The sequence below is a fragment of the Vigna unguiculata genome, chromosome 3 (genome assembly GCF_004118075.2).
Source record: "Vigna unguiculata cultivar IT97K-499-35 chromosome 3, ASM411807v1, whole genome shotgun sequence".
NCBI classification, from domain to species: Eukaryota; Viridiplantae; Streptophyta; class Magnoliopsida; order Fabales; family Fabaceae; genus Vigna; species Vigna unguiculata.
This window is the reverse complement of record NC_040281.1, coordinates 10,280,063-10,352,151: the sequence shown is the minus strand read 5'-3', so window position 1 is coordinate 10,352,151 and position 72,089 is coordinate 10,280,063. Positions and strand designations below refer to the sequence as shown.

At 28.7% G+C, this 72,089-nt stretch overlaps 4 protein-coding genes across 5 annotated transcripts in view; 2 read left to right on the top strand and 2 right to left on the bottom strand.

The window, feature by feature from the left end:
• Positions 1-3,622: 3,622 nt before the first annotated feature.
• LOC114176845 (protein STRUBBELIG-RECEPTOR FAMILY 3-like) lies at positions 3,623-10,954 on the bottom strand. Its single transcript, XM_028062025.1, has 17 exons — positions 10,770-10,954; positions 10,501-10,649; positions 10,223-10,352; positions 9,973-10,041; positions 8,629-8,694; positions 8,431-8,502; positions 8,270-8,341; positions 8,120-8,191; positions 7,964-8,029; positions 7,760-7,825; positions 7,057-7,430; positions 6,633-6,880; positions 5,867-6,138; positions 5,502-5,640; positions 4,988-5,124; positions 4,733-4,889; positions 3,623-4,118 (listed from the first exon to the last, which is right to left on the bottom strand). The coding sequence occupies exons 2-17, from the start codon at positions 10,598-10,600 to the stop codon at positions 4,056-4,058; spliced, it is 2,103 nt and encodes a 700-aa protein (XP_027917826.1). The 5' UTR covers positions 10,601-10,649; positions 10,770-10,954; the 3' UTR covers positions 3,623-4,055.
• Positions 10,955-24,524: 13,570 nt separating this feature from the next.
• On the top strand, positions 24,525-25,810 carry LOC114179266. Its single transcript, XM_028065533.1, has one exon. It carries the CDS (start codon positions 24,934-24,936, stop codon positions 25,693-25,695), a length of 762 nt encoding a protein of 253 aa, XP_027921334.1. The 5' UTR covers positions 24,525-24,933; the 3' UTR covers positions 25,696-25,810.
• Positions 25,811-39,228: 13,418 nt separating this feature from the next.
• On the bottom strand, positions 39,229-43,253 carry LOC114176512. The gene is made up of 2 exons (XM_028061575.1): positions 42,712-43,253; positions 39,229-39,844 (listed from the first exon to the last, which is right to left on the bottom strand). Exons 1-2 carry the CDS (start codon positions 42,994-42,996, stop codon positions 39,677-39,679), a joined length of 453 nt encoding a protein of 150 aa, XP_027917376.1. The 5' UTR covers positions 42,997-43,253; the 3' UTR covers positions 39,229-39,676.
• Positions 43,254-68,440: 25,187 nt separating this feature from the next.
• Positions 68,441-72,089, top strand: part of LOC114178272 (helicase-like transcription factor CHR28) — an 8,723-nt gene continuing 5,074 nt past the window's right edge. Inside the window, exons 1-4 of one of the 2 annotated variants that reach the window (XM_028064088.1) lie at positions 68,441-69,065; positions 70,304-70,382; positions 70,559-70,942; positions 71,104-72,089. The exon at positions 71,104-72,089 is cut by the window's right edge and continues 75 nt beyond it. In XM_028064088.1, coding sequence (XP_027919889.1) covers positions 68,937-69,065; positions 70,304-70,382; positions 70,559-70,942; positions 71,104-72,089 — 1,578 coding nt within the window. In that variant the 5' untranslated portion in view covers positions 68,441-68,936. Of the gene's footprint in view, positions 69,066-70,303; positions 70,383-70,558; positions 70,994-71,103 lie in introns of both variants that reach the window. The other variant, XM_028064087.1, reaches the window with a different exon arrangement.

Below are 72,089 nucleotides of genomic sequence, written 5' to 3'. Positions count from 1 at the left end.
CTCACTCCGTCCATAAAGAGAACTTCTATTAAAAATTATTGTGTCTACAAAATTTTCATAAGCACTTGGCGAGGAACTAAGAAGAACGACTTGGTCCTCGTCATCAATGTGTCTACACATAGCATGTGTGCATATGGAAGCAATGAAATGTAAATAAGAATGAACTAAAATAGTTGTGAGTGGTGAAATGCTGAACCTCATTCAATGATTTGTGTTCTTCTCTCATCACCATTGTCTACGTGTTTGGGTCCATAGTTAGTTGCTTAACGTGGATACAACTTATATTATCAACCAACCAAAACCTTAACTAGTTAAAGCTTTCCTTTTCAATTCTTAACTATGTATCCCCAACCACAAGGTCTCTGATATATATTTTAGTTAAGACCTTTTTATGTGTTAGATTATTTAAAAAAGTTCAGTTTTTTTATTTTTGTAAGACAAATTTGTACGAAAAATCTCATGTAATATGAAAATTTTTAGTAGTAATTATTTTTTAGAATAATGGTATTTTGATACCGAAATTTTTTTTACTTTTATTTGACATTATCATTCATTACTTTTATTACTTACTCTTTTCTCTTACAAATATACAAATTTATTTTTTTCGACTATTTTATCCCTACATAATTATCAAATTATTGTCAAACAACTTTCTTTTAACTTTTTAACTTGTTTTTCAACCACATTCATATATTAATTGTTAATATATATTTTTTTAGTGTGAGAACTTATAAAAGAATCATAGTCTTCATATTTTCTTTTTATTATTAAACTATGTTAGGAATTACCATAAATTTTTGACATTCTAAATAGCTTATTACTCTAAAATTTCAACCTAAAAAAGGTGCAATAGTCCTCTTCTAGTCCGCCTGACCTGTTTGTTTCGTCGGGTCAGCCTGGTTTATCTGTGTCGTTGGGCCCGCTTGGCCTGTGTGGGTTGTCAGGCCACCCTGGTCTGTCTAGGTTGTCAGGCCCACCTGACCTGTCTTGGTCGTAGAACTTGCCTAATTCGTTTGTGTTGTTAGGCCGGCCCGATCCGTCTGGATCGTTTGATCGACCCAGTCTGTCATTGCTGTCAAGCTTGCCCGATTCGTTTGGGGTTGAGTCTAGAATGTGAGGTTAAGTGAGAAGAATTTCAAATTCCACCAATTTTGATGTATTTGAATTTCTTATAATTTAGTTAATTAAAATACTTCAAACAAAATGCATACATTTTAAATGTTTTTTAATTTTTCTATCCAAACAAAACATTTCATTCCCAAAAATTCTAAATTCTTAAAAAAAAAAAATGAATTATTTCATTAAGATACTCTATCCAAACACATCATTAAACTATATTCGTGGTCCTTATGTATAGATGCATCAATTGATTAGTTTGCTTTAATGGTACCACGAGCCAATATTGTTCCTAATACAGTGAAAGAAAAAGTAATGTACCATAACAGTGATCGATTAATTAGTTTACTTTAGCTTCCATATGAGACATGTCCTTGCTGATCAAGACAGTAAATTTTATAAAACAATTTAAGCTACATAGAGATAATGTTAAAAGAGATAATGTTAAAATTGGTTGCCGTGAAACTACTTCTAAAGACAATTCAAAAATCAAAGAAAAGATCATGTTTGAATCTGAAAAGGTGATAAACTTTTATACTCATACAACTGGTATGCATTACTACATACAATTTATAGGATAATTTTTTCAATCAATGAGCTTGGAAAGTATGAGCAAGAATACATCATTTGGCACACGGTGATATCTTATAAATATTACAGTTTTTACCCCCATAATTTTTAAATCAATGTTTATATCATATATTTTGAACCTCTAAAATATTTTATTATACTATATTTTGCTTGCTTCTTGACATCTTCTCCTTTTCTAGCCACACCTCAATTCTAATTTTCACCAAAAAACAAATACCTTGAACAATTCCTTTTTAGAACCTCAAACTTTTGTATCAGAACCATATGGTATTGGATGGGTAATAAGTCTATCACAAAGCCTTCCTCTCTTTAAATCCCCATGCATTAACGTGATTCCGAAAACACGTTTTGAAAACCTCGAGCTGTGACTCGGACAGTAACGGGTTTTGAAAACTTCATGCAATAACGAAATTTGAAAATCTTAGGCAATATTAGGATTTTTGTAAATCATTGATAAGTTGCTCTAGTTGGAAGAGTTGTTGAAAACTCCGGATAATTTCTTAACTATGTTGAGTCTTCCAGAAAGAGAGAACTCAAGTAAAGCCATTAGAGAAAGAAACGCAAAAAACAACAAGGTAATGCTAGAACTATAACGTATTTGTTTTATTTTCTCGTATAGGTCCTACAAACTTAAATTCGAAGACCAATAAAAATTGAAAATTCATGGTAAGAGATGAGCAATAAGTTGAAGACATTATAGAAAGAGAAGAGCTTTTCTTAAAAGATAGAGATAACTTAAGAGATGGAAATCATGGAGAGAAAGATCATGAAATATAAGTTATTTGAATTAAATATTATGTTTTTTTTTTTGGCATTGTAGTATGTATAGGCAACAAGTATAGTGTGAAATAACAACAACAATACTTAGGTTTTGGATGACTGGATATAATATAAAATTTATTTAGTAACATATAGTACAAATTTTATGCAACAACAACAGTAATGTTTTCTTGAATCTTGTATTGCAGAAATTATACAACAAAAATATACATAAAACAATTTTTTTATAATGTGGTTTTCTTTAATTGTATATTTATATGTTTGGTATATGTTACATTCTTTTAATGTTTAACAATTTTATAAAATGATGCGAAACTATTCAAAATATAATACCTTGATAAATCATTTGTATCTCGATTCAGTTACCATGGTGCTAAACAATGTGTCATAACATATTTTATTTGTGTGCCACTAATCATTAATTTATTTAGTAGACACAATAAAGTTCATATATGTTAACATAGTTGAAATACTCTTGCCACGGTCAAAGGTTTTTATTAGTAAAACGTTTGAAAGAATTTGCATTTTGCAACAAGAGTGTGTCACTTCTTGAACAAAAAAGTGTTAGTTTGTATATTTTTAGTCATATATCCTACCGATTGTAAGATAATTAATTAAATGAACTATATAATTATATAATTTCCTAACAAAATACTTTTAAGAACTTATTAGGAAGATATCGTGCAAGTTCGTTAGAGTACAAGAACTTTTCAAGTGGTATATTGATGCTGAAAAAAATAAGTATAAAACAAACTCAAAATAAAAGAAAAAGAGAAGTTACAAATTTATAAAACTTGCCAAAATTATTATAAAATTTAAAAAAAATAAAAAATTAAGAATAATACAGCAATTTTTTCGAAGAAATCCCCAGAAAAGAAAACATAATTCTTTTTTTTGTAGAAGATATCATAACCATCGCCCATATCCCATAAAATAACCCACCACAAATAAAAACTAGTAAAAAATCCTATTTCTTAAAGAAAAAACCATAGTAGTACATTGTGGAATAAATGAAAAATTACTAATTTTTTTATTAAAAAAAAAAATTATACAAGATAAATGTAAATTGCAACCAAATATAACCCTAATCATCCTAAAAAGTAATAAAGGCTAAAAAGATACTACAAAAACAACATTAAGGCAACAAAGCCAATAAACACCTAATAACAATAAGGGAAGACAAATTCTTCCTATATGTTCGTCCTGCACCTTCCACAAATATAAAAGTTCTCCTTTTACTTTTTCTTTTTCGGAATGTACAATTCAAAGTCAAAAATTTCCATGACACAAGACTAATCTGATGCTGTAAGCTACTGTGCTTGAGTCCTCACATCTTGTTATTCACTTAATATTAGAAACATATTGGTATATGAAATACTTGAAGAAACAATGTAAGACTTTTGCTTTTGGATAATACATACAACACAACAAATTCACAAATTAAAAAACGATTAATGACAACCAAAAACTAAGAGAAAATAATGAATATGTAACATCCAGAAAAATTGTTAACCATAGCTTCTTTTACCAGCTATGGAAGTTCATCTCATTAACAGCTACACCACCATCTACATCATTCGCAAGAGATCCTGAACAATTTCTGACATTGCTGGTCGAAATTCAGGTTCATGCTGGAAAAAAAACAATTGACAAAAAAAAAAATGGGCCATAAGAAAGTGATATCATATTATATCATTCAAATAGAAAGAACTTGTGAATTGTAACTACAACCCTGATAAAGATACTGATTATCATTGCCACAGATAAAGTAGATAAAATGCATCAACCAGCATTATAGAAAATATGAAATGATATCCATATTTTTCTTGAGAAGTCCTATGAGGGAATCCAAGAGTAAGCATCGTATAAGAAACAAGACTCGTAAAAACACTGTTTTAAGATTTCTGGTTAAAAATGATGTAAATTTTTTATGTGGTTTGGACTCAGGACACATTTTTATAATATTCCCGTAATGAACCCATCATCTTAGTATATTGACACTTAATGTTATGTTATGGCTCGCACATTTCCATTTAAACTAAACAAATGAGAATTTTTAGACTACAAATGACAGGGCCAAAAGGTAAACCAACCCACTTTAATTGGTTTAAATCATTGGTTTTTTAGTGAAAGCAGGCTCAATATTTAATCATTGAAGATTACATTTGTACAATGAATCATGAGACAAGTTGAGTGACTTCAACATCTGTTATTGGATTTGGCATAAAAGTAGAGAGAAAATTACCTGTATACATGAAGAAATAATGTCTGCAAAACGTGACAAGGATTTCTTAGGATACTCTCCATTTAAAGAGGGGTCGACCATTTTTGACAATGCATCTATGTCATGGAGTTGAGGGATTGCCCATCTCACCAAAAACTGTTCTCCACGAGGCAGTGAGCTACAATCACACATAATTAATGGTGCCTTAGCCAAATCCAACCCTTCAATTACGACTTTGTTAAACACAAGTGTTTAATCACTAAAAGGAATGCTAACCTGTCATAGGATTTTCGGCCAGTGAGAAGTTCAAGCATTACAACTCCGAAGCTAAAGACATCACTTTGCAGTGTATAACTTCCATTCTCATATTCTGGGGCACTGTAACCATTACCTGTGAGTTGGTGTCCCGACAACTGAAAATAGATGCACTAGTGTTAGCCAAAAATGAACAAAAATGGAGAAAAGTTAACCCTTAGGGACAACTTGGAATCCAAACACATGTTCCTATTCTTTCATATTTATTAAGAATACAAGAATGTCACAAAGTATATTTAAAAAGGACTATGATACTTTGACAAAGTTTGACAAAGTTTATTTTTCAACATACACCAAACCTTTTTCAACCAAGTGTGCATTGAGGTGCTACCACGTGTATATTGTCAAAATCAACCAAACTTTGTTAAAACATAATTTTCCATCTAAAAAGCATAGAAGAACCAAAACTCCCAATCCCAGAACTATGTATGCATCGGTTTGAAATTAAGTGAAAAAATTAAAGCTGAAGAGTTACCCGACTAGAGGAGCCCGAAGATAGTAAAGAAACTAATCCACAATCAGAGACCTGAACTTCCAACTTGTCATTGAGGAGTACATTAGCAGATGTAAAGTTTCCGTGCACAATAGGTGGCTGAAAGTACTCATGCAAATACCTTATTTATGAGAAGAAAGGAGATGATCAAAATTAATGCTGTCAAGAAAATGACAAAACTACCTTGCAAGGATTGTATATATTGCATGACTTAAGATATTATTTTTAATACTTGACATAAAAATATGTTTCCAACCTCCAGAAAAGATGGCATTGTTCACTAACAATATTGAGTTTATCAAGTTACATGAAGGAGTTAATGATTTGTGACTAAATGCTAAACTTACTCTAAAGCTCTTGCCGCTCCAAGTGACACTTGAATGCGATCATCCCATGAAAGGTTAATCTGAAGTTTAGCATCTGAATGCAATGCATCATGAAGGGTGCCATTACTGCAATACTCATATGCAAGTAGGTGTTGGCTATGCTCGGCACAGTAACCCATAAGCTTTACAATATTAGCATGTTGAATTTTGGAGACACTGGAAGCTAATTGAAGAAACTGTTCGTGATTTAGGCCAATAGAAGCAGTAATATTCAGCTTCCTAACTGCCAGTAACTACAATGAAGATAGTTTGAATGATGTGAGCATATGAAGCTCCACTTGAATGAGTGAAACTAGTAAAATAATTAGCAACTGATCATGTCAAGTGAGCACAATAGAAAAAATCTTCAAAAATCATAAAGCATCAGATTCATTACAAAAAATAATGTCTGTCAAGTATGAAACTGCTATGCATCTTTGAGACTATGGAAGATTGAACTAACTAACAACAAGGGATCTACTAGCATGTCTTTATTTCGACATTGAGAAGCGCAGTTTAAACTTGAAACTAATCTTCTGAATTTAAGGGTAGTAGAGGAAAAGAAATACCGTTCAAACTATTAAGAGAGAGCAAAAAAGATGAACAAATGTCTGGTGTTTCCCTTTAATTTTAAATAATGCTGCTTGAATAAATAAAAAAATTAACTCAAATTGAAAATTTAACTCTTTTTCCCTTTCATTCCATTGACATAAGAATGCCCAATTATGATAAACTAAAAAAACATTACCTTTCCATCAGGGAGTTCAGCCCTATAAACAGGGCCAAGCATGCCTTCCCCAATATAATTTTCTAGGGAAAAACTATTTGTGTATTGCTGAAGTGATGCAACAGTATAAACTTTGATGGAATTTGTTACAATTTGTCTTTTGGTTGCTTCACCAAATATAGCTCGATTAATGATCAAATTCTCTCCAGGGATGATTGGAAGTTGATGTGGTGGTGCTGGCTGCAAGGGTGGAAGTTTTGAACTCCATCCTGCATTGTTGTTCAATACGTAAATGTTATTATTGCATTCTGAAATTGAAGAAATTCTTTTGCCATGTACTTCACCCCATATAGAGTATGATTTTTTGAATTGCAAATGGAGTTTAAGAAGTTATATTACAACAGGTAACACACTAAAAGAATAGAAGATTCATCATCAGATTTACCTTTCTCCTCATCATCAGTTGCTTCAAAAGGGGAGTCACTGCTTGTACGTTTATGCAAAGATCTTTTATACACGTTCATGTTATGTTTCTTATAACTCTTGTTCTCTGGTTTTCTCTTAAAGAACCACAACATTAGAAGACAAACTCCTAATGCAATAAATATTAAAAATCCTGCACCAACAATCCAAACTAATTTCTTGGTTCTGAAAGACCTCTCAGCAATTGCAGGCATTGGTGCTTTTATGGTGGTAGCAGATGGATTATTGGCCACTTTCCAAGGTGATATTGCAGGGGAAGGAGCCATAGCAAGGGGTGCAGGGGAAGCAGCTGGAGGTGATGGAATGATAGTAGTATTAAACGGATTCCCATCTTTTCTGCAAGGTAAATGCTACTATAACTAACTTGTATGAGAGATCTGGTAATGGGAATTTGAATGAATTTATTTTACCACAAGGCCTTATGCAAAAGAAGCTAAGCCAAAAATAAAAAGGCTTCAATAATCTGTAAAAGGATAATCTTAGCATATGGCTTTATATTTTATAGATATAAAGCTAAAGTAGAAAATTTCGAATGTAATATCTCCATGAAGGACAATAATAATACTTGAACAAAGATTTCAGTTTAGCCAGAGAAAGAAAGGAGTTTGACTAAAATACCATTTAGAGCAGAAAAATAAATGTCCAAAGTGTAAGCCATGACTCACCTCAGATTAGGGATACTCAACAACTCCGGAGGAATTGGCCCAGAGAATATATTGTTCTCTATATTCCTACATGATTATAAATTCACAGTGTAACTTAAACACAGTTTAAACATCCTAAGCATAAATAGTAGATAGGTATATAGACAACAGTCATTTGACTCATTTCTATGTCTACAAAGAGATTATGGTTTCTGAGAAATATACAGATCCTGAAGAGCGAGGTCCTGCAAAACAAAAAGGGTCCCAGAAAGTTGATTGTTCTGCAAATGTCTGCAAAATAAATAAAAATTTTAAAAGATGTATTCCTTTCATTTAGCAAGTACGAAAGCACAACTTCTTAGTTGGTAAAAGTTTACTCACAATGTGGTAAGAGATGACAAATTCCCCATTGAAGGAGGCAGCTGACCACTCAAGTTGTTTCCAGACAGATCCCTGTAGCAAGGAGCAGGATTTGTCATGGTGGAAAAAATAGACACTGAAATATCAATGTGATTTAAGACATTTTCTTACATATTCACCAAATCAGTGAAGTGTAGAAATGCATCTGGAATTTCTCCTTTCAGATGGTTATCTTTTAATGACCTAAAGGTGGCATCATATTCAAAATGAAGAAACAGATTATGTAAAAATATAACAACTTAGCATGGAGATAAGCAATGCTATAAACTCACAAGTCTGACAATTGAGTTAATGAGGACAAGGCATCTGGAATGCTTCCATTTAATTGATTAGCTGAGAGTGACCTAAAGTTATAAAAAGAAACATAGAAACTAGCATTAGGATAATCAATTATGGATATCAATACAAATGATTTAGCAATAGCCAGTACAATAAAACAAGTCACAATTTGGTGATTAAAGAAAACTTACAAGTTCCTTAAAGTAGGGGACAAAGTGGATGGAATGGCCCCTCCAATCTGGTTGTTGCTAAGATCCCTGCCCAATTGAGGAATAGAAAGCTTCTTGAGGTTTTCATGAAAATGAAAGCACAATTACAGAACCAAAAATAAGAAAGTATACAAAAGAAATGCAACAATTTCAATATTCCATATTTGAAATCATGCAATGCAAGACAAAGTTATTTCTTCTTAGTCAAGATCTATAATAGATCTGATTGGGAAAAATGGGTGTTGGAATACATGGCTTCTAAACAGATTTTTACCCTCTTAAGCAGTCCAAAGAATCACAGTAGGCTACTGAAGATAAAATGATTTGGGCAGCCAACAAAAAAGGGGAATTTACAGCAGCAAATGCTTAAAAAATATTAAATAATTTTCAAAATTTGCAATTTAATGATATTAGGAACAAGATTTGGAGAATTAAAGCACCTGAAAGAATGAAAATTTTTATTTGGCGGATCACACATGATAGAATTTTTACTAATCTACAGATATCCAAATGGAAAGCAACGAACTCAGCATGCCAACATTATTTATAGATGGAGGAGACAACTTTACACGCTTTGAGAGATTGTCCAACAGCTTTCCAAATATGGTAACACATCATAGATGCCGAAAATAAGAGCAGATTCTTAACTAAAAGTTGCAGAATTGGATAAAATAAAATCTGGCCCAGGCTATGAACAGTATAGCAAGCTGGATGACTTTGGGCGCACAGCTACTACTAAATGGGAGATGGAGAAATTGGCAACTAAATGACCCTAATTTTGTGAGAGACTTCAAGCCATGAGAGGTAATTTATCAGCAATGGGAATTGAACAAAGCCAACATGGAAAAATTAAGCCCCTCAAGTCCCTCTGTCACGCAGAATAAGCCGCAAGTCTCAGTCAAAAGGGAAGATGTGCTGAAGTTGTAAGGGGTGAACAAGAAAGGTGGGTAATAGGTTATGCAAAAAAGATAGTGAGAACTTCAGCTTTGGTGGCAGAATTATAGGGAGTTTATGTGGAGCTATGTTTAGTTAAGGAATTCAAACTATGGAGGTCTAAGTTGATTCTCAAATTGTGGTTACAGGTTTAATAGGCTCTAAAACAGGCTCTATTGCATGGAAGGTTATATTCAAACATCTTTACTCAGAAGCCAATCATTCTTGGCAAGGAAAATGGACATGGCATTCAGAAGTTCATAATTTCAACGGGGAAAATAAAAGAAAATAATAGTGTGCATTACCTGATTCAAATATATAATACTGAATTCATTGGTTTTGAAAGAAATGATAATGGTTTTCACCGTTTCTTGAAAAATCAAACACACTTACAATTCTATGATGGATGGGAAATCCAAATTACTTCCCAGTTGTCCACTTAAACTCATGCCTCCCAGTAGCCTGCCAACCCAAATATAAATTTTAGAGAGCCGTATCCCAAAGGGATCACATTCATCTTTATCAATTAAACAATTCAAGAACAGAAAGTAAAAGATAAAAAACAGTGTACTATTTAAGAAAATAGAACACAAAACAAGACCGAACAACCAACAATAGTTTAAGGAAGTGAGGAGAGACATACAAAGCAGTTATGTTGGAGAAGACACAACGCACACCTTCCCATTGTTCCAAGCATGGATCTCCTCCTATGGCTTTCCACCCCTCGAGGGGTGGTGAGCCAAGAGCCACATACAAACTATTGATTGCCGCAACTGTGAAGTGTGAACAATAATCACATTCAAAGAAAACGTTTAGCTAACACATGCAAACAGAATTCTGGTGATGCTTTAGTCTGACCGAAACAGAGCATCATAAAATTAGAAAGAAACTAAAAAATCAGAACCCTGAATTATACTATACCATCAAGAGGATCAGTGTCCGCAACACAGAAAGTTGCACCGAAAATCAACATTGAAAAGAAGAAAATGTACAAATTCATGTCTGAATTCCAACAACCCATTTCTTCCAAAGAAGCTGTTTTCCTCTATTAACAGCACCTTTTCCGCAGCCTTCAGACACAAACCTCAAAAACGTTACTAAATTCAGAATTGAAAATCGAAACAACAGAGAGTCTGCCAAAGGCGCAGACTTTGATGAGAATGAGGATAATTATGAGAAACTAAACATACCCTTTGGCAATCAGAGGAAAATAAAGTTGAAGTGAGTGAAGGTTGGAAGATGGTGGTTGAGAGTGTAAAAAGAAGAGATGGTTCCAATTGTCCAAAGTGCATACAGATGGAGACAGACACACTCTGTTCTGCTGCTTTGTTCTGCTTTCCAAAAGTATGAGCTCTCAACTACTACAACAACAACACTGACACTGTTTGTGGTTTGAACGTTCGATTCAAATACCCTTTCAATAAAAAGAAAAAAAAAAAAATTCAGATTCTTGGGTCCACCAACCTTGGACCATCACTGTTCCTTTTATGCTTAGGCAGTGCTCATTGTGATTGTATCTCCTTACCGTTAACCCAAAAAACACAGAATTATGATGAGAGAATTTTTAATTATATAATAATAGTTTGATATAACTATCTAATTTATAAAAATAATTTAATTCTTCTAAACAATTTAAAGTTTTTAGAATCCGTACAAAACTTGTATCAAAATATGTTATATTTTTATAATGAGAGTTTAAAATAAAAATAACGACAAGTATTCACGAAATCAATTGTACTACTACATAGGCTTTCTTTCTTGGTCAAGGGCCGTTTTAAATTTAACATTTATCTAAAAATATAAAAATATTGTTATTAATAATTTTTGGAAACTGAAAATATAAAACTTATTACATCCTTTTCACCCGTGTATTGATAATATTATTTGCACTATTTAATGCACAATTTTTATATCTAATTTTATGATTAATAACATTTTTCCTAATCTTGTAGTTAATGTTTTCTTCCAAGATTTAAATTCATAATGGCGTTACTTAACTATATTTTGTGTATTTTATGCTTTATTTGTTTTGAGCGTTCTTTTATTTAAATAGAATGGGAGTGAGAAATCATGTGAACAATAAAAATTATTATTAGTCTTTTCAAAAAGACACGTTGGCCTTGGCAAATGTCTGGATTGCCCTTTCACTCCTTAGACTCATGCATACAAATGTATTCATACAAATGTATTATGCATTAGAAGTGTTGTAAATTTCGGGAAGGAAAATTATCTTTTGAACAAAATTATTTTAATAAATTTGACAAAGTTTATTAAAATTTTATTTTTTAACTAAAATAAAATAATAAAGTAGTACTTTTTTACTTAAATAAGTAATTTGTTAAAATAAAATTGTTAATCTATTATTTTTCTTTGGTGAATTTACACGTAAAAAGTATTACTTTGTTGTTGTACACTTAACCAAAGACTTTGACCAAAGAGTACTCAAACAAAAATTGATCCTTGTAGCATAATCAAGTATTTGTTTGAGGAAATACTTATGTGCAATAACAGTCGTTTCTCTTGGCCAACTCAAGATCCAAACATGTAAAATCCTTTCTTATGGTTTCTAAAAAATTGTTTCAATTTTTTTCTTTTAGTATTAATTATTTTAGGCATTCAAGAAAAAAAGGACCTCAAATCTTTTGTTTAATATTAATTGTTTTAGGTGTCTAAGAAAAAATGGCACATTCTTAAGTTTGTTTTCGGTTTTTCAAACCTTTGAATTGTTTTTAATCTCTCCTTATGTTTGTGGTGGTGATGTTTGTTGGGAATCCAAGTATGAGTCTAAGTCCTATATTAGATAGAATTGAAAAAGTTGAGCAATATATAAGGTAAAAAAGACCTATAAACTCATTTTCTTAAGGTTTTAGGTTGAAAGTGGTGTCAATTCCTTATGTACGTAGGTTAGGTTCAGGTTTATTTGGTGTTATGTCTCGCCAATGAATCTCCTCTCTAAAAACTCATCGTTAGATTTGGATATTTCTAGAGATCCCCTTATGCTCTTTTGATTGGGAAGCTCTTTAATCACCCAAGGCAATATTTGGTGATTGTGAGTCCTAAGTCTTACTTATTGTACCTTGGTTTCCTCTTTTGTGTGTGGAGATGATGACCGGTCTTGTAGGTTGCTAGAGTGAAGAAGCTTCCTTGAAAGCAAAAGTTGTTGATAACATGGAGTAAGTTCTTTATACACTTGAATGATGTTTTTTTTTTTTTTGCTTGGTGTTCACTTGAAGAACAACGTGTTATTGGCATTGTAATTGATCGACACTAAAATTTATTATCATCTTGAACATGCTCATTTAGGACACAACAAAAGGAGTCATAATCGATTATACATTGAAGCATTTAGGGTGTAATATGTATGGAAATTTTAATATTAATGAAATGCAAAATTTTATTTGTTTAAACAAATTGCAACTATGTTGGTATGCTAGAAGGAAAAAAAACGCAATATCAATTTAGAAGATGAACAAATCAATAACATTGTTTTGGGGTTAGACACAAAATTGACCTCACATGCAAGAGAAAAAAAATTCAAATGAGTATAAAAGTAGCAACACTTACAATCATTTACTTTGTTACTCATGGATTACATTTGTTATATCTAACACAAAAGGGGCTTATAACGTTACCCATTTAACGTCTACCTAAAAAAAGTCCAATGTAAAAAATGACCAGTGTGTTTTCGTAAATAAATGGACAAGTTTGATGTCGGCCTATACAGTCCCAGACATCACTCAACGTTGGCTAGTTCATCCCCCGACGTCATTTAAAAAAAGACGTTGGACACCACAACCCCGATGTTACTCAACATCGACAGAAACCAACCCCGATGTCACTTAACGTCGAACAACTACTACCCCGACGTCACTAAACGCCGGACCTGCTCTACCTCGACGTCAAAAACATTTTAAAACAGCATCTCGAACAAGAAAACACTTCATTTTTCCTATGCGCGACCTTCTCCTTCTTCCCTGTCGACGACGATGACCTTCACAGGTGAGTTTGGCTTCGTTTTCCACCACTAAACTTGTTGGGCTTTCATTTGTGGGTTGATTTAGGCATTTTGAACCGATTGCTTTTCGTTTTGGTCCTATTTCATGAAATGCAGCGTTTTCGTTTTCATCCCCATTCTACCGTCACTTTTTGTTGGTCGGCAGTGGTGACCTTAAGGCCACATGTATTTAATGGTTGGCACTGCAAGTAAGTTTTCATTAAATTGAATTTCACATTAGTCGCACATGTTTCCCAAATGAACCCTAACCTTAAAAGCGCGTCCATCTTCCTATTCTCTTTATGGCTTTTAGACTTCTTAGTTTGGGTTTTCTTCTGTGTAACTTTTTGTTAATGATTATGAAAATAGGTGTCAAAGCTCAAGTAGCAAAAGTAGAAGAAAATGTCCAAAAAGATTACAAACTCGTTCAGCCAAAGGTTGTCAGATATCAGAAGGGCGTAACCTCATAAGTTGTGATTGAAAATATAGATAAAATAAAAGGAAAAGATTGACAAAGAATTTCCGTTACTGCTCTTATTGACATGTGGGTAGAGTTGTATAAATTAGACAATGACGACATAGAAGCAATGGTCATTATCAACAAATTAAAATCCATGAATCTTGCTAAGGGACGTCGGTCCCCTTTGTAACTGACGTCCAAGGACATCAGGCTTGCACTCCGACGTCAATTTTGACGTCACCTGATATGACGTCGGAGTTTGGTCTGACTTCAAAGGCAAAAAACATCAAATGTTAAAAGTCTTTTTTGTGTTAGTGTATTTATGTTGAATGGTATGAAAACATATATTTCAAAATTTCATTATGAAAAGAAAAATTGTAGGGGTGAGTTGATAGTGTATATCATTCATGTTAATCAACCTTTTAATATTATTCACACGAGGAAGTAAGTGGTATAGTGAAGGATGTTTTCAGATCCAAAAATGACCATGTTGCATATTATAGGGTATAACGTAAAAAGTTGAACAATAAATTTCTTTCTCCATCAATATAGGAAAATTGTTAGTTGTCACTTTCATAATTGGTTGAATGAAATTATGCATTAGAAAGAGATTTTTTAGTTCAACTAATGTGAGAATTAACTATTTTTTTTTTACTTTGATGAAACTCATATTCGAGTAAAGGTCTCAAGGTCGGATGATCCTCATTTTTGTGATAGAAAAGACTACCCAACATAAAATGCTTTTATCATTATTGATTTTTGCATCAAAATCACATTCTTTATGGATAAGAATAACATTTGATTCTATGATATTGAAGGATGTTTTTTAAGAGATGACCCAACTGTTATACGTGAAGGTTAGCTAATTTTGTTTAGGTATAAGTTTGTATGCTAAGATATAATTATTGCATTCTAATTACCATGTTTTTGTTATGAGTAGGAAAGTATTATCTTGGAAATTTTAGATTCATGTTAGAGGAACAAATTGCCACCTTAAAAAGTATTTGCAGTTAAGTTTACAAAACCTATGAGAATTATTTAACTATTCCTTATTGAGAAATGTTATTAAACGAACATTTGGCGTAATGATAAAAGAATTTCACCATACTTAGTGGAATGAAATCCCATTATTGTTTCAAGACAATGATTATAGTTTTAGCATGTTATACTCTTCAAAATTTATGAAAGGAATGAATAATTATGAAAATGTTTAATTACTATTTTGGTCCTTATATTTTGAGTTTTGATTCGTTATGGTTATATATATATATATATATATATATATATTCAATCAAGTCTTATTATGTGCTAAATTGACTCATTGTGGTTCCTTCTATTAAATATACATTGTGAGTTGGAAGGTGACCACGTGTCAATCGAATAAAAGGTTTAATTAGTAATTTGGTCTCTATTTTTTTTTTCCGACTCAATTGAATCCCTATATTTTTTTACATAGAGACAATAAGGCCCCTTTACTATCAATGTCGTCCTTCACAAATCCCAGGAATGAATTCAAAAGCCACAATTAGGTTCATGTGTTCATCTCCAATGTAGTAGACAAAGATGAAGATCTTAGATATGTGATCTTGGATCTAAATGAGTCAATCTAGGATCTAAAAGATGTGATTTCGATGAGATTGTGTTGCTAGAAAAGAAAAGGTTAAAAAGGGTAAAGAAGGTTTGGACTCACACATCGTCACCTCCTAACGATGTTAAAATTTATTTCATGAAAGGTACCACAATATCTCTATTTAAACAATACAGAGACTCAATTGAATCCAAACAGAAATATAGAGACTAAATTAATAACTAAACATTTTATTAGATTAACACATGGTCATCTTCCAAATAACATTAAGGTCAATTTAACGGGAGGAACTATATTGAATCAATTTAACACATAATAGGATTTGATTGAACCAAAAACAAATAAAATTAAAATGAATCAAAGTTTAAAAAGTAGGACTAAATAGTAGTTAAACCTTATCAAAATATGGAAAGGTTTGTCTCTTAAAGTTTATGAGGATGATTATAAGTAAAGAGAAACCTAAGAGGTATACTATACCTAATCATATATGAAAAAATTATCAAAGTAATAAAGTTTGTGATTAGTTATATCATTAATTATAAACTTTTATTGCAATGTTATAATTTCAAAATGTTTTAATTATTTAAGTAATTTTTTTCTTTTTGAAATAAATTTGTTACAATTTTCACAGGAATACCCAAATTACTAAAGTTTTTTACATATTAATGTTTTAATCATATTCTCTTGGGTTAAATATATGGTAGTCCATAAATTTGGATAGGAAATTGCAATTTAACTATGTCCCAAATTTTCAAACTTTGATACATTTTAATCCTCAAACTTTGAACATTAATGGATATATTATTTTACCCTAACAAAGTTAATTTCTTTATGGGTTAAACAATGTTCCAGGTTGATATTTGAGTTAGAATGTGTCAAACAATGTAAACAATTCAAATGTAGCTTGAAATGTAGTTTGACATGTCAAAAAATTTAAGTGAGTTGCATTAAGATGATTACATCTATTCATTTTTAAAGTTTCGGACCAAATTTTATCAAAATTTATACAAAGACAAATTCTAAATTCGTGTTGAAATTTAAGGACTAAAAATATATTTAAATTTTTTTATCTTAAACAAAATACTTTTACACGATACTTATTTATTCAAATTTATTTAAATTAATATAAATAAATTTTATTTATTGTTGTTCGAGAAAGACCGATACTTTTTTATTTAGATTAGTTGAAATTATCCTTGATCGTTCCTATTTGGCTTGGTTCATTTTCTACGAATAATAAAGGAAAGACAAAATGTTGAAAATTATAACAGTTTATCATATTTATTTATTATGATAGGAGTTTTTTTCTTTTTTGTGTATTTTAGTAATCATGTTACTATTAATATGTATAGTTATTTAGTCATGTGTAATTAAATTGCAATTATTTATTTATGGTGTATTATTAGAATAATATTTATTTGAGATTCTATAAGTGTTGGTGGATAATTTTAAATACTAATGTATTAAAAAAAACGAATAACAAACTTATAATTTATTGTCACGAAGATATTGATTCCCAATTTATTATTGTTTAAAAGTGTTTAAAGATATCTTCATTGCAAAAGTTATAAAAATGCTTATAAGTTTAAGATTTAAGTTTTATAAGATTTAAATTTAAATTTTAAATTTAAGATTTATATCTTTAATAACGTATGCTGAAATAAAATAAAATTTCAATTTTAGGTCTTTAATAACACCTTAGATCATAAGAATATATATATTTTTATTTTAAAAGTATATCTTGCTAGCGACAACTAAATAAAACATTGCTTAAAATGTAAGTATTATTACAAGACTCTTGCATTATAATAAATTTGCATAACCATCTTAAAAGTAATATAATCTAATGGAACCTAAAAAAATAAATTAAAACATCATAAATCTTTAATTAATCTAAGAATAAATCTACCTCAAAATTTATTGTTTAAAATATATAGTACAATTGCTTATTGGCCCCTTAAAGTAGCCCTTCTCAAACCACTTTATATCAAATTGAGGGTGCTTCTCCCTGCACCTCCAAGACCTCTTCTGCACCCCCAAAATTTACTATTATGCCCTTCATTAATATATGAAAGTGGGTAGCGATGCAGTAAATTTCATTTACTGTATCACCAACTCCTTTGCATCCCCAAAAAAGAACACGGAATCTTTATGAAACGCATGTTGGCATCAGTTTCACACCATCTTGAAATGGATTACGTAATCCGCTTCGGGAAAAAATTGAAAATTTTTGGGAAACAAAATACGAATTCCGTTTCATAAAAATGTTATTTTTTTGAAACGGATCACAGAATCCGTTTCACATTTTTATGAATCGGAATACGTATTCCGTTTCCAAAAAAATTTCCGTTTCATAAAAATGTTCCGTTTCACAAGTTCCATGTGCTTTTTTGTAAGTTTGCCATGCTAGACTTCTCAAAGTATTCTAAGTCAATTATTTGACTTCCAATATTAGAAGATATTTTATTGCCAATGTCATCAGCAGTCTCTCCTTCAACATAAACAATGTGTGGGTATCTCTCATCAATGACAAAAAGATTAGACTAGCACAACACAAGGAACAAGAATTAGTCTCTGACACCAGTTTAACGAAAATGTTCTTCTTTTTCTGTTGAAAAGTGAGTACAACACGCGGTGGGCGTTGAAGGTGTTGAGAGGTTATAGCGGGTACAACACGCGGTGGGCGTTGAAGGTGTTGGAGAGGGTTTTCCGGCGTCACAGGGCGGTGACGGTGGAACCGAAGCAGCGCCGATTGCTGTGACGGTTTTCTTTGGGGCTAACGACGCTTGCCTTCCTGATAGATGTTCTGCTTTTCAGCATGTGCCTCTACATGAATACAAGCGGAAACTTCACTCCATTGTTTCCTTCTTCAAGGTAAATTAGCCTTCAAGTGTTTTAGATTAAATGATTAGGGAAAAGTTGTAGGGTGTTGAGAAACCCAGAAAAGAATCACTGACACACTGAGACTGTTTTTAAGGGATGTGAAACGTTTATTTTTTTATTTACTTATTTTAGTTTAGCCTTTTGACTCTTGCGGGTTGATAAGCGTGGTTTTTTTGTGTATGTTGCATGCCGTAGAAGTGGTTAATTATTTGAGGTTTGGTGGGGTAGAAGGTTATGATGATTTTGTTTGTCTTGGGTGGTCAAATATATATTATATATATGTATATATGGGGTTTCAGAATTGAATGAGAATTGAGAAATGAGAGGTGTTTTTAGCTCTTACACGTGCATCACCGTGGGAATGGGAAGTGTGTTTGGTTTGGTTTACCACTTGGCCATGTTACCCCGTCAAAAGGGACCCTCCTTCTTTGCTTTTTTTATGCATTTTTTTTTCTCCCATGGGAATGGAGTTTGCACGAGACCTTTGTGTAAAGGTCCACTTTTTTATTGGTTTTCTTTTGGGGAAACTGGGAAGGGTTAGTTGAAAGGAGCCTACCATTGTTTTCACGACCTAAACCCTTCTGTGTCTTCTTTCTCGTGTCTTTTCTTTGGCTCCCATGCAATTATACTATTCTGCTTTGTCGACAATGAGCTGTTATGTATGAATGCTAGATAGGATTACGTGGAAGACCCGCATTTAGGACTGCAAGAATTTGGTGCTTCTCCTTAAGGACTAACAAAAACCAACAAAAAAAAAAACAAAACCATATTCCGTTTCAGCGTCCTCCGACACGGATTCCAGAATCCGTTTCAGTAAAAATCAAAAAAAAAAAAAAAGAAACGGATTGTGTATTCCGTTTCAGCTTTCTGCAAAACGGATTTCACATTCCGTTTCGGACAAAAAAACAAAAAAAAAAACCTAAACGGAATGTGTGTTCCGTTTCAAGCATGTTTGAAACGGATTTGGAAAGTCGTTTCGGTGCACTCTTAAAACGAAGACCGTTTCTCAATTTTGATGAAACAGATCTTGTAATCTATTGCTAAAATCAATTAAAATATACAAACAACCATTCCTAAAATCAATTAAAGTATAATAACATTACTTAACTGGGCAAATGGAGAAGATGGGGTGCGTTTTGGGGGTGCAGAGGGTGAGGGCGGTTTTGGGGGTGCAGAGGGTGAGGGCGGTTTTGGGGGTGCAGGGGTATGCGGTGAAAAAGAGATAGTAACTCTTATTTTTTATCATGGGTAAATATGAAAATAAATTTGATTTTGGGGGTACAGGAGAGATTGTTGGAGGTGTAGGGAGAAGTCCCCTCAAATTGAAATTGCACCTTACTATCTTCACGGGGCACTCTCTTACCCATTATTTCTCTTTTCTATTGTAAAACGGATAATGCGCAAATTAGTACTATTTTATGTTGTCATATAAAGCATGGCCAAGCAAACAATGTATCAACAAATTTATAAAAAAAAAATCAGTTATCAACAAATTTTTAAAAAATTTAATCACAACCAATTTTAAAAAATTCAATTACCAATAAATTTGTCAGTGAATTTTACCAAATGATTTACCAACTGACGTTAAAAATACTAGTATACTCACAGGCGTTATCGCGTATGCGTGTATGCATTTTTTAAATATACGTGATATTATATTAGTAGGTGGTAATAATATAATATTATTAAGTTAATATATAAAATAAAATTATATTTTTTAAAAATAAAGTGAAATATATCAGAAAAGATGATAGAATAATTGTTGATGAATAGAGAAAAAAAGATAGACGATTTTATAAAAAAAAATTGTAAAAATAACGATCAATTTTAAAAACTTTAATAAACAATTATATTTTAAAGAGTAAAATTGGTATTTTAAAATATAACCACAAAAGAGATAATTTTTTTATGTATTATTATAGATTAAATTAAATCAGCGAATTTTGTTATAAATAGTAAAAGACTAAGACAAACATTTTGGTGTATATTTCACAAACAAATCTATTACCGACATTAAGATCCATCGATTAAAAAAACTCTATATTCATTATGAAATTATTTTTATATTTTTTCCATCAATAAAGTTTTATCAACAAAACATAATTTCTTAGATTCTTAAAAGGATAAACAAGATTCAAATTCATACGCTAATTTAAGCTAATAATCAATAATAAGTAGACTTTTATTATCATACCTATAAGGAAAACTCTCCAAATTTTGGAGTGAAAACAATCTACAATGTATATTGATTTCAATGAATGAGTTATAATGAAAACTAAAGAAGATAAAATAGGTTTGTTTCCCGAGGTAAATTAAGTTGTACACAAGCATAAGTTAGGTTATTTTAGGAAGCTAGCATCATTTCCTATTTATCATGATCTTGGGACCAAATTAAAAACTCAAAGTTGTAGAAATACTAAAGAAAGATAATGACTTATTTTTTTATGTACACAAGGATTTCCTACTCTAAGAACGCAATTATTTCAAATATTTTCTTCAAAGTCCGTTTGTCATCATTGTAGTAATCCTTCCTTTGTAGTTGTTATACTTCTTTTATGAATTATTTGTGATTTGATTTTTTAGTTTTAACTCTAGTAACTCCTTCTCCAATTTCTTGGATGGATTCCTTTGTTCATGTACTTGTGAATGATTAAAACTTTGGGAAATAAAGACAACATACATGAGTGTTTCAATTCCTAAAAAACACAAGTGTCCATAATAATTTTGGATTTATAGATAAGAAACGGATAACAAAAAGACACATTAAATACTCTAAAATTTGAAAATCATCTCCTATATTTTGGAATATAACTATAAGTATACTGGGAAAATTCTCAAGAATAATAGAGAAATAAAAAATAAAAAAAACACGGAAACAATTTTTTCATACTCTTTAATTCCGAATATACCTACATTCTTCAAAATATAGTTTAATCCAAACCTAACAATGATCTTATTACAAAAATATAAGAAATAAGAATAAAAAAAATCAAATACAAACTTAAAGTATCTTTAATTTAGAATCAGAAATATTATGAATTTAAAATCTATTATACAATTATTAAATCTACTCCAAATTATCTAAATGATACGAAACTTTTCCTAACATAATATTTTCAAACATATTATATAATCATTGCATTAATGTGTTTAAAGATATCTTGATTTGACTTATATTTAGTACATGAAATAGTTTTGAACATAAGGATAATACTAAATGAGAAATTTCAAAATGTACTATTCTCCAATGTTTTCTCTTAAAAGATATTTGTGTCAAGAAAAAAATGAATTTAATTTAACTATAAAATTTTTAGTCTGAATTGAAGTTTGAAACAAGACGGGTTGAACCTAAAGGATAAAATCAATTAATAACAGAATATGTAATTTTCTTTTTTAGTTATTTTAAAACTTTTTATGATTATTAATCTTGCTATATACACACACACGTTCTTTACAGATCTGATGCTCTTGTTGTTTTCATAAACTATGATGACTAGAGAAGAAAAAGAAGAATTATTAGTCTGGTTCATGCTCTTCTCAGATCTGAGGTGGTAATTAATTCTTAATTCTTAAAAATTTTAACAATTAATTCTAATAAATGCAAGCGAAAATGTATAAAAAAATTATTTTATTTTACTTTTTCTTCATGAGCACAGAATCTCCTTTTCTTCAAGTTTGCACTTAACTAAAATAATTTATTCTTAAAGAGAAGTTCTACTGTAAAAATAATATTTTAATAGGGAAACTCTAAAATAAAATAATAATAAAATAAAAAAAAACTTTGGGGCTTGTATAGAAAGTGTCACAGATTTATTGTTATAAGTTACAGGCATGGCCAACCGAAGACACTGACATAAAACATTGACACTTTTGTTGTTCATTGTTCCTAGATAATTCTTCTTTGTCAGGTTATGAAATTCCTTGTTACTGCAGTTTGCAGCAATACACATGCAAAATGTTTGATGTTGTTTTCTTCCTACAAGAATCCAATGCACCGATGAGATGTTCTGGTTAAAAGAATGTATCGAGTTACTCCTCGTGTCAGATACCACAAAATTCATTTGTCACCATAGGAGAGGTTAACTAAGAAACTTTTGGTTACTATTAAACTAGTATTTAATTTAAAGTTAGAAATTAATCTATAATTATACATAGATCGGATTTTCTTGTCGATAATTATTATTTTTTAACATATAAATATGTTTAAAACATATCTGTTTTTTTTTCTATTAATCGGTTATAATTATATATAAATAGATTTTTTGTGTCTATATTATTATTTACTTTTATTCTTTATAATATAATTATTTATTATTATTTTAAATATTAATGAGTTATTTTTATATATTTATTATAAAATTCTCTATTTTTTTCTATTCATCGATAATAATTTTTTTTTTATCTTTTTTGGCTCATTCCATTTTACACTTAATACATATAAATATATTTTATATATTAACTTTAATAATATATATCATTAATTATTAATATAATATCATATACATTTAAAAAGTACATACAGTAAATAAGGTTAAAAACTAATTTATATCTAATTTATAAATTTTTATTATTAATAAAGATTATTTTATTATAAACTATATTGTTGTCATTTTCTTCAAATTAAAATTATATTTATTGAATGTTATTAAAATTAAAAATATATAAATTATTATTATCATAAAAATATAATTAAATTATATTTCATTGAAAATATTAAATACGATAGAATATCAAATATAAATATCTAATTAAAATTAAAATATTGATGCATCATAGTTAAAAATAAATACATAGTATAATAACTTGTATAAAAGTAAAATGGAAAATTAATTGCAATGGAAATCTTCTATTTTCTCATTCTACGTCTTTCGATTTTCTTCATCTCCCTTTTATCCTTTCGTAACTTTTTAGACATGGAGTGTACAAACTTATCATTTTACCTATGCTAATAAATGATTTTTGGATAAGATTATTTTGACTTCAAACAAATTTTTACATACAATTTATATTTATTATTTTACCTTTCAATTTTTAATTTTTTACAGATACAAAAGTTAACTTTTTAAGACCAAAATATTTTTAAAAGTAGATTGTCAACCATTGCAAATGGTATCAAAAAATATTTTTCATGACTTTTAGGCAAATACTTATTTGAGTAGAATAAATATTAAAATATTTTATCTTTAGTATAATAAGAAAACTATAATTTTAATACAAAACTTTTTAATTTATATTTACATTTGTTAATGGTTAAATTATCATGCAAATGTATTTGAAGAGAGCTCCTTGTCTTTGTTTCTTGTTTTTAAAAATTACATGAATATTTTCCCTTTGATAAACATCCAGGATATTATTAAATAATAAATATGTATTAACAAAATTCGAACAAAAATTACTGCTTAAAAATTAAAACTTTTATTATATATTAAAAAATATATATATTAATATTGAAATTCACTTTATACATAATATATTTAGTATGTGTTTGGGAACACATGGAATAATCGATTTTGGCCGAATCGATCTCTATAGCGCATAAGTTAATACATTGACGTTAATTTTTTACTTTAAAACTAATTTTGAAATCAAACATATATAAGTTTTGTGTTTGATTAATTAACTCTACATCACCAAACCAAACATTATTTTATCTAAAAATTATCCAAAATAACTTTATCTTTTTCTACTTATCACAAGAAGAAGCGGACTATGGTATTTTAACAATTTTTTTTTAATAAAATTTAATAAAATTTACTTTTTAGCACAACAAACACTTTTCTCTTTCCAAATTATATCAAATTTTTCTGTCATCTATTCAAATTACATTAAATCTTTTTTCATCTATTGAAGTGCTGCCACATATATATTTTCAAAAGTTTGTCAAAAAAAAAAATTATTTTAAATTTCGTATAATGTAACTTATTATTGTTTGATTAGACAATGCAGGTAAAGGGGTTGTCATCGTTCCTCATACACCTTAACTCACACGGAACGGTTGTGATCAAAGCAATGACTCATACCTTAACATATTACACATAGCATACCTCAACATTCCCGGCACCTAATCCAAATTTGCAGGACACTGATGGGCCATAGATCACAATCATCCTACGCAACACCTTTTTTTCATTCTTCTCCAATATTTACGAACACTTTCATCACACCAGGGACGAATACCACACACAAAACGACATACTTGCCACCCTATTTCATGTGCATTTTCATTTTTCCTCATTGCTTCTTGTCTTTTCCATATCCCCACAATAAATGCATCCTTCCTTTCACCCCAACAATTCACTCTCTTCCTTAACTAACATTAGCTGTGCAAGACCAACTTCACTCATGGAACCACCAAAACCACCTTTGAGCCTTCCCTCAACAATAATGTTTCTTCTTTGAACAACCAAACACTTGGTTTCCAACGTAGTAATGGGTTGTTGTGTGAGTTGCAGTCACAAAACCTCGACCTCGCCACTAAGAAAGTTCCGTGGTTCACCACAGCCTCTCACTCGCCGAGAGAAGCCTCTAGAAAGCAGCAGAGAGGAAGAAAGTGAGACAGTGAAGCAAGTGCTCTTGGAAGCCCCGAAACGGAATCCAACAACCTTTGCCAAACCAAAACCTCAAAAGCCACTCCAAAACAAGGTCAGAGATGAACAGAGCAAAGTTCAGAAGAAGTCTTTGTCCCTTTATAAAGCGGAAGACCCCTCGGATGAAGTTTGCAGCTTGAGCGAAACCGTGTCCACCACTACTTCAATCACCGAGCAAGGGCAAGAAACGCGCAAAAGGGTCGATATATCTCAGGCCAAATTGCTGAAAAATCGTTCCTTTCCCGGTGAGAGAAGAGAGAGAACAGTGCATGGTGCAAGGAACAATGTTGGGTCTGTGAGGCTGGTTCAGTGCGGAGACCAAACGGCTCAGAAAACGGGCAGCGGTGGAACACTTCGACGGCGAGATCCAGCCGAGAAATCTTTCCGGCAGTCAAGGTCGCCGGCCACTGGAGGATCTAGGCCCGTTGTGGGTCGGAACCCATCTGTGAGAAAAACTAACCGGTGCCCGGCAAGGGTAACAACAAGCACGGCGGGAAACGGTTGCCGGAGAAAGGAGAATCCGGCGACGGCAAGGAAATGGGTTTCTGGCGGCGAATCACTGGAGAATCCACTTGTGTCATTGGAATGCTTCATCTTTATATAGGATTTTGTGAATGTGCAGCGACGGTGGTGGGTGACGCCACCAGTGAGCCACCGTTGAGTGGGTGAGCTAAGTGTGAAGTGATGTTATGAGTAACTCGTCATTTATTATTTGTGTACTTTCTTTCTTCGATCTTCTTAATTACTTACACAGTTAGGGTGTAAATATGGTAAGTCAAAGGTGTGAAATAGGACATTGTCTTGGCTTTTTGGACTGTGTCAATGGCAAGGTAAAACCAAAAACTAAAAAGGGTAAAAGAAATCATGAGAATGCAGAAGAATTTAAAAAGGGAAAATGTTCTTTGTAACTATTTGACAATCACTTGAAGCTTATATAAGCCTAAAATAATCATAAAATAATTATATTGGTAAAAAAAAATGTCAAATGAATTAACAAAAGTTTTGGAAATTATCCTCTGCAGGAAGATTTTGGAAATTGTTTGATACGATAGGGAAGAGTTTGAAGAGTTGGGAGAGGTGTATTTAATGAGTTCAATTATGGCAGAAAATGGAAGATGATTGGCATTATGTGACAGAGCTTCTTCAGTATGTGACGGCGACATTAGGCAAAAGGGACAACGTCTCAAATAAATGGAACAAAAATCCAATCTACCACTTGAATTTAAGATTTTTAAATTTTTATTCCATTATTTAATTAAATAAATTAATTATATTTAGATTGCTTGGATTGTACACTAATTTGATTGAATTACGGATTTATATTAAATAAAATATTTTTAATAGAAAAAAATTGTTTTTACCTTTCATAAATGACATAAATAAAGTAAATCTTTTAACTAAAATATCATATGTATAACTAATAATTATTATTGTAATAGACTATGATTTTGTATAACTTATTATTAAATTTAACAAAATACTATCATATTAAAAGTAAAGTTTAAAATATAAAATATATTTTTCAATTTTATTTGTTTAACATTGTTCGTTTTTTTAATCCAACCTCGTCGCATGTTCAAATTTATCTTGAATTTCTTCTTAGTGAGGTGTGATTTTTTTTTTCTCAAACCTAACAAAAATTGCACATGTAAAATCTAAGATGAAAAAATATTAAATTTATGAAATATAACTTTTTTTTATTTTTTTTACACTAGTAATATAAGATTTTATTATTATTTTACAAAGATGAGTTTTTTCTTTTTCACATTTTGCAGTTGAATTTGGATGATTTATTTCGAGGTAAAAGGAGTGAGACTCTTATGATTTGATTTGAGTTGGCGAGATGTCCACTTACATAAGATTCCTTTACACTCGAGTTAGTAAGAGTTTAAAAAAAGAAAAATGATATAATGACACATTTTTCTTACCACTTCTCTTACCACCTAATGTGGCGTGAGATATTTAATTTTCAATTTTTTTTAATTTAATTGAAAAATGAAATGACATTGCAGAAGGTTAGAGTATTCACTCGCGCGTGTTGAACACTTAGCATTCATCACAGAACCCTCCTCTCTTTTCATTTTGATTTTTCAAAAAATCTCTCTCCTCCGAACCAACTCTTCCCCAAACCTCCCCAGAAAACCCTCCCTGCACACACCTCTTCTCCATCGTGAAAATTCATCACATACCCCTCTCTCCTTTGAATATTGAAATCCCAAACCCGTTTCTATTCTTCGAAAAACCCTATCCCATTTTAATCTTCAAACCCCAAATCCCTTTCACTTCATCACAAAAACCCTTTCCCCGAACCCCTTTCTATCGTTTTATTTTTGAAATCTCCCATACCTTTAATCTCTCTCTGTTTCGTTTAATTTCTTTTTGTGCTTTGTTATCTCTGCGTTGTTGAATGCATCATTCCACCATACAAACAAGAATGCAATTGCATAACGGCGGGATCCGCGTTTTTCGACGACTCCATTCCACGCTGTCTTTACCTCCCCTTTTCTCTGCATTGTCATCTCATAGTAAATGTATTGGTTATAATTGACAAAAAAGATTGGTGGACCTTTTTCAAATCTAACATGCAACCCAAACACATATAAAGTGTAACTCAGGAAACAGTTTTTGGACAAATATGGTATAACATATTTTAATAATTGAAGTGGTCTAATTATTATCCCAGGGCCTTGCTGGATCCCACTTTGTTCCCCCTTTTGAAGACACACCATATTTAATTTGTTTTAATAAATAAATTGGTTATAATTGACAAAAAAGATTAGTGGACCTTATTGAAATCTAACGTGCAACCCAAACACATGTAAAAAGTAATCCAGGAGAGAGTTTTTGGACAAATATGTTATAACATATTTTAATAAAATTATTATTCCAGGGCCTTGCTGGACCTCACTTTGTTCCCCCCTTTTAAGACACACAATGTTTTATTTGTTTTAAAAAATGTGTTGGTTATAATTGACAAAAAAGAATGGTGGACCATATTCAAAATGAACTTGACACTCACGCCTATGTAAAGTGTAACCCATTAAAGACATTTTGGACAAATACATTATAACAAATTTATATAGTTTGAGTAGACCAGCAATTGTGCCACACATATCTACACTGAAATTGAACACAAACAAATTAAATTGTCATATAGACCACCACGCAGTGCTTTAATCCTCCATACGGTTGCAACAAAATGGTAAAATAGGAAAGAATCAAACACGACAACCAATTGTGGTGACAAAAATTACTATGAGATGGCAATGTGGAGAAAAGGGGAGGTTAAGACAGCGTGGGATGGAGCCATCGAAAAACGCGGATCCCATCGTTCTGCAAAGCTTGCATTTTTGTTTGTATGGTGGAATGATGCATTCAACAACGTAGAGACAACAAAGCACAGAAAGAAATTAAACGGAACAGAGAGAGATTGAAGGTATGGGAGATTTCAAAAATAAAACGGCATAAAGGGGTTCGGGGAAAGGGTTTTTGTGATGAAGTAAAAGGGATTTGGAGTTTGAAGATTAAAATGGGATAGGGTTTTTCGAAAAACAGAAACGGATTTGGGGTTTCAACATTCAAAGGAGAGAGGAGTCTGTGATGAATTTTCACGGTGGAGGAGAGCTATGTGCGAGGAGGGTTTTCTGGGAAGGTTTGGGGAAGAGTTGGTTCGGAGGAGAGAGGTTTTTTGAAAAATCAAAATGAAAAGAGAGAAGGGTTATGTGATGAATGCTAAGTGTCCAACACGCGTGAGTGAATACTCTAACCTTCTGCAATGTCATTTCATTTTTCAATTAAATTAAAAAAAATAATAAATATCTCACGCCACATCAGGTGGTAAGAGAAGTGGTAAGAAAAATGTTTATCATTTCTCTTTAAAAAATTGTAAAATATGAGTATAATAAAGAATGAGAAAATTAAGCAAATATTCAACACGCTATATTTATAAGTTCTTGGACCTTTGCATAAATAAATGTAAATATGGTAAACATGTTCTTTTACTTGTAAATTTATGAAGATATTTGATTCCTATCTTGTATATATGAATTGTTTAAGTATCACTTTATGAAACTGTAAGTTATTTTTAATTTTTAAAATAATAATATTAATAAAGTATTAAATATTTTTTACAAAAATATAATTATATAAAACAGTAATTTTTATAATTTTATTATGAGTATTTTTTTAATGTGAATTTTTTTATATTACGAATAATTATTTTAATTAAAAATATAGTTACTTAGACAAAAAATTATACCAAAAGTGACAATTCTCTTTATTAATTATAGATGATACAAACGAAGTAATAAACGTAAAAAAAAAAATTATGTAGATAAAGTTAATAAATAATTGTAATAGCAAAAAACTAATTATTTATTGTATTATAAATCCAACAAAGAGTGTATACAATCCATAAAATATTTTAAAATACAATTCCAACATTCGCAAAATATATAAACATGCAATTATTGAAAATAAAAGTTTACATCCTTTACACACTACTCTTACATATGTTCCTATGTATGTTCATTATGTTCACGTACACAATACAATAACAATAATAATAACATGTTATCATGTAAACAAGAATATATATATATATATATATATATATATATATATATATATATATATATATATATATATATATATATAACTTATCGAAAATAAATTTCAAACCTAAGATAATTATATAAAAGGGACAATTTTAACAATTCATTTCAATCAATCACAAATATATAATAATTATATAGACCATACATGGATCCATCAATAAAAGGAATATCGACTTAAGCCCTCTAAAAGTCTAGTATAGAGTGCATCTTACGAGAGACTAATATATGATCTAATACACAAAATTTAGATTTATTAGCGAAACTAAGAGAATAATCAGAGTAATTTCACTACAACTCAAGTTGTCAAAATATGCAAAACTCCTCCTTCAACTTGTCATCACCCAATATCTTATTGATGTCAATGAGTAGCATTTAAGGAGGCTTTTGTGTTAGATCGGAAATTTTTCCATATGTAATCAATATCTTGAAAGATTGAAGCATGTATTCAAGCACTGTCATAAAACTATCTAATTAGATTTGTATTTCAAGGAAAGTGAGGTGGGCTACGATGATAGGTCATTTATGGATTGGATGTGATTTAAACCATTAATGAAGTAAGAGATTCTCTATTTTGCAACGTAGGTATCAATACTAGATATATGAATTAAATAATAATTCACATATCATCCTAGATATGTAATCATAATTTCATACAATTTTTATCAATCTTGACAACCATTTTTATATAACATGCAAATTTCATCAATCTCAATAAACATTATCATACAATATAACTCATTTAACTAAAATTTAAATCAATCAAATAAGGAATTAATATTTAATTTATGTTTCTAAACACATTCACATTCAATGAGTTAAAAGAGACCAATTTTATATTAGCTTGAGTGAAAATTCATTTGAGCAAATTTTTTATAGAAAGTGAGATTCAGTTGTAGTCATTTTTTCACTTGAGCACAAATTGCTTCACTTGAACAAAAATATAAAGAAGAAAAAAACAAAATCAACTTTGGCAACAAATTCAAACTAGTTTTCAAAGATATTTCCAAAGGCATTTCAATTATATAACTATTTTGTCTTACATTTAGTTTATTTATCTAAACCATATCCAAAATTCAGTTTAAGAAAACTTTATACTTAACATGCATGATTTAATCATTGGATCAACTTAAAAATAAAAATATCCACCATACAAAACTCAACAACATTTTTCAAGTTCGAAGCATCCAAACAAAATCTCAATCAACCACATTCCCTACATAAAACTCAAGATATTATGACCACATTACCTTACATTCATATTATTTATCTTAATTAAGATTTATTAAAAATATAAATAGTTTCATTTGCCTACTAATTTTTGAAGAAAATTTTCAAAATATCTAAATGGTAAAATTACTCAAAAACTTAAAGATTTAAAACAAAATATCAAAACATAACAAAATTTTTAAATAAAATAAAATAGAAATTTTTTTACTAATCTACCGAGATCAATGACAAAAATAACAAGAAAAATGAGAGAAGAAAAAAATTATAAAGTAAATAAAAATTTCATTCTATTTAAAAATTTGATCGAATAAAATGTTTCTTGACTGTTCAAAAATTGTATAAATGTTATCAGATTATGAAACAGATAAAAGTTAAAAACAAAAGTTCAAAAAGTAGGAGGAAGAGAAAGAGAGTAATGATGGAGGGAAAGAAAATGAGACAGTGACCAGGGTTTCGTGTTTCACAATGATTGGATTGTATTTTATACCGATTTATTAAAGAATTAGAAAATAAATGAGAATGTGCTTGATAAAATATTATTTTATTTGAAAAATAGTTTTAAATAAAACATTTTTTCTTAAAAAAATTTACCGAACAATATTTACTTTAAGGGAAACTCATGCGCTAAACAAAATTAAAACTGAAACAATTCCATTTTTTTTTCATTCTTGTTTTCAACTTGAACTTAAAGTAACTTATAAGTTTAATACTTAAACTTTAATACAAAATATATAGTTAAGATTTTTTAAGAATAAAACAAATATATTTAATAGGGACTAACATAATACTATATACATATTAAAAGAAAAACTAATAATTATCTCCTCTTACAAGGTGATATAAACAAATAAACATTTCATCACTAAGCCCTTTTTTTTTCTTCATGGGCCATCTCAATCTCAAAAGCCTGCACTTGATATAATTTTCTTTGACATGCTAATATGTGAACTACCTCTTTGAAATGTAAAAAAAAAAAAAATGATTATGCTCAAGAACAAAATTTTGTACTTTATATTTTCTAGTTTTTCTAACAAATGTGACATCTAATATGACTGGACAAAGACTTTCAGTTTCAAGTTATGAGTCAAATAATCTCTTCCTTTTTTTCCTTTTTTTTCTTTACATGCATTCTCTTTGGTACATATAAATATAATGTTTCCATCATTTTTACATTTTCTATGACATTATCTTCAAACACCAAATCCCATTTTAGCACTATAAACATTCCGAAAATAAAAGATATCAACTTCAATCAATAAAACAACTAAGAGAGAAACAAAATCTTAATTTTGAAACATGTCTAAACTTGTTTACTTTGGAGAAATTGACTTTTCAATCATAGATTAAGGAGATATTGCAGCGGTCACAGATGATACTTTGACATGATTGTTGTTGCAACATCAATTTTATATATAAAGAAGTTGGAAAGTTATGTTTATGCTAGGAATTCAAGTAAGAAGTTGAAAATTTTATATTAAAGGAAGATGAGTGAAAAATTTATATCAATATATAAAGAGATATCTTTTTATGTCATATTTTGTTATTTCAATTTTATTTTTAATTATTTTATAAATAGTCTATTTTTATGTCAGAAGTGAGTTTTAAGTCTAACTCAACCCCACAAAACCGACTTGTAAGGTGAAGATTGCTCCCATTTATATATTGTGAATTAGTCTTATCTCTAGTCGACATGAGACTTCCAACACTTTAACTATTATTTTTAAAAACTTTTTTATCTTTAACAATTATTTTAAAAACTTTTTTTTACATATTTATTTTTTAAATTTTACATTTAAAAACTATTTTAAAAATTAACCATTATTCTAAAAATATTTTTTTTTCTTTAACAGTTATCTTAAAACATTTTTTACGTTCATATTTTATTTTTCTAATTTTACATTTAAAAATTAATTATATATTCTTAATTGATCTTAACTCAATTTTTTGTAAAAATTAAACAATGCGAACACACAGACATGATATTTTTTTTGTCATGAAATTGATCACTATTTGATAGTTTTTTTGTAATGGATAATTTTTATTATCTATATCATCGACTAAAAAATTAAATTATATTTTTCTAATTTTAATTAAATATTATACAATCTGATATCTTTCCACTAAATTATGATTTCTTAACAAATTGTTGTAACAACTCTAAAGATAGAGTTAATTTATTGGTAGAGTTCATTTGGTTTAGAGTATTAGGTAAACCTGACCAAAGAGATGTAACACATATATAAACAAATGCATAAAGTGTAGTTATAGTCCATAGTACCAAAATTTTGTAAAAAGAAGATCATTTGTTTACATCACTTGGAGCAAAACTAAAGACAACATTAGATTGTGCAAAATGTCCAAATATGATAGACAATACATCACAGACTCCCATTGGAACTAGTGACGAATCTTAACTAATATTTTAGATGAAGCCAAAATAATATAATTAAAATTTATTTATATATTTAATTATTGTCACTAAAGTAAAGATAATGAATACATTTAGTATAATTATAACTATATAAAGAAATCACAATTATTGCCATTTGTTCCTTTATATTCTTAAACTCATTAATAGTCGGATCAGAAGTAAAATTTATAACTATTTATTTTTTCAATGTAAATAAACATATTGTCAGAAAGAATTCACCTTTCATCTTTATTCAACAATCTTGTTTTGATAATCTTCATTATAAAAAATAATTTTTCTATTATAGTAATGTCTCACTTGTAATTCTTTGAGCTTTAAGAAAGAATTTCTATAATTGGACAATTGAGTCATTAGTATCATTGTTCAAAATATATGTCAAAAGGTTGAATTTGTACTCTTTTTATCTTCACAAATAGTTTCCCTTTTTATTATTTTTAAAATATGAATTTGTTCTTTTATTCTTCATCAAGAATATATATATATATATATATATATATATATATATATATATATATATATATATATATATATATATATATATATATATATATATATATATATATATATATTAAGATTAAGACTAAAAAATAATTTTTCATAATCTAATAAAAAATAAAAATTCATGATAATCAAGCTACAATTAAAAATCAGTTATGAAAAAATACATAGTACAATATATTTTTTTCTATATTCTTAAATATGAATATACAAAAAGTTTGTTAGATAAAAAATAATGTTAACTATTAAACTAATATTTCACTCGAGTGAGACAAAATAAATATTTTTTTTCAAGAATGAAAGACTCAGAACAATATGTATTAAGAGATAACGTTAGAAACAACAATTATTTTTCTCTTTAGAAATAAAAAAACAACAAGTAAAAGTAAAAGATGAAAAATATGTGAAAAACTCATAAGACAAATAAAAAATATCATAATATTTTTTTATTATTTATTATGTTTGATTTTAAATTTTATTATTAATTAATATTAAATATTATGATTTATAAATCAAATAAAAAAGATTTAATTTAATTTTCTTTGATTCTTGGTATACTGCACATAATTTTAAAAATTTTAAAATACTATACGCAATTTAAAAAGTTTCAAAAATTTTAACTACATAAATTAAAAAAAAATCAAAATTTTTAGGTATACATAATTTCAAAAATTTTAACCACATAAATTAAAAAGAAAAATCAAAATTTTTTGATGGACCATGGCCCCCTTTTGCTCCTATTATGCTTTGTCCCTGATTGGAACCATCCATCATAGGATTTATCATCGCTCTCACCTGCAAGTTTCTTTGCTCACACCAATATAGTGATTATTGCAAGAAGAGAAACACAAGCAAACACACCAACAAAGCAAAGAAAGGTAGTCTAATTATAATTTTTTTTAACATACACATGTTCTAAATTTGTAAAATAAATGAGTCTTTATTGCCTGCAACACAAAAGCATGCATTCTTCTCAAGAATGTATTACTTGGACACGAGAAACTTGCATTTGTCCTAAAATTGGATTATAGCAAAGGAGGTGACTCCACTTGATCTAACCAAAATGATCAAATATCTCTAGATAGGGTAAGTTACCTATGGTATTGTCACACAAGGAGTCTCACTTCTAATTTCACCATAAGAACCTTCTTCAATTCTCACCACCTAAATTACTCTAGTAGAGAGTAGAGTATACGATGACTTCTACTTTTGACCAACATGAAAAAATATTATATCCTTTGATAATATACATCAATACTATTTCAATTCCAATTTTAATTTTTTTATTGTTCAATGACAAATTTAACCCTAAACAAGAACATGATTGTAATAATATATATATATATATATATATATATATATATATATATATATATATATATATATATATAATATACCTTTGGTAATATATGTATTTGATACTCAATTATTTGAAGAAATAGTCACACATAATAACTACAACTCAACTTTCAATACGAAATATAAATCTGCTTAACATTTATTAATAAGATTTAATTAAAAATCAATAAATAAAAGGCTGTATGAAATTATAATGAAGTTGTATAAAAAGTCTTGGTAGAGTGCTTTTAATATTCTTCAGCAAATATTTTAAGCATAGTTGGTAGTATATTTTTTATTTTCCTCCCAAACTTTATTATCTTTGGATCCTAAGTTTCATCCTAAAACTAAAGTGAGTTAAGCACATGGCTTTTGCATCTCGAGGCTTGCTAGCCCCAATGCTTCCCTTTCATAACAAACACTTTTACAAGCAACTATTTATAAACGTTCTTGAACTTTGTGTCGATAAAACTTTATTACCACAAATATATATAATAAAGAGAGAAGAAAAAAAAAAACTGTTGCATGCTAAATTATGTTTGTTTTAGCAATGTGATATATTGAAATAACTTTAGTGAATAATTGAGCTAGATATAGGTGCAATGGTTGAAAACTTATAAAAACAACACCAAGAGTGCATTAACTATCTAATGTTACATCTTTTTATAAAGAAAGTTGTGATTCTAATTTTTTATTTGCATTTGTTAATGAAATGGGTAGCAAAAGAATATTGAATTTGATTTGGGAAAGGAGGGAAAGTGGTCCTCATTTTTTTTATTCTACAAATTGTTTTATGGTGCTATGGATATATAAAACATTTTGGACACTTTTTTAGGTTTCATCCTCTGAAGCAGAAGAGACAAAGAGCAACAAAGTGAAGAAGGGAATGAGATGTTTGTGAAGAAGGAAGGTGAAAGGTCCAAATTTTAAAATTCAACCCTAAAGAGAAACAAAGTGATTCCATCATGATAAAAAAAAAGAATTATTATTAAACATTTTTAAGTGCTTTCGGGATTCGTCAATATCTCCCTCCACTCAAATTCAAAAGGGTTAGGTTTTTATTTCTCTTCAAGTGCACCCCAAGACAATAGAAATGCTTTGAATAAACTTTTTTTTTTTGGGTGAGTACTAGAAAATTATCGAGAAGAATAAAAAAATTGTAAGTTTAAATTAATTTATACATAAATTAAAAATAAATATTATTTCAAGAAATCAAGTCGGAGATGTAAACCAATTTTAACTTCCAAAAAAATGATTTAATTTTATTAGGCGAAAGTGCACGTGTTAATTAACACTTTTTGCTATCATACATGGAGGTTATTCTATATCTTATACAAAGAATTCAAGGTTATGCTTTAGTTGATATTTTGAGGAGTGGGAAAGGAAGTAGTATGAATTTTGTTTTAAAATTTTAAATAAATATATTTATTTTAAATTGTTATAAAATTATTTAAAAATTTTATATTTGAATTTATAAAGTTGTTATTTTAAAACTAATTACAACATATGTATAGAGATTATTGATATATAAATATTTGAAAAAAAAATTAAATAAAGTTCAATGTAAAATATAAATTTAAATAACTTAATATTCTTAAAAATATCAATTTCAATAAAAATATCATTGTAACATACATGTAGAAATTAAACTTTGTCTCGATTTGAATTAGAGGAATTGCTCTAGCTAAAAAAATTAGAATTAAATTAATTCAAAATAATAAATACAAAGACTAAATTGAGTTTTTTAATATGATACTTGTCTAAACAGTGACATGTGACATTGTTAGGTCACACTACCTTTGTCATGTGACAGTACCATACTTATTTGATATGTGACAATTTAAAAATTTTAAAAAATATATATAAAAAATAAAATAAAAAAGAACACAAATTGACATGTGACACATTAATTAACATAATTAGTAGTGTATTAATAAAAGGAATCAAATTGTAATATATTTTAATAAGTAGGAATCAAATTGAGACTAAAAAAATTTATGATTTAATTAAAATTTTAAAATAAAAACAAAATCATTTGAGGATTTAAACTGTTTTATTATGTATTTTTATTTCCGTGTTTTCATTTTATTCCTTATGTCTAGTATCTCGATTTTTTTTCCATGTTATTTTTATTTTCATCACATTTAATTCTTTAATAAATATTTAAATAGCAAATATGTAAGAACATAAAACAAATAAAACAAGAAGTATTTTGAAAGTATATATTTTTTTTTTATAGTAAATATAGTCTGTTTATATTTTTGTGAAATGTAATTTTTATTATAAATTTGGTGTGGTTCCTCCGCACTCTATACTTTATATTTTTTTATTTTATTTTAATAATTTTTTATATAATAACAAATTATGAATGAATTATAGAGTGTGAATACATGTGATATCAAAATTAATAATTATACATAACCTGACTTTATTTGGAAGTGTTTTGAAAGTAAACGAACATGAAAATGGAAAGGTGATGATGGCTCATTTGGTAACAATGGAATGGAGTTGTTTTTTTTCAATATATAAAATATTAAAATAATGAAGTGGCATTTGTAATCCATTTCATTCTTCTTCTGCAATATCATTCGATTCTATATTACCAATTGACACAAAGTTCAAGGTATTTGGAAAGTGGAGTATTAATATGATTTAACTTTCAATTATCGATCTCAAGGAATTTGGATTTTATGTTGATTTTTTATTTTTGTTGTATTGTTTTTTTATTTATAATACGCTAATTATCATTAATTTTGATGTTTTAAAATATATTTAAAATACTAACACAATATTTTGAATGTTCAACAGAAGACAACATAAAAAAATCAGTAGAAAATCTGAACTCGATCTCAAACTATCAAATATAAATTCTCCATTTATAGCTTAGATACTATTCTTTCAAAAATTAAATTATTCTATACTTTCGCAAAAACATCTTTTAAGTTCTCTTTTAGACCTTATGTAGTGTAAATCAATGAAATTAAATTACAATAACACTTTTCAGGAAAGAGTGTGTGTCTACCTACGTCAACGTCTTTATTTTGAACGTAGTAGAATAATGAAGATGGTTGATTTATTATTTTAGAATGTTAATCCGGGCATACCTTTCAACCCATCAATAAAATGATAGGTCGAATTAAAGTATTTAATTCGTTAGCTTGTTTCGATCCAATTTACTTAATTCGTCAAATTTGTGGGTGGGTTAATCTCTCTTTGACCTACTAGTTCGTTTTTTTTATATTAAAAATAATTTTAAAAAATAATTTTTTATATTATATTTATTTATAAAATAAATATACAATACTGTTATAATCTAAATTATTAACACCAATAAATTAAATTTTAATTATTAGTTATAATAAATTAATTTAATTCTTAAAAAAAAAGGAAAGATTACACAACTAGAAATACAACATAAAGTCCCTGATAATATTTATTATTACCACGTTAGTTATTGAAAGTAACAACTCTTGAAAGAAAAACAGCTAAATATATTAAATGTTAAGCACGTAAAATCAGAAGTCAAACAATTGTGACTTGTAAATTATCTTAACGGATGTTTAGAAGTAACGTGATAAATGTCTAAGTTTAAGAATTTACTTGACATTATAAAAATTTGTTTCGAAATTTTTAATTTTACAGATTAAAGTGACAAACATTTTAAATTTTTAAAGACTAATATTGTTTTACTTGATTTGAAAGTGATAATGAAATAATAAACGGGAGAAAAATAAATAAAATAGGACAAAACTTGTGAAAAAAACAATTATTATAAACAAACCAAGAGACAACTTTTTCTATCCCCACAAGATTACCATCACAATTATTACTATTACCAGTGGTATCATTCTTGTCATTTCGATACTACAACGGATATAACAAAGAATTCAACTTTGCATTGCTATATTTAACACTTACATGTAATAAACTTCGCACTGTCAATCACTAAACCAAAAATCGTGTCGTGACTCGAGTTGAACAAAATGATATATTATGCAGTAATCTTAGCAATCAAATGCACCCACTCTTTGAACCATTTGGTGATCTTTGCTTACTCACTTTCTATTATTAATCACAAAGTGATACGTTTCTAACATTGCTGCATAATATGAAGATCTCATGTGGAAGAAGCAGAGAGAGGATTTACCCAGTTGATGGGCACAATGTTCAATCTATTAATAATTGATTTACACAGGAAAACCCCCCTGAAAGCTTCATGATTTGGGTGGACAAGAATTGGGAAGACATATGAACAGAATTGATGTTTTACTTCAAAGATGGAAATGATATCTAAGTGCCAAACCCGGTTTGCCTAAAACTAAATCCTATTTTACATCTCATAAACTGTAAAGAGAGCTCCAGAGGTAAAAATGGCTGGAAGGCAAACCCCAAGAAATACTCTACTCTTCACAGAAAATGAATCAAGCCCTTGATGCAGTATGCAGAACTTTGTCTATGTTCATAATCTCTCAGACTTAATTGATGGAAGTGGGAAGGGTGTTGGAAGAGGAACATGGTAATGTGTTTTGCTGATGAGAAGGCCAAGAAATTCGTTCTGGACAGCATGGAGCAGGATGAGCAATAAATGTTGGAATCTCGTCTCCAGGCATAAGAACTGAAACCCCACTTGCATATACACTCATCTGCAACAGTTACAGAAAACCATGATGAAATTCATGTGTAATTAATCAAATTATGGGATTCAGTATGTCCAAGATGATTTAAAGAGTTGTATATTGCCACAACATAAGTTAATAAACCAAGCTTCACAAACCATTGCACATTTGTTGCTCCATTTATGTCTAAAAATGTGTTTGGATACACAACTAAATTGAGTACAAATACAACAAGTCTTTTTACATGATAGCTTATGTCACAAACTTGTAAGAATCACTAGTTACTTTTATAGTTAAACTCTTTCAAAACCACTAAAAGCATTAGTTTTGGCATCATAAATGAATAAAATGTATTATCAATAAACATGTGAATTCTTTCAGGCTATGCTACGCTATTTAGAGTATGAAATAGTCTAGCTGGTGTTCAGACACATTATGTATGTAGATATAGAAATGCAATAGCTGCAGTACTATTTTCTAGTTAGATTTCTCACCACAAAAAGAAAATTCACCAAGAGGGCCTAGTCCAGAAAAACAGAAGACAGTAGCATATCAGAAAGTAGAAAACAATTGATTAGTACTTGACATTATCATCCATTTTAAACTGAAGATTTAACCAGGTTAGTTGATTGTGACAGCTTTACGATGGAAAGAAAAGAATGCTTCAGTTAGACACACAGTGTCAGACACAGCCAGGAAGGTATGGGTCTAAAATGCAAGCACACAGGGAAAGTGAATTGGTCAGTATCATGCACAACGTTTTATAGAAAAAGTGGCTAAAACAATCGTAGGTAAAACACCATAAAGGCACCTATGTTGACTATTGTTGAACTGAGTTTTACTGTGAAGTTGTTTGCATCCGATGCTAAACTTATAAACCAAGATCTAGCGAGTGAAACACATCCCATCACTCAGCAAAGTGATTAAATTTTACTGTATAAGATTCACTGGGTACAAAGAATCTTTTCCTAGACACCTAGTGGCCCTCACTTCTGTGTAAGATTAAATGAAATAAAGTGACAAAAACAAAAGCATTTATATCATAAATTTGACAATAATGCAATGAAATAAACATGATACACAGAAAACAAAGCATAGAAATTGCCTTCATTTTAAAAGTCAATGTTCTGCACTATGTATAACATGTTGATACCTTTCAATAGTTAGCTATTATTAAAGGACACTAGTTAAAGAATCAATATACAATACTTTTTTTTTAATTAAAAATCACAGTAAGATCATATTACAAAATACTTTTTATTCTTTGGTCATTAACAGGGTATATGAGTGTCTTTGATAGATTAACAGTTCAAGAATCACATGCTATATTGCTACCTTTCTGTGTGATTAGTCTCCAATCCAATTCCCTTCTGGGCATGGTTTGTTACAGAAATGTGAAGTTCACTTTTATGTAAAGAAAATTCCAAAACCGTCTCTGACCACTATCATTACCATAAACAATAAAAAGAATCCCTGTCAGAAGGCAAAGTGCGGGGAGCATTTTCACCAAAGTCCATATTCTGTTATCTATATTCCATTAACACAATACTGAGATCCTCTAAGCTGATGAAAATGCCAAAAAAGTAAGCTATTAAATTCTGGATTAGTTCCTTTCAAAATAAAAATTTGAATTGTTTGATGAGAGAGCTTTTGTGTCTAAAATCTCATTGGCCAATACCAGAGAATCATTTAATAGTTTTTGATAAAGGTGAAAGAAACAAATCCATCGGAGACAGCGTCTCAATCAAGTTGTGCCCTACTACCGAACTGAGATTGGATAAGTAGGTGGGTCCAGCGTGTTCCACCGAAGGAATGGCACAAGGCAGACAACACAATTGTTACATGGTACTGGTTCATCATAGGATGCTACACTAGACTACATTAAAAACTAAATATTAAAGTGGTATAAGCCAAGAAGATATATATGTAGAATAAAATACAATATACCATGTGGTTACTTTATTTCTCTATTAGCATACAAGACTAGCATTTAAACGTTGACCAAGTGTCTGAGACCACAGACACCGGCCACACACGGTTTCATCAAAGATTTTGGAGATGCTGGAGATGATGAACAGCAAGGACAATGTGGGTCTCAAATTTAATCACAAAGATCTACAAAGACTCGTGGCAAGGGACCAAGTGTTGAGTAGAATGCTTCCACGCAGGACCATCTTCACATAAAAACTTACAAGACAATACAGTTCGCTCACGAATCATAACGAAGATAATTGACAGAACGTGCAAATGCAGAATGAAATCAAACCAAAAAAAAAATGGTAGGGTTAGCTAAAAGCTATTGAGTTCACTTTTTAATGAAGATAAAAAAAAAGGAATTCGTGAAAGCTAAATTCATATTTGACAGTTGAGGATTAATATTAACCACCCCAGCAGAAATGGTAGAGCATGTTTTTACCACAGAAAAGGCACAAACATAAAACATTTGAAGAAGGGAACAGAAGAGTAGAGCCACTAGGAAAGCCTCTAATGGAAGACCAAGATAGTTAGAGATCTAAACTGGTATATGTAAGTGGGAGAACTTCTGAAATTGAGTTAGACTCAGGTCCAAGAATGAACAAGAAAACATAGAAGATGGTGGTGATTAAGATAACAGGCACAATCACAAAACGTGTTGTAACAATCAAACAGCCCAGAAGAATTTTATTGAAAAGAAAAATAGCAAGAAGACTTTAAAATCTAAAAAAACAAAAAAACCAAGATCCAGCACTCTTTGAGCAATTAGGTGGGAAAATCATGCGAATTAACAATTACATAAAAAAAAAACGCGAAAATGGGAAAACCCACCAAAGAAGAAACAACTTTTGGCACGAAAAGGTGGAGGCTTTATCATCGGGACGAGTGCATTATACTTTTTTTTTATTGATTTTACTTACTTTTGGTGAAGGGTGAGCGAGCTTGGCGGAGAAGCCGATCTGGGCTTCGACGTCGCGGGGGCCGGGGCGGGCGGCGGGAGAGAGGGGCGGCGAGGTGGGGCGGAGGAACCTCTCGAAAATGGCCATGACTAGGAACATGGAGATGAGAATGGCGGTGGCGACGAAGCCGAAGGAGACGGCGTTGACGGAGCTGTCAAAGTTGGTCCAATGCTCGTCTCTGTGGACGTTGAGTGGAGCCTCAATTGGTGGCCACCCGTTCGCATTGGCGTGGTCCCCCACCACCATTTTTGGTGCCGATGAAGATTCTCTTCTCTTCTGCTCCTATGCTGTTTTAACCATTTTTTTTTTGTTGGCCGAGAAAGAGAGAGTGAAGTAACAATGGGAGAGTTCAGTGAAGTTTGGCAATGGAGAGAGCTTCACTGAGTTAAGCAATGCAGAGAGAGTGAGGGAGAGAGAAAGGGAAGAAGTGAAGTGAACATTGGAATTTGGATGAAGCTCTCTCTCTCCTTTTCTTTATATTTCACACACATACGATAAAAACAGAACCAGGAACCTCTTTACCATGATTATTCATTTTTTTTATTTTATTTTATCCTAATGAAGCTGTTTAGTATTAATGATGTCTTCCCTCTCACAACCTTCTCATTCTTTCGTCTTTCGGTCTCAAGCTGTTTATACGGATTAAATAAATAGTAAATAAATAATAATATTATTAGAAGTGTAAATAAAAATTAATTAACACCAAATTAAAGACAGAAGCTCTAAACTAATATTAAGCACACTGCGTTACGAGCTCAAATATCATTATTGACTTCAATTTTAATAAAAAATAACTATTTAAAAATGTTAAAGCACTGTAATAGGATATATTTTGACTTATTTTTTTCTTAAAAAAAACTTATCATAAAACTCTTATTTATATGATACTTATTCTAAAACAGAAAATAATAAGAAAGTCTGCCCAGGCTATTTTATCATGCCAGTCTTATTTAAAAGTGTTTTTTTTTTTCTTTATTAGAATTTGATATAATAATAAAATAGCGCAGATGAAAATAAAATCTTCCAATTAGATGGTTTGATTAAATAAGTAACATAAATTTTAGTTCCTTATATTATTCAGATGGCAACAAGTACAAAAGAGTTTTTTTATTCTATTAAAAATAGGTATTAGTGTTATTAAGGCTAACGAATTAAAAAATATTTTTTAATAAATCGCATGACAATGTTTTATAAAATATATATTTTTGGAGTAATTTTTTTTCTTTTAATTTCTTATAGAGACATTAGTTAACATTTGCCGCAATTGGTTAAATTTTATTAACAGTGGACTTAGTTTAGAAAATTTTGGGTAGTTATGAATAAGGCCAGAAGTAATGGACTTACTATAGCCAAATTTGTTATTTTAAACTCGATTTAAAAAATAAATAAATACCACACTGAACTCGTATCTAATTTTCTTCAATATTAGACCCTTTTAATGAGTAAGGAAAAAAAGTCAAATCACTGTAAGTTGAATTTTTAATTGAGTAGTGAATTATTTAGACATACTAAATAAAAAACATTCACTTTATATAATTAAAGTGTGGTAACGTTGCTTGTATTTTTTTTTAAGTATATGTAAGAAAAAAGAAAAAAAATAGGTAAAATAGTCTTTTGGATCTCACTTTTCTAAAACTTTAAATAAGTGTGCAGATTTATTTTAGTCATAATTAGGTTTATATTTTTAAAAAATGTGAAATAATGAGGTCATTTTCGTTAATATAGTACTAGCCGTGTCAAGTATGTGTCACATGTCAATTTTATTTTTTTTTTAAATATTTATGTTACATGTCACATAAGAGTCATGGTCATATGTTAAGTCACTATGATGACAGATGTCAAGTTATTATCTGAATCACAAATTAGTCTCTATATTTATTTTTTTAATTTTATTTTAGTCCCATTTTTTTAAATCTTTCAACTTGATTCTCTCTAAATTAAAACCAAATTTAATTTTTGTATAAATGTTATAATGACATTTTTATTAAATATTTTAACAATATTAAGTTTATTTAAATTTATATTTTACATTAAAATTTATTTATATTTTATTTTAAAATTTTAAATTGTTATAAAATTGTTTTAAAATTTTATATTTGAATTTATAAAATTGTTATTTTTGAACCAACTCTAACATTTGTATAGAAATTATTGATATATAATGTTATGTATATTTGAAATATAAATTTATCAATCTATATACTTAAACTTTGAAAATAAAATTTAAATAAAGTTTAATGGAAAATATAAATTTAAATAAACTTAATATTGTTAAAAACATGTAATAGAAATATCACTTTTAATAAAAAAAATATCATTATAACATTTATATAAAAGTTAAATTTGGTTTCCATTTGAAGAGGATGAAATTAAAAATAAAAATAAAAATTTGGGACTGAAGTGGAATCAAAATAATAAATATAGGAACCAAATTGAGATTCAGTCAATGATTCGACATGTGTTATCATACTGACTTGACTGGTAGCGCGATATTGACGTGACATGTGGCATGAATAATTTAAAAAAATAAATGAGGAGTTGATATGTGACACACACATACTTAACGTTGTTAGTACATCGTGGGATTAAAAATTATTTGGGGACCTATTTAAAATTTTGATAAGACGACAAAAGGAGTATTTTAAGAAAAAAAAATCTTTTTAATTTAAGTAATAAACTCCTTTTTTATTTGGCAAGTAGAAATTGACTTTGTAGACAGAATTTCATGCAAGATTTTAATATGTTTATCGTTAAAATTTTAATATAATAATATAAATGAAAATTTTGAAATTAAATATACTTAATTAATAAATTTGTTAAGATTAACAAAAAAAAATTAAACATTTTTTAATAATATAAAACTACAAAATAAAATATTTAAATTTGATAAAAAGTAAAATAAATAGTTATATATATATATATATATATATAATATTAATACAGTTATCCGTTATCCGAACGTAATAACCCTAGTAATATAAAATATACAAACCACTATAAGTATTTAAGAATTTTTTGAAAACAAAAAACTAAAATAACTCCTATACAACATCTTTGGAAAACTAAAGCACACTACTCAGCAACATCAACACTCTCAAGTAGATGAGTATGAGTATCCTTATATGCTTACACCGAAGTGATCATCGCAAATGAGTAAAACAAAGCACATGCAACACAAACATATAAAAGGGTAAAGTAGTGTATAAAAGAAATATTCATATCTAATTATATCATGCAAATACATACAAAATGGTATAAATAATATCTATGTATATATTCACACAAGCAGTGCACATTAAACTCAATTATCTAGATACATGCTCTTGATATAAAATTCACTAGAGGTGTGCTCCTATGATGTGGTTCATAGACTCTGCAAAATTTAACCTCAAGGGGTTATCATCCAACCATACACAAGATTAATCTTTTTAGTGCCTAGGACTCAAACAAGTCAAAAGACTAGAATCTCCTAGGACTCTCACCACATAACTCATTATACTTTATTTGAGTGTGAATAATTATTAAAGTTCAGAATACCCCCTTACTAACATCTCATATGTCAAGGCATACAATAAGATTATCACCATAGGAATCTCTCCTTGAAATCCTTTAAACACTACCATCTTACATGCTCACAACCATATTCTCATATCAAATATTAACCATTTAAAACTATAAACAATATTAATTCATACTAACATAACCATTCACAACCTAAAAAGAACAAACAGAACCAATCAAAGAAGATTGAAGCTCAATGGCGACACTCAGTGTCATTCTCATCGTAATAAGTGATGCTTAACATCACATTAGCACTGCTCAACACCAACAATTCACAAAGGGTGGCACTCAGCAGTACATCTCACCACTCAACACCTTTGAGCCTAAGTGCTCCATACCTACAACAACCAACTGGCGCTCAATGGCACCCTATTGTTGCTTAGCATTGCACCAGATCACAACACATGAAATTTTGTAATTTTGGAGAATTTGAACTTGCTCCACTACTCAAATTGGTACTCCTCTCATAGGGTATTAGTTCAAAACAGTTTTAAAACATTAGAGTTGAAACCAATTTGATAAATGACTCAGAATTCTAATTTCTCTCAGTTACCCCAAAATCAAACAACAACATTTCACAATTTATCAAACAATCCAAAACACAACAATCATACATATGAACCAGATTCACCATATAACTCAATTTTATCATTAAATACAATCATTCACATACACACAAAACATTAATTTATATCAAACTCACGCACACAAATGACAACTAGCTTCCCTTACTTTGATAGATCAACCTCAAAGCTCTAGGACAACAACCACACCTTTCAACTCATAGAATGCTCTATCTACACATAGAAATATCACAAACATGATCATATCATAACATTATGATCATTAATCAATAAAGACTAAAAAAGAAGACTAAAACCCCACATGTAACCAAGAGAGTGTCACATGTAAACCATAACAAAAAAGACTAACAAGAATATGAGCGTGAAAACAACTTACACACTCAAAGAAACTGATTGGACCAAAAAGAAGAGTTCGCCAAGAGGATCACCCTATTGGTCTCCAATCTTCAATCAAATGGACAAGGAGTAATATCTCTTAGAGAGAGTGGGAAGAGAACTCTTAGAAATAAAAGATAAGGTATTTTTAAGTAATGAGATCCCTTTATAAAAATATATTTATACTTAAGTGTTTTATTATTAAAATAATAGAGTTTCATTATTTTAAAGCAGTATCACTCTTGAAATATCATATACAACTTATAGTTTATCATAAATATCATATAGTTCCAAAATTTATCAATTTACTTACATATACAAGATTCTCCAAACAAACTCCAACTAGAAATATAATGTATAACCAAAAGGAATTGTAGAATGGTATCAACTTCTCTTACCTTAAGTTTCTTACGCTCTAAGAAAGGTAAGTACAAATGGAACAATATATTGAAGCACACTACCCTTGATTAGGTCAATATCCTAATTCTAGAGAAGTACAACATCTCAATATAGAATAAAACCACATAGTTCATTTTTATCCCATATCTATAGACATACATATTCATTGATTAATAGAAAGAAATTGAAGAAGGAAGCAAACATACCTGGAGTACTTGAGAGTTTGAGAGTGGGGTTTTACACTATCCTATGATATACTCCTTTCCACAAGGAAGAATGTACAAGAGATATGGAGGTGGAAAGTGGAAGAGTAAACTTTGTAAAGTAAGAATGTGTTCTTTCTTTTTGAAAAGAAGAAAAGAAAGGCTTAGATTTCTAATGGCACATTCTCATTTTCTACGTTCACCCCTTGCTTGCTAACTACCATTCCACTCTCATCTTTTCTATTATAACTTTAAACTGTTCTAAACCCTCTTAAAGCCGAATCAAGCCCAAATCTTCAGGTCCATTTTCTCTTCACTATTTGTAGCTCACATCTAATCACATACACCATAAAATTAGTTAAAACTTCAATAAATTTTAAATTTATTTTTCACTTATAGATTATTTCACTCACTTATATCAATGGTTTGATACAGAATGATAAAATGTTAAAAAAAAAATTGCCAATGTAAATTTATTACTTTTCATAAAATATAGTATCATTGTTTTTTAAAACTCGTTTTAATAAAACATAAATAAATAAATAATTATAAAATATTCTTGTATTTTAAAATTTTCATTTCTCTGATTCTTTTAAAGTATGTAGTCCCTAATTTTTACGGAAAAATATTTTGTCTTAAAGTTTAGCTAATAATTCAGATTTAAGCTCAAATTACTTTAAATAATTTTCGTTTTTTAAATATGAAACGTGTTTTCGAAATCTCAAATTAAATATATATTAAATTATTGCTTGGAAAATGTATTATAAACATAAGTATTTATTTTTTAACTATAGAACTTTTTCATTTAATACCTTTTAATATATCTTAAAATAAATTGTAAATATTTTAAAAATTTTCTTTCCGTCAATAATTTTTCTTTTTTAGAATAAGATATTTGGATTATTTTATTCAACATGATCTTTAAATAATCTTAACAATGTAAATATTAGACATTCTTCATCATTGTTGTTTGATATTATTGTCGTTTTTTGTTGTCGTTATTTATCATCATCATTGTTTATCGTTATCTTTGTTATTGTTATCATTATTGTTGTCGGTGTGTCCATCACCTTTAGATTTTTTTTCCTTCCTCCTCCTCCATTTCCTTCCCCTTTTCTCTTCCTCTTCGTCTCTCTCTTTTTTCTTCTTCTTACTTATCTCCATTTAATTTATAACACATATATCGTCATATTTATTAGAAATATGATGTTTATTTTATCGATGAATTTACCGATGAATTATTACAAAAATACAATTATTGATTGATTTACCGATGAATTATAAAATAAAAATTTATTGATGAATTTATCAATTAATTTTACTACCATATTATCAAATGCAGGAACTTTGACGAATATTTACTGAAAAAAGTTATCGACGAAGTTTACTAATAAATTTTACCAATGGATCTATTAACGTCATAAAAAAAAATTGGTAATTAAAATCCTAAAATTTGTTAATTAAAAATAGAAATTTTTGAGAAAAAAATTCATTATTAAATGTTATTTGTAAGTAAAATTCATTAATAAAGGTTAGTTGAAGGACGATTTTTTTTTGTCGATGTGATATTTTCTTGTATTGTAGTGGTTTGTAATGTAACTAGTTAGTGAAAGAATTGTGTTAATTACAATAGATAATGAGTTTGAGTGATTTTAAGGCTCCATCCATTTAAGTTGATATTTAAAAAAAAGAACATGTACAAGAGGTAAAATAAGAAAGTGAAAACAAATATAATGTAAAATAATATCATATCAAACCAATATACAAATATCCTTTTCTCAGTTAATATATTTAATTTTATATTAAAAATATTTGAATTCATTTTGATGACTAATAAGGATAAATAAATTTTACCATAATAAAGATAATAACACAAACATATTTCATCTTGAGTTGTATTTACTTATTTGGATATCAATATCATACCTTCAACTACAATATCATCAAATCTTGATTTATTATAAATTTTTTTATTCTTTAAGAAAATACTTAGATTATTCTTATCATATTTATGTCATAAGAAAAATAAATAATAAATATTAAAGTAAGAAATATAATAAAAGAAATGACAACTAAAGATAGAGATAAATAAATAAAAATATTGTGAAAATATAAATAAATAAATAAATAAGATCAATAGATAAATGTAAGAAGAGATAAATAAATAGAATAATATTTTTTTGGAAGAGTGATTTTTATGTAGATAGATTGGCTTTTGACGATTATAAACAGAGAAGACCGACTATACTTGATATCCCAACTTATCACTATAAGTTTAGATTTTTAACATAATATATTTCACCTTCCCATGTTTAGAATTTTTACCATAATATGTTTGGAAGATTCATTTGTTTATTTATGGGTTTGGTTTGGTTTTTCATGTTTATATTTCTTTGTTTTTGTATTTCATTTTAATGAATATGCATGTTATAATAAATGACAAACGTGCTTTGGGGGTGCTAATCAAATGCAGAGTACATATAAAAATACCTACTATGAGTTTTATAGATAAAAAAAAAAATACTAGAAACAATAAACATAAATATAAATAAATAAATAAAAGTAAAATTATAGACAATTATAGATAAATAAATAAGATGATAGAATAGATAGTAAATAGAAAATGGAATGTTTATCTATCTTCACTAGTTCTAATATGAGAAATATTGTATTATAAATTTTAAATATTAAAATGAGTTACTAAAAAAAATAAACAAATACTTATTTTATCCCTTAAAAAGTTATGATGCCCAAACTATTTTTCGAAAGATATGAATAAAATGAGAAAAGAAATAAGTGTTTGACGTGTAAGTATAATTTTGAGAGACTATATGGTGACATTTAAGAATCAAATTAGGCCAAGTAATATTTTGAGAATCAAAATCGGTTGATTTACATTTTTAATTATTCTTAAAAAACTTAACCCTTAAATTTTCTTTCTCTCAATTTGTTTTTGTTCTCATACTTTCAAAATAATTGCTTTAGTTTTTCAAAAACTTATCTTTGCCTACTAAACTCAAACTACATTTCCTACTTATTTTGTATTCAAGGACGAGTATTCTTCATTTGATTTTAAATGTATAATTTTTAGCTTTTAGTTTTATTAAAAAAATCCTAGTTGCATAAGATATTCATTATAATTTTAAAAAATGTTATTTTCTTGTTCCAATTTAAACTCTGTAATTTTATATACAAATTAATACTACATATGATTTTTTAGAATTTGAAATATCTTATTCATTTTACATTTTATATTTATTTAAACTAAAAATACACATAAAACTAACATTTTAATTAGTGTCTATTACACAAGAGATATATTTATTTTGTTACCGTTAAAAATTGTTATATAAGTTAGGGTTACGATAAATATTTTTAATTACAAACATTTATAAAGTGATTACCTTTTACCTTCCAATTTTGTTTTATCATTGATGACAGAGTCTGGAAGGTGTGGGACATACAGTGGCCAGTATATGAAGATTAAGCTATCTATCATCTTCATAATGACGTGTATATCAATGATGGACTTAACTTTTTATTATTTTTCGGTGGAAAGTTTATTTATACAATCATCCATCCATTGAATATTTAAACATTTTTATCATTCATTTTCTTCAAAATTGTTTTAAATAATATGTTTTTATCATTAGATCAATTAATCTTATCTGAAGTGCTTTCAAATATGGAATTACTATTAAAGTTTTATTTTGAAAAGATGTTTTTAAAAATTAAAAAAAATTAAATATATTTAAATTATTTTTTATACCAATTTTTAAACAATGTAAAAGTATTGAGTATACTAAAATATAATAAAATATGATATCTTTTATCCAGTTAAAGTTTTGTTTTCAGTAATGTGCTGTTGTAAAAAGTATTATCGGAAGGTATTAATTTAAACTCTAATATGAAAAAAATAATATCAAGCATTTTAAGTGCATTTTGTTGGTCCACCAGAATAACACGTCTTAAAAAATCTTATATTGTTTAAAAAATCTCATATTGTTTAAGATAATCTAGAAGTGAGTGTTAGTGATTATATAATGAATTCTAAATTCACGGTATTTTTTGTTCCAAGTTAAAGATACTTTAAGGTAGTGTTTGATTTTTCTTATATTCTTGTGGTAAAGTCTTATGAGGTGTAGTTAAATTTTTGTTCTGAAAGGTGTTAGTGTACTTGAAACCAAAGGATTGAGAGTGTTTTCTATGTGTTTGTATGTTATACAAATTCGCACAGAGTGATTATTTTTTGGTGGACGTGATTTTTCTTTGAGATTATTCTCTGATGGTCGTGATTTTTCTCCGATTTCAGGATTTTTATGTTACATTATTGTATTATTGATTATATTTTATTTCTCTGTTAATAGGATGATTATTAGAGGTAAAAACACTAATGTTCTTAAGTAAAGATGCATTTTTTCCAACACATTGTTGAAAATCCCACATCGACTAGAAATAAGACAATTTTATATTATATAAGTGAGGTATAAACCTCATCTTACAAAATCGATTTTATATAATTTAATTAGGCTTAAAGCCCTATTTTTAACACACAATTCAATATTATATTTTTCTTGTTTGTTGAATAAATGTAAAATGTAATAGGAAATAGGAAAAAAAGGGAAACCATATTAACCCTATTAGAATATATAAACTTTTTGTAGATGCCGGAAAAAAGAAAGTTATTAAAGGTTGTGTTTCACTGGAAATGATGAAGCTTTTTACTTTTGATCATGATTTGGACCTTTCCCTTTGTATTAGTGAAAAATAACATTTTTGATGTCTAACTCCTTTGTGTATGATTGAAGTTTTACATGCAAGAGATGGCTCAAGATTTTTCCAATAAAATTTCTTCCTTTGAAAGTTTCAATTATTTAAACTTTGTGTCTAATCGGAATTCGACAAACTTTAATAAAACTTAGTGCCTAATTTCTTAATCATATCCAACAAAAAAATGTCACTTGCATCTTCCTGTAATCTATTAAAATAAAAAAAGGACAGGGAACACCTTATCTGTGAGTTCCCAATTCTCATTTAAAATATTATTTCTTTAGCTAATTATATACTTTAAAATTATTGAAAAAAAAAGGAAGAAATGGACATAATAGAATTTCATCAACACAATTTTTTAATTATTATTCTTTGTTATTTTGATTCTTTATCGTTGAACAATAACATATTACTAAAAGAATTATTAAATAACATTTCTTTCACTAATAGATTTATTTTGATCACTTTAATTTTAAAGAAAAATACTTAAATAAAATTGATTAATTATTATTAACGAGTAGTATTAATGTGTATATAATTAAATATTACCAACAAGTATCTATTAAAGATATACACAAAGTTTACCTTACCTGTACGAATTTTTTTACCATATCGTGCATGATTAAATTAAACATTCATATTAGCTAAAATAATTGAGTTGGGAAAATTGTAAACATGGATTCAAGAAAATAAAATGTCATGGATAATTAGTGTGAGTTTGATATTATTGCAAGAGCTATATAATAATATGGGAACAATCACACTATTAGGAATGGTTTTGCGTAATTATTTTGATTCAGTGCAATTATTAAAAGAGTTATCTCATGTCATAATGACAATTCTAAAAGAAGGGTCATTTTCATTGAGATGCAAAGTCTATATTTTGTAATTTAAGATGTATATGTTTAAAAATTATATTATCATTTAAAGTCATCATGCAGCAAAAAATATAATAACATTATCAACTTCTTGGTACTTATTTTGAATTTTAAAATAATCTTCTTCATTCAAAGTGATTTTTTTTAATACTTTATAAACATATATTTTATATTATTTTTAATTATTATTATTATGGTTAAATATATTGTTGGTTCCTTAACTTTTAGTGAAATTTTAGAATTAGTTTATTTTGAAACTTTGGATCAATTCTTCATATTTCAAAATACGTGAATTTAATCCTTTTAATCAACTATTATTAAATTTATTTGACATTTCAAACGCGTTTCATAATAGTATTTGACTTAACGTTAAAACAAAAATATGTCAAACGATATAAACAACTCAAATACAATCATAAAATATGTACGAAACATTAAGTAAACCTAACAAAATTTGATTTAGTGAACTAAATTCACATATTTCAAAAGACGATGGATTAAATTGGTCCAAAGTTTCTAAATTGACTAATTATAAAATTCACTGAAATTTAAGAAATAAAAAACATATTTAACCCTTATTATTACTATATATATATATATATATATATATATATATATATATATATATATATATATATATATATCAAGATTATTATGTTTTATTTATTTTTTATTACAAAAATTATGCGCTATTCAAATTTATTCTTTTACGAACTCACGTGTAAGTCTGACTTTATTCACGAATCATTCATATACTAACTTGATTCATCAGATATAAAATTAGCATAGCCAAATATAACAATATAAACAAACTATAAAACCATAATATTTTATTATTACAAGAAACTACTGATATTAGATTTATTAAATGACAGAATTTTAATGTTTTTCAGGAATAAGATTTGATGGTATATAACAATTATTTTGAGTGTTATATAGAGTTAACATTATCCAAAACAAAAATTAAAATTAACGTTGTCATAATATATATATATATATATATATATATATATATATATATATATATATATATATATATATCACTCAAAAATATATCTCATTAATAATCAATTTTCGTGACAAAATATTATTAGTAATAATATTAATTTATAAAATAAAAAATTATTGGTTATTAAAATAATCATTATTATAAATAAAATATTATAGTTGATCGCTAAATTGGTTACTAATTAATAAGAAACTAATTTATAAAGTAATTTTTTGGTAGAAAAAATTTTGGTAACTAATATTTAGTGACCAATCTTTTTTTTTTTTGTTGCGGTTAAAATTTTTGTAGCTAAATTTTAGAAACCAATTATAATATTTTATTTATAATAGTGACGATTCTAGTAACCAATAATTTTTTATTTTGTAAATTGATATCTAAATTGGTCATTATAGTTGACTAACAACTTTTGGTCATCAAAATTGGTTGTTAAGGAAAGTTCTCTTATATAACTTATCTTCTTCTTTTTTTTTCGTGTTTAAGGTAATTTTAACTAATTAAAGAAATTTATGTAAAAAATTTATCCAAAAATTAACGTAAACACAGACGTTACGGTACCTGTGTATACATATTATATATATATATATATATATATATATATATATATATATATATATATATATATATATATATTAGTGGGTATTGATATTATAATATTATTAAGTTAATACACAAAATAAATTTATATTTATTAAAAATGATAAATGGAGAAAATAACAAAAAAAAACGTTAATGAATGAGAAAAGAAAAAAACTGTTATACTAATTTTACAGAAAATATATAAAATTAATTATTTGTCTCTAAAAATATATAAATAATTATATTTAAATTAGAAATAAGTAATTATGAAAAATTGTCCTAGATACCGTTTAATCCAATGTTACATGTTGAATTCAACTTTTAACTTTTAAGTATTCATATGTAAAGATTTGTATGCAAAACTTGATATACATTTAAATATTTATTGTTACTTAATATCTTCACCCAATACCTTTTTTCTATTCTCAGCTTTAGAAAATTTTTTTGAAGGAATCTTATCCAAGAATAATTTAAGTCTAATCACATGGATATACTCTAGGTTATAACACTTAAAATCATTAATGTTAGCCACTTTAATCTTTATCATTAAAATATATTTATGCCATCAATGCACACTAATTAACATTGTTAGTTATATATAGATGATGTGATGCTAATGTGTGCTGCATGGTAAAACTAGTTATTTAAGTTCCTATACAAAGAACTCTAATATTTTCCCTATCAACACCTTTTTTACTTTTTGTTTTCTCTTCCTCTTTATCCTGTTTTTTCTCGGTCAACACTTTCCTGCAAGTAAGTCTTATTTTTCTAATTTTATTTATTATTCTCTTAAAGCAGTTAATTTTTATTTATCCAAAACCAGAGATTCTGAGAGGTTGCAAAGTTTAAACGAATTGTTTGATTAGACAAGGAAGTTTGTAAGTAACGATGTGTGTTCATGGTTCTTACATACAAGGTTTGTCGCATTGATTTAATTTTATTATATACATATTTATAAAAGATAAACGTTAATATTATATTTTTAATTTATAATATAATTATATTTTATGTAAAACTTTATTATGTAATTTCTGAGAAATATTAGATTATATATTATATTGTGTTTTGCTTAACATAAAATTTGTAGAGAAATTAAGGTGTCTTAAAATAGGCGGAGTAAAATATTAGTTATATCTTAAATTAAATGAAAGAAAGATATATAGAAAGACAAGTGTGATGGCAGAATGAGGAAAGAGAAATGAAAATTATTTGGAAGGAATTGGTATGTTGCCAACACTTGCACGATTGGAAGCAACAAATTGTTGTCGTCCTATTTTCACCTCTTTTTGGTTTTTCTGAGACTTCTCTCTTCTGTATTTTTGCATCCGTAGAGTTTTCGGAAATCTAATGAATCATTCTACATTTGACCAGATAGAAAGTTCATTGGAAATTTATAGAAGGTTTAATAAAAAATGAAATTTCCAGGAACGTGCAAGGGACCAATGAGAACAATTTGAATCCACTCATAATGCATCATGTCTCTGTGTCCCCCTCTCATGCTTCACCTACAAAATGCAAATGTTTGGAAAAACCAAGCACATGCACTCTGTCTTGTGACAATTATTACCAACTTTATCAATACTATATTTTCCACAACATTACATGCATTTTCTTATTTCGTGAAATCTCATTATCTAAGTATAATGTCATTTCTTTTTGCAAACAATAATATATTGTTTACTTTTGGATTTTCTATACACTGAATTACGCTCGTTTAAGTTTATTCAAGTGTGAAGAAGTGAAACAAGGTTCCCTACTCTACTCTTTCTCCACGTGTCCTTCACCAAATCACCTCAATTTTTGTCGCCCTTTTCAGGCCCAACCCAACATCAGGCCCACTACCGTGTTGTCTCTCCTATCAACGGCCCTCATTCATTTCTGAAGGAATCCTGACCGTTGATCCCGTTCTTGCGGTGGTCAAAGTCACGGGGGTCAACACCATCGGATCATCAAATCATCAAATCATTCTCCAGTGATGTGAAGTGTTCACGCCTCCATGCTCCCCTCGCACGTGCAAACTTCTTTGTCAAAAACACTCTATGTTTGTATGTATGTATATGATGTGTACGATCACCATCATCATCATTCATGTGTATGTGTGGCTTCGCTCGCTCGCACGTGCTTCCTCAGCCCATGGCTCACGTGAGCAAGCAGTGCCCACTTTCGCTGCCAACTTTCTCTTCTTTTCATGCTCGTTACATCTTTTCGATGTTGTTCATGCTCTCCACTGAATTTTATAAATTAATAAAAACAAGAAAAGTAAATAAATAAGGAAAAAGTATTCTTTAAGAGGCTAAAAATCGTATCCAGAAGAAATTTGAATAGATTTCAGTACATGGTTGGGTTGGAACTTGGATCAGATATGTGAGTAATTTTGAAAAATAAGATTGAATAGAGGTAATCGGATATTTCTCATATTTATTTAACACAAAAACATTTTTTTTCATTAAAAAATTAATTTAATATATATTTGTAATTTGAAATGTTAAATTATATATTTATTTAATATTTGGTTCATGTAATTTAAAGAATAATTTTAATGTAAAGATTCTAATGTGATGATTATTAGAATATAAGTTATTAAAGTTATGGGGATTATTTTAGACTTATTAAATTAATTCTCTCACTTCTCACTTCATAGGGGTATTATAGTATTTTATTAAAGTTTTAAAATACTAAAAGAATAAAATGACAGTTGCTCCTAAAAAGTGGTAGAGTTTTACGTTTCAAGAGAACGTAAGGAAAGGTGACTTTGACAGGAGAAGACTTCGTACTTGGTAATTCTATATCATCAAGAAGCCATTAAAGAGAAGTAAGAGAAGGGAAAACATTGATCAAGAGAACTTTGCAATGGATCCAGGTAAGTTCTTAAACTCTTCTAATAACATAATTGTGAGAATCATAATTCCTAAACGTTCCTCCTGTATGATAGAGTAGTTTCTTATACTGATTAGAAAATGGAAACTACATAGATTAAATTTTACATGAAAAACTCAACCGAATTAACCTGCAACTCGGTTAACTGACAGATATAAATTTTAAAATATTATATTTGGATTATCCCTAATATATACACGTATTATGTTTTATATCAACTTCATTTCTAATATTAATTAATTTAGTTTTACAACAACAAAATTATTCGAGAGAATTTTTTTTAAAACAAATAGAATTTAATTTTATAAATTTATGTTTTCATTTAAATTAATTGAATTGAAAAATTACTTTTTTTAAAATGATTACTTTTATTTAAATTTATACTTTATGTCACTTTGAATTTATTTTGTTTAGAGAATTAATTTTATTTGTATTATTAATATTTTATGATGTAATTTCATTTGAAGATAAAAAAGGTAATTTGAATCTATATGTTGCGAATAGTTTTATATATTTTTATTTTAAATGGAGTTTTCATAAATGGCTATAAATTAAAAACAATTTATTTAGACAGGTACCAACCAAGTAACATGACGGATATCATCAGTATTTCCATTAATAGTGAGGTGAGAAAAGCTGAAAGAAAGGGCTTCGAAGGGGCTGGGCTTCGGTTCCTCTTTTGGGGTTTACACTTTGAAACATAGTGGGCCTCCATGTGTGGGCTTCCGGAGTTTATGTTTATGCCCACACCCCCATACAGTGGGTGGAGCCCATAATCTATTACATGGGCCCACTTGACAGACAGACCATATTACGGGCCTGTCGTAAAAAAACATGCCCTTGGTTGTGGTGTTTGCTGAAAGCTTCAAGACCAGGCAATTAGAATCTTTGTACTTATGGCACAGTTAGTTCGTGGGACAATCACACAAACAGTCAACAGAAAAAAAAAAAAAAACCCTAATTTAAAATTTTTTTTGCACTGTTCATTAATGTAAAAATTGCAATTCACAGACACAAGATTTACTATTTATTATTGGTGAGAAAGGAGGAAAAGGTGATGTGGAATATGGAAGGAAAACGCAGAATAATAAAATTGGGGAAAAGTGAGTGATTGATTAAAACTTGTTGTGTAAGAGATGAACATAAAGATGGTTCCACGCGTTTGGTCTTAATTCTTCTTCTTGTCTTTTTATTTGATGCATTATGCATGACAAGAGTTGCGAAACACAGCAAAGAAAGACCACAAAGTTTTGTTCACAGTTGAGAGTTGAAAGCAGTGAAGAGAAATAATTGAGTCGGAATTGGTGGCATAGTTAGGTAGAGTCGTTGGTTGGGAGGCCAATGCTGAGAGTTGGTCTCCATTTTGGAAAAGGGTTGGTTATGTCATCCATCAACTTCACTCCAAACCTTCCCACCTTCTTTCTCAACATGTCTCTCCCATGCATTCAAATAATATCCTCACAACACTTTTGCAATATCATCGCGGATAATAATGATATTGGAATGATATAAACAATTCAAATGTCAGTCTAAAACCTTAATTAAAAATAATAGGTTAATTGTGTTTTTATCCTTACTTTCAGTCAATTTTGGAATTAGTTCATTTTAAAATTTTGGACCAATTTAATCCTTATTTTTTGAAATACGTGAATTTAATCATTTCAATAAAATATTGTCAGGTTTATCTGATATTTCGTACGCATTTCAATATTGTATTTGAGTTGTTTATATTGTTTAACACATTTTTGTTTTAATGTTAAGTCAAATACTAGTAAGAAACGCACTTGAAATGCCAAATAAACTTAAGAAAAATTGATTAAAAAGACTAAATCTACGTATTTCGAAAGATGAAGGACTAAATTGATTCAAAATTTTGAAATAGACTAATTCCAAAATTCAATAAAAGTTAAGGGACCAAAAATAATTAACCCTTAAAATTAACTCAATGTAATAAGACTATTATCAGTGAAGATCTTATCTTAACTAAAAATAAAGTCGACCCCCATTTTCATCTTAAAAATTGATTTTGTGAGAAAGTATTAAACTTGTTTATTTTCTAGTAAACTTGTAAAATAAAAATTGACAATCATTTATATATTATTATTTTATTTTATTTATGTGTAATATTTTTATTATTAATTTAATCAACTAAAAATAGTGATTTTTTTATATAATTAAATTCATAATGAATAATACATTTTTTAGTTATATTTTTGGATTTACAATAAACAATTTAATTTATAAAATAAAATTTTAAACACGGTTACTATCTTTAAAAGATGTTTTGGAGATTGGTATATTAGAAACAAATTTAAAGGGAGAAGTACTTAAAAAAAATAAACATATTATTTAAGTATACTGATATTTGATATGTATTTCCAAAGAGAAAAAAAATACTAAAATTATTCAATCAAACAAGATTGAGTGACTCATTCTCTGTATATAATTTCAGTTTATAATTTACAAAATATTTATTAAATATTAATTAAGTTAAAATATATGCTTAGTTATATAACATTGACAAAAGTGTTTGAGTGTTTTTTTTTTCTTCTTTTCCAAAACCTCTGATGGTGGATCCACAAAGCCCATTTGGATTCCATGAGATGGATAGCATTTGAATTAAACACTTTATACAGAGATATAACAAAATTATTACTAGTGTATTTAAATTTTAGGGTGTATATAAATTTTAGTGTTAAATATGTTTTTGGTTCCTCAAGTTTCAGTGAAATTTGAAATTAGTCCGTCTTAAAAAATTGTGTCTAATTTAATCTTTCATCTTTAAAATTGTGTCAATTTAGTTCTTTTAATCAAATTTTGTTAAATTTAGCTAATGTTTCAAGCGCATTTCATGATAGTATTTGAATTGTTTATACCGTTTGATACATTTTCACTTCAATGTTAACTCAAATATTATCATAAAATGCGTTTAAAATGTCAAATAAACTTAACAAAATTTTGTAAGAATGACTAAATTCACATATTTCTAAAGATGAATGACTAAATTGATACAAAATTTCGAAGAGGAACTAATTCCAAAATTCGCTTAAACTTAAAGGATAAAACATATTTAATTCTAACTTTTATCTTATAAGTTGCACGATGTTATTTTTTAAATATCTTATGATATTAAATCCATTTTACATCAATTAATCCGTATTTGTTGGTTGTTTGACTTTTTCTTTTTTCATGGCAAGTGGGAAAATGTAACAATAAAGAGGGTCATGATATTTGAAAGGATGACGGAGAAATTTATGAAGATTTGGACTGTGATTTGTGAGCAAAGTCACAGATCTTTATTTATTAATTAACTTAAATACGACTTTAGTTCATATAAAAACTTTTTTTATACAATTATTTATTTATTTGTAGTATCGGTAGAATTAATTTTTTTATTATCACTTGTTGATATAATTCTTGCTATCTGTTTCTACGTCGAAAATCATTTTAAATTGTGTCTATTGGTCTCGTAGTATAATGTCCAAGCGTTTAAAAAGACTTGTTAAATTGGTAAAATACATTATTTGTTCTAAAATGGATATTAGATATTAGTGATTTCAAATCTTAAAACGAAAAAAATACGAAAATTAAAACCAAAATTCATTTAGTTTAAAAGAACTAAAAATAATTATTTCTAATTTTATAAGAATACAAAGAAAAAAAGAAGAAGTATAGAAACCAGAGTCAAAACTATAATCTTACGAAAAATATAATTATTTTATATCTGAACGGAATAACACTTCATATTTGCGTCATTGATCTTAGCAAATTTCTTTTCGGGAATTTCTTTTTGCACTACTATACTCTTCTGAATAATTTTTTGAAATATGAAAATCTCGTTTTTTTTAATAACTTTTGAATTATATAATCTGAAAGTTAGTTTTATCTTCAAGATTGTACAAATATTAATTTTTGGGTTAACTATGTTTTTACCCATAAATAATAACACAATTTTGATTTTAGTTCCTATTTCAAAGTTTGATCCTCTTAAGTCTTTATCTTTATAAAACACATGAATTTAGTTCTCAATATTGGACTGAGTTAACATTTGTTGTGACATGATAAACAGTGTGCATACCCATCGTTCATTTTTTGACACATGTTCTCTGTAAGATTATGCACGTAAGTTTATTCTTTTAAAAATTTTATTTTATTTTTTATTTTTTTTTATTTTCCCTCTTATCGAGCCATCTTCGTCTCGTCTCCCTTCTGACCTCCATCTTCATCTTCCTTTCTCCCTCCACCATCTCTATCCTTCCCCTGCCCCTCCTTCACCGAGCCATCATATTCTTCCTTCCTTTATTTTCCATCAATAGAGTTAATCAACAATTCATTTCTTCCATTTTCATCTTCTCCATCAATTCTCCTATTTTCTCCCCCTTTATTACGCTCATCCTCCCAGACCCATCCAATTTTTCTTCCAATAACTCATTCAACTCTCTCAATGGAATGCAAATCATTCAAAATACATAATAAATTTTTTGAACTTACATTTATATTTTTGGAAGAATGATGATATTTCTAGTGTATGTACAAAAGAAATATATAAAATAGATAAACTAATGTAGTATAGATATTAATTTTTTTTAATACAATAAAAACAACTTAATATCTGTGTTTAATAAAAACATAATATTAATATATAATTATTTTTAAAGAGTTATATAGAATTTTAAATTTATAAAAAAAAGGTAAAAGGTAATTATTTTTCTAAATTAATTATATATTAACATTAATTTTTTTAACAAATAAATATGACAACAATTACTAGATATCAAACACCTTCAATTCTTCAAAATTAATCAAACTAAAATTTTGTATTGAAATTATATATTTGTTTAATATATATATATATATATATATATATATATATATATATATATATATATATATATATATATATATATATATAATGAATCTCCTATTTGTCCAAAAAACTTACTCTAATAAGATTATTAAAAAAATTAATGAAAAGAGAGCACGAAGATATTAAAAAAAAATTAAAACACACTTATACATTTTAAATTTTAATAATTAGGAATTCATCTTTTTAGAATAATTAATAGCATGAGTATTTAGTTTAAGCTATCCAAAAGAATGTATTCAATAATTTAATTTTTTTTAAACTATTGTTTTATTTTCTCTTTGATAAAAGTAAAAGTAAAAGAAATAGTTATTATTTTAAGGTGAACGGGTCAAAATTTAAACAAAACATTGATAAGGTAGGTGACCCATCCATTAAGTAGGTGTTTATGCAGGTTAATATGCGTAGTTGACATCTCCAATTTTTTTTCGCACGCATTCTGATATTTTTTTGGAATTGGAGAAAATGAGAAAATTGGTGATGGAAAGGAATGATGGAGATGGTGGAGTATGGAAAGAGGATGAAATGAAGGTGAGGAGGGAGAAGAAGGTGCCTGGACGAGAGGATAAAATTTACGTGCGTGTCTCTGTGATGTCTTGGATTGAAATTGATGATGGGGAGAAGAAGAGAGGATTGACTAGGTGAAGGTGGGAGAGGGGAAGGATGCAGATGGTGGACATAGAAAGGAAGACGAAGATGGAAGTCAGGATGGAGAAGAAGATGGCTAGAGAAGAGGGAAAAGAACAAAAAAAAAATGGTAAAAAAATAAATAAAATTACACATGTAATTTTAAGGCTTAAACATACATTTGGTCCCTATTTTTGTTAGTTTTATTCAATTTGATCCTATTTTCGTCTTGTGTTCAATTAAGTCCTCATTTTAGTCAAATTGTGGTCAATTTGGTCATTTTCACTAACGGTGTTTAAATACTTAACGTTTTTGAACAGTATATGTCACGTGTTAACTCCTGGTTTTTTTTGATTTTTTTAAATTTTTTTATTTTTTTAAAATTTTTAAAATTTTTTAATTTCAAAAAAATTGTCCATGTGTCAAGTCACAATTATTCCACGTGTTAATGCTTGTGCCACGTGTCAGTTTGTGGTTGTATTATTTCTTTTTGTTCAATTTAGTTTTCATATTTGTTAGTTTTGTTCAATTCAATCCCTATATTCATTATTTTTGTTTAATTTAGTCCCAAATTTTAATAAAATAGAACCATTTAATTTTTAAAATTGATATTATTATTAGTTATTTTTTAAATTCAATTATAAATTATAATATTTAATTATAAACTGAATATAATTTTTAGATTCAATTGTTAAATAGAATATAATTATTTAAATATTATTAAAATATAATTATTAAAATTATAAAAATAGATATTAACATTTGTAAAATTCACATTTAAATTTAAAATATTTAATATTTTTATTGCATTTTAGATATTAAAATCTAAAATATTTTATATTTAAATATTAATTTACAAATATTAGTTTACTTTTCTAAAATATTTAAAATATTTAAAATATTTTTATATATAAATTTTAAAAGTATTTTAGAATATAAATATTAGAAAAAAAATTAATAATTATATTCTTATAATCTTTTAAATAATTATATTTTATTTAGCAATTAAATTTAAGAATTTTATTCAATTTATAATTGAATTTAAAAAATAATAAATTAAAATATCAATTTTAGAACAAATATTAATATAATTTGTATAAAAGATATTAAATTTAGTGTCAATTTGAAAGGGACAAAATTGATTTATTTTAACAAAAATTGGAACTAAATTAAACAAAAATAACGAATATAGGAACTAAATTGAACAAAAATAATAATATTACCACAAACTAACACGTGACACTAGCATTGACACGGTGACACAATTGTGACTTGACATCTGAATGATTTTTTTGAAATTAAAAAAAATTAAAACAAAATCAGAAAAAATAAAAAAAATTAAAAAAACCAGAAGCTGACACGTGACATGTACTTTTCAAAAACGTTAACTATTTAAATACCGTTAATGAAAAAAGACTAAATTGACCACAATTTGACGAAAATGATGACCTAAATGAACACAAAACGAAAATCGGGACCAAATTGAATAAAAACGACAAAAATAGGGACCAAACGTATATTTAAACCTAATTTTAAACATAACACGTGTCAAAAGTGAACGGTGGACGTGCACATCATTTTCCATGTCACGAGAACTATTAACGCGATCTAACGTTGAGGATCAAATTCATGTGTTTTATAAGGACACAGACTTAACATAATCAAACTTTGAAATAGGGATCATAATCAAAATCAAAATCGTATTATAATTTAGAGACTAAAAACATAGTTAATTTTTTTTTTCATAATAATAGTTTTTAAACTATGCAGTCCATTTCAGAGCAATTAAAAAAAATTGTTTGTTTTTTAGATGATGTAATCGATAAAACTTTATTTCTTAAGTACATCCATGACACAAAAGATGATGACAAAGTGAGTATGAGGGATGATGGGAACAGCAGGAACAGTTTAGATTTTAACCACCCCATGAGGGTGCAAATAAAAGGTATGAGAGTGCAAAAACAAATTCCCTTTCTTTTCATGCATTGTTTCTTATTGTTTTTCCTTCTTATGTTTTTTTCTTGCACCTCCCTTTCTTTCTTCCTGCATCTCCATAATATTTATAAACCCTAAATTACCCTTATAAATATTTTTGCACCACTTTCACTCACTTCTATTCTATCACCAACTTCACATTGCATCTTCTTCTTCCCGGCCCTTCCAACTACCATGCACAATCTTCATCTACTATACATCTTCTGTATATGGAAATATTTTAAGAAGATCCAATCCAAGAAATATTAAAAAAGAGAAAGTGTAGGAATTCTTATTATAATTTTAATGATGGTAGTTTGAAAATGATAAGTTTGATGGGAATGGAGGAAGAAAAAGTGGGGTGCAAGAATAAATACCCTCTTTTTTTTTTTGGCCTTTTTATTGATATTTACGCGGTTGCTCTAAGTCATTGGGTTTTTCTTCCTGCACCCCCAATTTTTCTTCCTGTACCCTCAACTTTTTTTAATTTCACTGCTACTCCTTTGTTTGTAGTTACCGGCTTTCAGAAGCCGGAGTTATCGGCTTTCAGAAGCCGGAGTTATCGGCTTTCAGAAGTGGTGTTTGCGGCTTTTAGAAGCTGGTGTTACCGGCTTTCAGAAGCTGGTGTTATCGGCTTTCAAGATAGGAACAGTGATGAAACATAAATAAAAATTTTAAGGGTGCCAAATTTAATTTTCTTTTTATATATAAATTAATTTTCTAGTTAAATAAAGAGTTCTTCATAGGAGAATCATAAATTTAAGATACATAAACCATAATAAAATATTAATGATTTATGACAAATATTGAGATAATCATTTATCTCCTTACTTTTCTTTTTTACTTTAATACTTTCTTGATGACTTATTGAGAAATAATTTTATTATGACCAGAGATAGAACCTTAATCGTTTTTATCAACCAACATCCATCAAATTAATTTTTATTTTTAAACAATAAAGATATGCAACTAAAAAATATGTAAATAAAATTATTAGAAATTTTCTTAAACTTAATATAAATAATATAATTATATATAAATATAATTTTAAAATATATAAAAAAATAAAAAACAAAAATTGGGGTTACCGGCTATTAGAAACCGGTGTTATCGGCTTTCAAAGCTGGATATATAAATGTAATTTTAAAATATATAAAAATATATATAAAAAAAATTAAAAAAAAATTGGGGTTACCGACTTTTAGAAACTGGTGTTACCGGCTTCTATATAAATATAATTTTAATATATATATATATATATATATATATATATATATATATATATATATATATATATATAAATTAAAAACAAAAATTTGGGTTACTGACTTTTAGAAACCGGTATTATTGATTTTAAAAACCGGATATGTAAATATAATTTTAAAATATATAAATATATATTAAAAAATTAAAAACAAAAATTGGGGTTACCGACTTTTAGAAATCGGTGTTATCGGTTTTCAGAAACTGGATATATAAATATAATTTTAAAATATATAAATATATATATAAAAAAAAATTAAAAAAAAATTGGGGTTACCGGCTTTCAAAAACCGGTGTTACCGACTTTCAGAAATCGGGATACCAGATTTCATTCTTGGGGTGCGGGATGCAAAGATATTTAATTTATAATTTATTTTTATTTTTTTAAGGATATAATGGTCTTCACAGTCAAATTTGGAGGTACAAGAAGAAAAATTGGAAGTGCATGAAGAAAAACCTAAGTCATTTCGTTTCTTTGCATATTAATGTTTTCCTATGTGCACCTTTTACGTTGGGCTTAAACTCTAAAGTGGCCTACATTTATAATTAATGCTTATTTATTATTTGGAAGGACAAAGAACATAAACAGGACAGACGAGACCAAAAAAAAAAAAAAAAGAAAATTACAAGCAGACATTTCTTAATTTAAAATGTGAAAAATTGTATATTTATTTTATTATTACTAGTAATAGTAGAGATTGGTTCTGCAAAATACGTAGATTTGAAGTTCAAAATTTGCTTTGCAAGGAAAAAGTTTGCTCAAAGTAATGAAAAAGTTCCACACAAAGCTAAAAACTCAATTTAGGTGCAATCAAACAGGACCATAATGAGAATTTCAATTTCCAAAAGTACCTTACATTTCAAGAAAGCATACTAAAAAAAATAAATAATCTAAAGGCACATTGATATGAGATTTTTTAAAGTTTTTTTTTGGGAAATGTGCGGCTTATAGATTTTTTTTTTACAATATCTATGTTTTACTTAAGAAATTTTACTGAAAAAAATGTTTCCATACAAGAGGTGTAAATACAACTTTTTCAAGCTGGGAATTTATTTATTGAACTAAATGAAACAAAATATAGTGATACGAGAATGATGGCATTTTGACATAAAATAAATTCATCAAAGGTTTGTTGAGGATAGAAAGTCTTTCCTATTTTGGGCTAAAGTACTTTTCCCTCCATCATGAAAACATTATTAATTATTTGAAATTAACGCAATTTTTATTTTGTCCGTTTTTAATTCCAAATCAGCACAATCTGTAAAGCTAAAAAAGAAACACAAGTTGTGGCGGAACATCATAAAGGGACAAGCATAGTCTCTTAAGGTTGCGCAATTCAGAAGCAAATACCAAGAAATCACACTAACACTTTAGCACATGATAATATATTATTTTCTCAACCCAAAATTGATCATACGAAAAATTTAATTTTGTGATGACCCTTGGAAATGTGTAAAAGGTGAAGTAGGAGAATAAAGGAGGTGCTAATCTGACTCAAGGCCAACAAAAAATGAATGAAAAGAATCACATTTATCATAATATAAAATGATACAAAACATTGGACCACCACACCAACTTGTTCAAATTAAGCAATTAACCAAACACCACTTTTTTTTTTCTCTCCTTTTGACTAGTAGGTAATAGCATACACACCCGTGATGAATCCCTTCCTTAACCCTATCCTTTCACTTTCACTCATTTGCGTGATCTATGTAACTTCCTATGAAAAAACAATGAATTTCCGAAGATATGTTATGTTTTATATTTATGTTTGACAGGAGAACACGCTCATGCAACGCGTGAGGGTATCTGGGTACTTGTCTCTAGTCAACAACAGTGAAGTTGCAGTATGAATAAGGAATAGAAAATCAAGAGAACAGACCAATGATAAGGTTAAGGTTTCTTAACATGCGCACACTCTCTTCCGTAACGAACCCAAACGGTATTTAAACTGCGCACACAGGCATTCTTCACGTTTTACCATTCTCTCTCCATTTTTTTTTTGATTTGCCTTTTTCTGACTCTTGGCTCCTAAATTGGGACGAAAAGTCGAAGCTTCGAAGAAACCGAACCATCCATAGCTGACTCCGCAATCTTTCGTCGATTTCACACTTTATTTCTCTGAATTCTCCGCTATGCGATTTGGGGAGGAGGTTTTGCGTGTGGTTGAGCGTGGCTTTTTTCGCAGTTTGAGGAACCGGGATTAGGGTTTTTGCGGCGGTGTCATGGCGGATGATGTTGTGGACTTTTCGAAACTGTTCGATGGTGATGATGACGACGGTGACATGTTTTATATAGATATGAACACCGTTCAGAAGGTTCTTGATGAAGACGATAATTGTGATTTTCTGGAGGTAGGGTTTTTTTTCCTCTTGCGGAACAGAGAATGCTGTGCTGTGTGTGCGTGACTGTGTGAGTGAGGTTACTGTGAAAACCGAATTAGTTATTGAATCATGACAAACGAAGTATCCTGTGATAGAAGAGTTGAAGCTTCTGTGCAGTGACAAAGTCATTTCTGTCATTCGATCTCAGAAGATTTATTTATTTTACTTTGTTGAATTGATGATGTAATCTGCTCAGAACTGGAAGGCTTGTTGTTTAAATTTGTTTAACCAGTAATAATTAATTTTCTTTAGGTAACTATTGTTTAATTTGACACTGTATTTGATTATTTATTCTCTAGTTCATCGAAAGTAAGAAGTTTATGGCATGGTTATTAACATGACAAATTTGTGCTCGAAAAACATGGGATTTGTGTGCCTAGGAATGATTTTTGTAAAAGAAAAAAACGGAAGGTCAATTCATGCAAGGAGTGTGGTAAGTAGCTTTGAAGTGATTCTTAGAAAAAAATTTCTAGCACACGTTATTATTTATTTAGTTTTTGAAGTTCATTTCTTCTGTATCTTGAATTCATATTCACTTGACAATGGGAAATGCCAGTGACGTGTCATCTGTGCCTGCGTCACTTAGTTCCACTTAAAGTGTGAAGGTCTGCCCTCCAATCCTCCGAAAAACCCTTTCTTACATTTTAAAAATGATAACTAACCAATGGAATTATCGTTGCTAGTGAAAAATGTGTCATTTTGTCTTGGACTTGGGGGTCATGCATATGTTATGCTGTTAAGTTCGACATTTTGGATACTAAGGCATATTTCTTCTGTATTGTTCTGTTAATAAGATAAAGAGTTGTAAATTATTTTAAGGCTTTCATTTTTTAAATTTCTTACTAAAACAATGAAGGGTATTTAGTTTTGTTACTGTGTTGCTATGCTGTTTTTCTGATAGTGTGATTCATATAACTGACTTCACTTAGTGGGATAAGGCTTTGTTGTTGTTGTTTTCATATTGAGGAGTGGGGTTGTGTTTTAGTTCTAATGAAGATAAAGATAGAAGTTTGGCGTTCTGCTTGGAATTTGATGAAGCTGTGTTGTCTGTCACTATATATATACACAAAAGTAACTGGGCATATTTTGCATTTCAAGCTTTTTACTTGAAAACAAAATTGAAACAGTCATCTAATTTTTTCAGTTGCCTCCTTGCCTTTGCATGTTTGATATTATCCTTATACCTTTTTATGTTAATGTCCTACCAGAATTTTCCCGATGATTCTTCTTCAAAAAATGCTTCACCCAGTGAATCTGGAACTCATGACTCATTTCAGATACAAAATGGTATGTAGATATCTATGTTTTTTCGTGTTATATGACTTATTTATTTTTGTTGCAATTGGCTGTCAATGAGGAGAACTGGACATTATGGTTCTTGAGTTAATTATGAATCATGGATGTAAAATCAAATTCCTGATATTATGTCTTGCTTTGGATTCATTCCTTTTCATTTTCATTAGGGTCTCAAGTGTTGGAAGAACAACAATTTTCTAGGTTGGGCTTTGCAGATTCAGTCACGAGTTGTTCTCCGTTCTGCTCAGATGCCTCAGATTCTGGTGTCAGAGGTTCAGTTGGTGTATCTGATTCTGTAGCAAATTCTTGGCTTGATATTGAACTTGAAAACGAGGGACCTCAATCTCAGGCTTGCTCCTCTCCAAATGCATTTCCTGGTAATCTCAGTAACTCCCTCTCCCCAGGTGAAAGTGATGAAGTTTTCTGCATCGAGAGGAACAGAGTCTCTAAACACGAGGTACCTGCTTGCAGTGTGGAATCAAGTTTCCCTGAGGCACAGTCAAGAAATATATCAATTTATGGAGATAATTTGAATCCAAGTCAGTGGAAAGGTGAAAATGAGATCCAATTCAAGCATTTCCGAGAGGATGTTGAATTTGAAAGTATGTGAAATCTTCACTTGGATACGGTTGTGAAGAATCTCAAAATTTTACTTTAGACCATTGTATATTTGAAAATTGGGCAACAATCTGATTCTATTTTTTACTTGTAGATACTTCAATCAGTTCTATCGTTGACAATGATGATATAAATATCGAAGGTTATGTTGAAGACACCACTGGAGGAGTTTCTGGGCAACAGGAAAATGATTCGTGTACATCTTTTGAAGCATTTATGGATGCTGATAGATTTTTACATGTTGCAACTTCACCTGATTCTACTATTGGTCAAGGTTCCCATGGTTCCAGTGATTTCATTGACTACCATGGATCTTCAACTTATTACGAGGGAATGCATAGTGGACCCTTTGTTGCTGACTCTTCTCTTGGTAGTTTGCCAAATGGTTTTTGCTCTCAATTGCCAAATGACGAAATGATGAATAACATGAAGGCCAAAAGTGTGGAGTTAAATGCTGATATTACATGTATGAACAGTGGCATGCCCTCAAACACTACTGGGTGGACGTCTTTTCAAGATTTGACTGATAATGTTTATCCATCTTTTCATTCTAGGAAAGTTAATTTTGATGACCTGCCATCACTGTCTCTTTCAGCTTGTGATTCATACGTACCATATGGAGACCATTACCAGGATGCTAAGTTCAATGTAGATCAATCCGTGAGACAAACACCTGGTATTTTTTCTTCTGTAGGGTCTCAGGCTTACCAATTTTATGAGAATGAGGATAATTATGCAGTTATATCTGGGATATCCAATCAATATCAAGATAGCAATGGTAGAATTGCTAGTTTTCAAGAAAATGTGGACAATTTGAATTTACAAGCTGCAAATATATCTTGGCCCCATGCCCAGGCACTAATTACCAGTGAGAAACAGTTTGGTTGTGTTAAGAGAGAAGGAGGGGTTCGACATAAACTTGCTGACTCTCATCTTTCAAAAGGAAAAATTCAGAATTTCATTGTCGAGGAAGACCCTGATGTTTGCATTATTGAAGACATCAGTCATCCTGCTCCGACAAGTCGATCTACAATCATTGGGAATTCCTCTAACATTTCTCAATCTGCTAGATATGCTGAT

Bases quoted from the DNA above. Each gene is read 5' to 3' on its own strand.
- LOC114176845 (XM_028062025.1), bottom strand. From the start codon at position 10,600: ATGGGTTGTTGGAATTCAGACATGAATTTGTACATTTTCTTCTTTTCA. The intron at 8,695-9,972 runs GTAAGTGTGTTT...TCAATTGGGCAG, and splicing joins TTCCCATCCATCATAGAATT to GGATCTTAGCAACAACCAGA. The intron at 4,890-4,987 runs GTTAGCATTCCT...GTGTGATTGTAG, and splicing joins GGCCGAAAATCCTATGACAG to CTCACTGCCTCGTGGAGAAC.
- LOC114179266 (XM_028065533.1), top strand. From the start codon at position 24,934: ATGGGTTGTTGTGTGAGTTGCAGTCACAAAACCTCGACCTCGCCACTA.
- LOC114176512 (XM_028061575.1), bottom strand. From the start codon at position 42,996: ATGGTGGTGGGGGACCACGCCAATGCGAACGGGTGGCCACCAATTGAG. The intron at 39,845-42,711 runs GTAAGTAAAATC...TAACTGTTGCAG, and splicing joins TCGCTCACCCTTCACCAAAA to ATGAGTGTATATGCAAGTGG.